Genomic DNA, 55,370 nt, shown 5'->3' with positions numbered 1-55,370 from the left:
TCAACTTGCCGACACATTTGGTCCGCGCGTGTTGGTTTGGACCGAAACCGACACAAGCAACAGCCCAACGCGCCGACCCATCTGTAGATTTGATTTGCATCCACCCGGACGCGAGACGAACGCGCCGCGTGTCCTCCCGGAGTCCGACTCGGGCCGGTGTGTCGGCCCCAACCATCCACATTGGGCCCACACGTCAACCACTAGAAGCGTCCATGTCACGTCCCTTTTAAATAGGGGGGGGGGGGGGGGGGTCGTTCACTTCTCGCGAAACCAATCCACATCTAGAGATTGCTCCCACGCCGCACGACACGAATCCTAGCCCATCACCGTCGCCATGGGCTTCTTTAGCCGCGGCAACAAGCGTCGCAAGCACGACCACGAGGCCGGCTCATTGCGCCGCCTTGCCAACTTCACTTTGGCACCACCGCGGGGGGGGGGGGGGGGGGGGGCACGCCAACACGCCTGGCTACACATTCTCGGTGAACCATGTGCACTACCGCTGGGAGCACTGCGTCCCAATGCCCTGGCCGGACGTGAACCTCCCGCACAACTAGCACCTCGACCTCAACCGCGTTTTGATGCCGACAGTACCGCAGTCCGAGCACGCGAGCACTGGAGATCCGCAACCACTGTGCCCTCCTCTCGCCGGAGCAACGGCGGGACTCCGCATACGCGTCGGAGGAGGAGGAGTTGCACCACATCCACGAGTGGGAGGTACGCGCGCTAGCAGCGGAGCGACGAAGGCGGAGCGTCGGATGCAGTGGGAGCGCAAGGAGGAGGCCGAGAGATGCGAGCAGGAATAGGGAGCGGCGGCGGTGCCAGGCAGCGCAACAGCAGACACCGGAGGCTGTGGCGCAGGAGGCCTACTAGCAGGTGATCCCAAGGACGACGTTGTCGGAGTTCGTCAACCTGACCATGGTGGGCGACGACACCTAGTGCTACGGGCTGGGGGAGGCGAGTGGCTACGAGTTAATTTTCTAGTTTGAACTAATGTTTTAATTATTGTATAAGTGAACTTTGACTGGCGTTTTAGTATGCGTCTCTTTATTTTAAATGTTTTATGCCTAATTAGTTTTGTTTCTAGTTGTCGTGCTGACCAAATACGTCGGCTGCGTTGGGCGCACCGATGCCCCAGAGCCAAACCGGACACTCCGGATGACCCAGACGAACTAAAAGTAGACAAAAACTATAATCGTTTGTGTCGATAGGCTGGAGTTGGCATCACCTCCATAAATGTAAGTATGCACATTTAACATATATGAGCACTTTTAATAGTCTGAGTCGACAAGTTTTAAGATTGATAAGGTCACCGTAGATAATTTGTAGTCGAGCATCATCTCTGGTTGATGGAAAGACCATAATAAATTCAAAAAAATACGAGCACATGTGCGGAGTTTAATACTCTCTCCATTCCATATTCTAATGCGTATAGTTTTTTAGGCTGGATTTCGAAATGTAGTGCGCCTAAGCTGCTTTGGACCACAATAACCCTCGCAACCAAAGTGACCTACGTGGAAGCCAAACAGTCGCAATCCCCTGGACCGTTGCGTCCCGCCTGCACGCCACGCTGCCTGCTTGCCGTTGCATTTAATCTGGACGCTACCGCTGCTGCCTGCTGCTTGTGTTGTTCCTTCTCTTCTCGTCATGCTTGCTGCTGCCTCTTCTCTTCTTAGTTGATACAGTGGTGAACTGCTGCTGAAGGAGGAGGCTGAAGGAGCAAGCAAGGTAAATTTCCATTGCCATGTTATTAACTTCCGCAAAAAAAAAAAAAAAAACTGATTCCGGTTGGCATGTACTCCCTCCATTCCAACATAATTGAAGCGGTTGGCATGTACTCCCTCCATTCCAACATAATTGAAGTTTAAGTTTATTCTAAGTCAAATCTGCTTGAACTTGACCAACATTGTATATATATGAAAAAAAGCTAAGACCTACAACACCAAAAAATATATTTCATAAAATATCTGATGAGACTAATTTGGTTTTATAAATGTTAATATGTTTTTCAACTGACTTGGTCAAACTTCAACAAGTCTGGCTCGTTAGAGCAACTCCAACGAGGCGACCCATTTCGTTCGCGGACGTTTGTTTGGAACGACGCGGACACAAAACTCGACCCAACGTATCGATCTAAACGAACGTGCGTCCGCTTGTCGTCCGCGGGCAACCCATTCCCGGCCCATTTTTTAGCCGGATTGCGTCAGCGCGGACACGAGACGAACGTGCGCGCGCTCGCCTTCTCGTCCCCTCTGGCCCGCTGGTCGGTGCCACATTGACCTCTCCCAATCCAACACCAAACCCTCGCCCGCCTGCATCGTCGCCGACGCCGATGCCGCCGCCCATTTTTTCCGGTGACTCTGCCAGCTGCCGGTGCCGCAACATCCCTCCGCAACGTCGCCACCTCCCACGCCGCCCGCCACCGCCATCTTGCTGCCGGGGAACCGAAAGCTTCCCACCCCCGCTTCTCCGACACAGCCGCGACCGCGATCAAGAAGCCGCCTCGCCGCCCCGGCCAGATCCTCACTGGCACACTCGCCGGACGCTGGCACGCTCATCGGACGTCGGCAGGGCAGCTAGCTGGTCCGTGCGCGCCGCGACTCCCTTCATCGGCCGTCTCCTTCATCAACGCCCGCAAGTTGTTCAACAGTTTGCCAAGGTACAAAATGGACTCCGCCGATGAGTTCTTCTTTCATAATTTCCTTTGCGACTCTGACGATTCGTCGTCCGATGACGAGGAGGAGATATTGGCTGTCGGGTAGGTCCTATCACCACCTCCATAGCCAGCGTCCGGCGTTCTGTGGCTCCATTTTGGACCACCTTCCGACGTTGAATCACAACCGAGAGAGTGGACATTTCCTTCTTTGGAAGGACTACTTTGAGACAACAATTCCGTTGTCCAAACATCAGAAATTCCGCGCCGTTTCCGTATGAGCAGGCATCTTCACAACCGTATTAGAGAGGGGGTGGTCGGCTATGATGACTATTTCGAGTGCAAAGAGGATGCCCTTGGAAATATTGGTTTCTCCTCTTATAAGAAATGCACTGCCGCCATCCGAATGCTTGCATACGGAGTGTTCGGTGATCTTATTGACGAATACGTCCGTATGAGCGATTCTACATGCTTAGACTCTCTGTATAAGTTCTACAAGGCTGTTATTGCTGTGTTTGGTCCTGAGTACTTGAGAGAGCCAACTACAGAAGATACAACCCATTTGTTGGCGATGAATGCCAGCAGGAGCTTCCCATGGATGCTTGATAGAATAGACTGCATGCACTGTGAGTAAAAGAACTGCCCTTCTACTTGGCAAGGGCAGTATAAGGGCCACGTCAGGGCTTGCACTGTCATATAAGAGGTCGCAGCGTCTCAAGATCTCTGGATCTGGCACTCTTTCTTTGGCATGGCCGGATCACACAATGATATCAACGTGCTTCAGCGCTCGCTGGTGTTTGCTAGGGTTGCCGAAGGCAACAGCCCACCGGTGAGCTTTACTATCAACGGCCACAAGTATGACAAAGGATACTACCTGGGTGACGGTATCTATCCTCAGTGGATCACTATTGTGAAGACAATCCCCAACCCTGTCGGAGAGAAGAGGAAAAGATTTGCCCAAAAGCAAGAGAGTGCTAGGAAGGACGTCGAGCGTGCCATTGGTATTTTGCAATCTCGATGGGGCGTCGTTGGTATCCTGCTAATACTTGGAGCTCACAGAAACTATGGGAGGTGATGACTGCTTGTGTGATCATCCACAATATGATCGTAGAAGATGAGCGCTCGGAATGTTTGTACGATCAACGGTTTCGGTTTGAATGTGAGAATGTTGTGCCTGAGCATGGAGGAGCGGCAACATTTGAACAGTTCACCCAATTTTATCATGACATGCGTGTTTGGGAAACTCACATGCAACTGCAAAATGATTTGGTTGAGCATATGTGGGCTCATGTTGGCAACCAATAGATGTATCTTTTTATTCGGCTTGCAAAACTATGTGAGAGGGAACCAATAGATGTATCTTTTTTATTCAGATTGCAAAACTTTATTCGGCTTGTAAAACTATACTATTTTATTTAGTTGAAACTATGTTATTTATTTGGTTTTGGACTATATGTTTGAATGCAACCGTTGTGTGCGAAACAATGCAAAAAATGAACTATTTGTTAAAATAGGGCGACCAGTCGGCCACGCCGGCACATATGGTTTGGCGCGTTGGGCGCACTGTCGACCCAAATCTAAAACGGGACGGACGCCGGGCAGGTGGCCGACCCAAACGGACAAAAACACCGTTCGTTTGGGTCGGCGCGTTGAAGTTGCTCTTACAAACCCCAACCCGACATATGGGTCGGCACGCTGGACGCACATTCAACTCAAATCTAAAACAAGGCGGACACCGGACGGGCGGCTGACCCAAACGGATAGAAACGCCGTCCGTTTGGGTCTGCGCGTTGAAGTTGCTCTTACAAACCCCAACAAATTCAGTTATTTTGAACGGAGATAGTATCAATCAAAGAAACTAGATTCAGACGTGTCACCCATGAGACCAAGTAACTCTGAAGTGACACATCACCTCTTTGTCATCCTGGCATCAGTGTTTTTACGGAGGAAAAGGCACCGGTGTCGCCAGGGAAGAAATAGTCACCGGACAAGAACCTTCCCCCCTGAACATATCGGGAATATGACTAAATACATAGGAGTACAACCAAAGTGGCACATCATCCTGTCATCATTGTTGCCAAAAGAAGGAAGAAATATGCTGCCACTTGGCCACAGGATGAATTGAGGAAGGAGGCCCAGAGAGCGACGTGGTGTGCCCCGCCCGCGGCAGCTGCTTCCAGATTTTGTCCGTTTGAGATAAAAACACGGACAAGCGCGTCCGCATGCGGTCGTCTTGTTGTTGATGCGCCCAGCGCGGCCGACCCATCCCAACTATGCATTTGCTTTGTTCGGTTTAGACATTTCATCAAACACTTCACGGACGGCCGCCGCCGACGAGGAGCACATGCGTTGGCCGGATTCGTCGTGCCCTGCTTGTGTCCCGCCAGGTCGTCACCTGCCTCGCCGCAGCCCACGCCCTCGCCGCCCGCGCCCTGCCGGTGCCGAGCACCATAGCACGCCACGCGCTCGCAGCCGCGCCCTCGCCCACGCGCTCGCCGCCGCGCCCTCGCCCGTGCGTCTCGCCGCGCTTCAGCTCCCGCTCACGCGTGCCCGCATCCCTCGTCCGTGCCCTGCCGCACAACGCGCGCGCCCGCCCGCCATCGCGCTCCACCCGCGCCGCGCCCGCCGCGGCCTTCCGGCCGGCGCACGCCGCGCCGCACTCGCGCGCCTCCGGAGCCCGCCTGCGCCCTGCCTCCTTCACGCGCTCGCTCCGCCGGCCGCGCCCGCCGGCGCCGCGCCGCACTCGCGCGCCGCCCGCGCCCGCCAGAGCCCTGCCCCCTCCCCCCGCGCGCGCGCCCGCGCCCTGCCTCCTCCACGCCCGCCCGCCCGCGCGGCGCCGCACTCGCGCGCCGCCCGCGCCCGCCAGTGCCCGCGCGCAAGCGCGCCCTCGCCCTGCCTCCTCCACGCGCGCTCGCTCCGCCGGCCGCGCCCGCGCGCTCGCGCCGCCCGGCAGCCCTGCGCCCTAGCCGCCCCCGCTGCCGTCCTCCCGCTCGCGTGGCCGCGCTCGCCTCACCCTGCTGCTGTCCCCCCGCATGCGTGCTCGTGCCCTGCTCCGGCGGTGTCGACGAGGTGTGCAAGCAACAATGAAAATGGAGGAGAGAGAGGGGACGGGTGGGTGGTTGGGTGGGTTCCTCTGGTTTCAATGACAGATGGGCCAGACCCATGTGCAGACGGACAAAGCGGACAGCAGGGACGCAGAAAACGTCCGGTGTCCGCTTTGGACCCAAAGCGAGATCAACTTTGATCCAAAGATGGGATGAAACGGACACAAAGCGGACGAAAAAGCAAGATAGAGTCACGCGGTGGAGATGGCCTCACACGCACCTGCCTCCACTTGACTGAGTGAGCTCGGATAAGATAGGGTCACGCGGTCGAGATGGCCTCACACTCACCTGCCTCCACTTGACTGAGTGAGCTCAGGTCGCGTGGCGTGGGAACGAGGATTTTGACATGAGTCCAGGAAAAGATCTGGTTGAGCCGCCATCCGTCGACGGTCGACCACATATTTTATATAGACTAGTTAGCATACTCTGGTCCACCTCCCTCCGCCACACATAAACGGATGAGACAGACTAGAAAAAACATAAACGGATGAGACCTATTTCTAGAATCAATTCTGGCCGAGTCCAACGTCAGCAACAGTTGTTTTCCTTCAAGTGGTGGCCGATGTGTCCTTTTCGCCGCGGTTTTTGCGGCTTAAAACTGCTCTTCGCTCATCTGTGTTTCTAGAAAGTGCTGGCCTCCAGGAATAGAAATGGGGCAAAACTGTTCTGTTCCACAAATATTTAAGCAGCGCGGGCCAAAATATCTGAGGTGGCACGCTAACGCCACACGAGGGAAGGTGGTATGTGAACCAACCTGTGGTTGGATGGTTATAGGGGATGTGATATCCTCAGTTCATCAGGGTTCCAGCTTTGCCGCTCGTTTTTATTTCTGGATTTCTGACGATGCGCATTCAGTGGGAGGAGACGTTTTCATCGACGACGAGGTGCCTTCGTAGGATTCCTCGTGGCCACGCGAGCTGACGCGGTCCCATGTATCAGACAGAGGCGGCACGGAGCAACGCGTCAGCTCATGTGGCCACGTGGAATCTTGAGACCGTGGCTTTAATCGGCTGACCTGGATGTTTTCTAGGCCACATTTTGTGCATTAGCGCGTTTGGACCGCCTCTATTTGATAACCCAGCTGTAAATCTTCCTACCGCGTTTGATTTCGTGCAAAGTCATCAGATTCTTTTTATGTGTTTAAGAGTTCCCTGAATGAACTTTAATAAGTAGTGATCTAAATGGTCTTATATTTGTTTACGAAGGGAGTATGCTGGAGGCCGATTCAGTTCGTTCGTCCCATGGAGAAAGTCAAATCAGGACAATTTCTTTCACTACTGACTCCAGAGCGCGGCGTCACCTCCGTCGTTGCCGTAGTAGTCCCCATTCTGCCAGCACGCCTCAGTGGCATCAGCCGGTGGCGGAGGCTCGAGGAGCAGCGCCTCCGCAAAATCCGTGTAGTGGGAGCTCAGGTCCATTTCCCCGGACATGTCCAGCTCCAAGTCGAACTCGAACCAGCGTGCCCGCCGTCACATCGAACACTTTGTCCGCACAACCAGGTTGCAACGTCGCCCGTGAGCCTAGGTCCATCACCCAGGAGACATCCAATTCGAAGTCAAACATGTCGCTGGCCAGTGCTGCCGCCGGCATGTCCAACACTTCGTCCGCAGCCGCACACGGCTGCGGCATAGCCCACGAGCCGGTGTTATCCACGTTGGGGCTAACTCTGAAATGGCATCACTGCTTTTATATTTATATATAGAGGAAAAGGCGCGAGTATTGCCAGGGAAGAAATAATCACCGGGTAATGGGACTAAATAAGATGAGCACGTAGTGTGGCCACTTGGCCGCGGCAGCTGCTACCCCCTCACACTCACCTGCCTCCACTTGAGAGAGCTCGCGTAGCGTGGCGACAAGGATTTTGACATGAGCACAGGAAAAGATCTGGTTGGGCCGTCACCCGTCGACCACATATTTTGTATAGACTACTAATTAGGGTAGTCTTGACCACCTCGCTCCGTCACATGAACGCCACACATGAACGGATAAGACCTATTTTGGGAATCAGTTCCGGCGAGTCCAGCGTCAGCGCCCATTGTTTTCCTTCAAGCGGTGGTCGACGTGTCTTTTTCGTGACGGTTTTTCCGTCTCAAAACTGTTCTCCGCTCATCTGCTTTCTAAAAAAGTGATGGCCTCCAGGAATAGAAATGGGGCAAAACTGTTCTGTTCCACAAATATTTAAGTAGCGCGGACCAAAATATCCAAGGTGAGACGCCAACGCCACGAGGGAAGGGTGGCATATCACGCTCACGCTAGCATCTTTGCCCTGTTGGCCATGGGATTTAGGAAGGAGGCCGCACGGAGCGCCACGTCAGCTCGCGTGGCCACGAGAAACCCCGGGACTGTGGCTTTAACCGGCTGACCTGGATAGGTAGGCCGCATCTTCTGCATTAGCGCGTCCGAACTGCCTCTGTGTGATTAGAGCATTTCCAGCTGGACATAGCATACATGACCCATTAAACGTCCGCAATCGGATATCTACCCTATGTACTACTCGTTATGCTGAAACCCCCTTTGCTCAAAATAAAAAAAAAAACGCTCACGGACGTACCCGGTCAGTGACCAGGCGTGTTCGTTTTGAGCCCTATCTGTTCATCTACGTATCCACACTCCTCATTTTCGTCCTCATATGTCCGGACACTTGCACGTGATTGATGAAGATGAAGAGAGAGAAATAAAAGAATGAGTAAAGAAAGAGAAAAGGTGGTTCGCATGGCCGTGTCCTACGTGGCAGACTGCCCGGGCACGCTAGGGCGCGTCCGCGAGTCTTCATATCCTCCCTACGTTTGATACGGATATGAGGATTCGCGGATATCCTGCGCGTATAGGGATGATATGAGGAGGTCCGGTTGAGGCATGTTTTTCCTTCTCTCTCTTGTCCGGTCATTGACTGGGCCCGCGGACGTCCACGGGCGTATGAGAGATGGTTTGAGGCGTCCGGTTGTAGATGCTCTTGCCCAGTGTTAATCTTTCTCCTGCAAAGTCTATCGTTGCCATTTTCTTGCTCCAATTTTCCCTTCCAAGTGAAAGGGGAGCTTTATGCCAATGTTCTCGGTTACAACAAAATCAAAGGAGCCTTGATACATGGGGTGCTTGGTTGAGCCACACACCTGTGACACAATCTATACGACTATAACTTGCTAACCGATAGCTATATTTTGTTCATGTTGTAGCTTCGCAGGAACAAACTCATATCCGAAGTTATAACTTTGATCTTGACAACAATGTGGCCATGTGCCGAACCAGAAATGCCATCACTTGAGAGTATTGCAGTGGCTTCTGAGGAATCGTACTGCACGATAACCCGAAGGTTTGTGTGCTCGAGCGCAAGAGCCATTTCTTGCATGATCGCATGTAGCTTTGCTTCCAGTACATTATTATTTGAAGATATGACGGTAACCTGCAAAAATTACCGACCCATTGTCCCTTCTTAACACCACCCTGACCGTTATTGCACCAACCGCCGATGCGAAGGAACCATCGAGGATAGGGCTGCAAAGTTTGCCGGCGGTAAAGGCCACCTCAGGGCCGGCGAGGGGGCTATCATCTCGAGAATGCTGGTATTTCTTGGCATAGCCGATGGATTTGAAGTAGCTATCCAGAAATTCGACTCTAACTTCAACCAGATGAACTTCTAGAGGGGGCTATCATCTCCATAAGTACGTCTGTTTGGTCTGGATTCTGTCCATTTGGGCGGCAAAATGGACGCCCATGTACGGTTTGGGTTGTCCGTGGGTCGATGCACCCAACGCGTGGTCGCATCCCAAACATTGTCCGTGTTGGACATAGAAAAAAAACACCCAAAATGGCATTGTAATTAAAAAAAGGCATTGCAAAATAGCCTAAAACATAAATATATATCAAACTTAATTAAATAGTCCACCATAGTCACGATCCACGCATAATACTTAAGTTGAAATTAAAAAGAACATAAAAGGTAGTTCGGTCACTCCGGCGCTGCCAATGCCGTCGCCGTCTTCAGGCGCCACCATTCTCGTCGCCGCTGGTTAGGTCGATGTAGGGTGGGGGCATCCAGAGGCGGGGTGGCGGCCCCCATAATTGGACGGGAGAGTGCTGTGCAGGCTGCGGTGGCGGCGGCGGTGACCACGACGCCCATGCACGCACCTTAGTGGCCTCCTCTTTCACCTTCACCTTCACCTTCTGCTTCACGTCCAGCTCCGGCACGTAGACGTCTCCGGCTGCCGACAGCTCCAACATCTCCTGCAGCCCCAGTCGCTCCTCCTCCTCGGACGTCATGGTGGGAGGTTGCGGGGGCGGGGGGGGGGGGGGGGGGGGGGGGCGACGACGACGGGAAGGGAGAGAGCTTCGGCGTCAGGCCGCGCACGCACGTGCGGTCGTGCGCTCTGGGCGGGCTCGGTGCGCACACACGAGGGCACTCTAGGACACACGAGGCGGGCTACGAGCATGCCGTGCTCGTCCTGAAACCATGTGTCCTAGTGGAGTGAGTCGACGTCGTACTTGCGGTCAGCGTTGTACTGGCACGAAATCCGGGCGCGGCGACGAGCGATCTCCTGGAGGCGGGCACGGCCGCTTGCTGGGACGGGGGAAATGGGCACCTGATGTGGGCTCAGATGCCATCCATTGGGAAGGTGGGAATCTAGCCATGGCAGCGGGATGCTGGTCTCCCAGTACCGGTGGCAGATGGCGACCTTGACGTAGGGCCGAAAGCCTGGCGCAGCCGTCGGAGGGGAGATGGAGAAGGATGCCGGCGAGGTGGAGTGGGTGGCCACGCTTCCAGATGAGGCGAACGGCGATCCCGCCTTGTGGTCGTGCTTGGTCTTCTTGCCGGGATGCCAGTTCCAGAACCCCATGGCCGGCGGGGAGCGAGGTGGGCGGCGGCGCTAGGCTAGGATTTGCTGTCTTGAAAGGAGGGAGCAATGGAGATGGTGGGGAGGTGAAAGTGAATGGAGAAGTGGAAGTCCACGGCTTCTTCATAAAAAAGGATGTGGTCGGGGCCGTCTGGCTGGCTGACCGGCGGGCCGGTCCATCCGTGTGCATTGACTTGAGTAGGTTGGATGGCCGACACGCAGGCTTGAGCGGACGACAAGAGTCCGTGCGCGCGTTCATTCTGTGTCCGTTTGACCGCAAAGCCAAACCAATTTTGCGTCTAGGATGGATGAGCCGGATCAGAAACATGCGCTTTTTGCAGATGAGATCGTGCGTTGCATCGGCTCATCTCTTTGTTTAGGCCCGGGTGATTTGGGTTCGTGTGTTGGAGTTGCACCGGCTCATCTCTTTGTTTAGGCCTGAACGATTTGGGGTTGGTGCGTTGAAGTTGGAGTTGGCCTAAATACATACTCCTTTTGTTTCGAATTATTTGTTTTAAATTTGTCTAGATATGAATGTATCTAGACTCATTTTAGTGCTAGATAACTTCGTATTAGACAAATGTAAAACAAGTACTCCCTCCGTCTCAGAATATAAGAGTGTTTTTCACATTAGTGTAGTATCAAAAACACTCTTATATTATGGACGGAAGGAGTAATTCGGAACGGAGGCTAGATACCTTCGTATTAGACAAATGTAAGACAAGTACTTCCAACGTCCCAGAATATAATAATGTTTTTCACATTAGTGTAGTACCAAAAACACTTTTATATTATAGACGGAGGGAGTAATTCGAAACCGAGGGAGTAGAAGTATAACCAAAGTGGCACATCATCCTGTCATAATTGTTACCCAAAGAAGGAAGAAATATCCTAGCATCCTGCCACTTGCACACGGGATGAATTGAGGAAGGAGGCACAGACAGGCGACAGCGACGTGGTGTGCCCCGCCCGCGGCAGCTGCTTCCTGCTCGCCGCACTCATCCGCCTCCACTTGAGTGAGCTCACGTCGCGTGGCGACAAGGATTTTCTGGTCCACCTCTCTCCGCCGCATGAACGCCACACATGAACGGATGAGACCTATTTTTGGAATCAACTCACTCCGGCGAGTCCAGCGTCAGCACCATTTTTTCCCCTTCAAGTGGTGGCCGATGTGTCCTTTTCGCCGCGGTTTTTGCGGCTCAGAGCTGCCCTCCGCTCCGCTGCTCTAGAAAAAGTGCCTCCGGGGAACAGAAATGTGAAGCTTTCATATCGCTTAGCCGAACCTCCGAGAGTAGAAACGGGACAAAAACTGTTCTGTTCCACAAATATTTAAGTGGCACGGACCCAAATATCTAGGGTGACACGTCAATGCCAAAAGGCCAACATGGCATGTCACACACACCGTGCATCTTTGCCCTGTTGGCCATAGGATTTACTACTTATTTAGGAAGGAGGCGGCACGGAGCGCCGCGTCAGCTCGTGTGGCCACTAGACAGAGAAACTCAAACCAGGGCAATTTCTTTCACTACTGACTCCAGAGCGCGGCGTCACCTCCGCCGTCGCCGCCGCAGTAGTCCCCGTTCCGCCAGCGCGCCTCCGTGGCATCGGCCGGTTGCGGAGGCTCGAGGAGCAGCCCCTCCGCGAAATCCGCGTAGTAGGAGCCCACCAGGTCCATTTCCCCGGACATGTCCAGCTCCAAGTCGAACTCGAACATGTCGCCGCCGCCCAGTGCGGCCGCCTGCACCTCCAACACTTTGTCCGCACAGCCAGGCTGCGACGCCGCCGGCGAGCCCAGGTCCATCACCCAGGACACGTCGAACTCGAAGTCGAACATGTCGCTGGCCAGTGCTGCCGCCGGCACCTCGAACACCCCGTCCGCAGCCGCACAACTGGGCTGCGGCGTCGCCCACGACCAGGAGCCGGCGTCATCCGCGCTGGAGGTGTCGAACACCTCGTCCACGGGAACGGTCGCGGCGCCGCTGGCGGCCTCCCGGCGCTGGAAGCCCGCGACGGCGGCGAGCGCCGCGCGCCGGACGTCGGCCAGGTCGGCGAGCGCCGACGGAACTGCGACTGCGAGCAGCCACGCGGAGTCCGCGAAGTTGAGGCACGCGGCGGAGCGGCCGCCCAGCGCGAGCATGGCGGCGTCGTGCGCGCGCGCGGCGGACTCGGCGATGACGTAGGTCCCGAGCCAGAGCCTGCACCCGCGCCTGCCGGGGACGCGCACCTCGCAGACCCAGCGGCCGGCTCCGCCCCGGCGCCGCACGCCTCGGTACACCGGGTGGCGCGTCTCCTTGAACTTGGTGCGCCCCGCGGGGCGCTTCGGCGGCGCCGCCGCGTGCTGGTCGCGCGAGGACGCCGACGTCGACGGGGAGCTCCATTGCTCGGTGCCCATGTCCATCTGCGCTGCTGCCGGTCGATCGGTGAACGGTGAGTGACTAGCTAGCTCGGTGCCGGCTTTAGCTTGGGATTATACTGGACCGTGGATGGATAACTCAGTGTCTTGTGTGGAGTGCGCTTTTATATAGTTTTGCTTGACGCGCTCGGAGCATGCGCGGGGCCGGCAATAAGTTGACGCGTGGCGTTTTGCAGCGTTAAGCCAGTGCAGCAACTTCCTTCTCAACATTCATTCGACGAGTGGGCAGCTTCGTTCTCACGAAATCACTAGTCAAGGAGCACTGCACCGCGTCATTTGTCGCAATCAAAGAATTTTCTTTTTTCGTAGATTTATTTATTTTAAATGTTTTATTTCTTAAACCGTGCGTCCAAATCTTAAACCGCTTTCATTGTTGGATTTCTCGCGTCGAGATTTCTAAAACTAAATTTCACGTTGATAGGTTTTAATGAAATTCTTATTCACAAAAAAACCAAACCAGAGCACATGTTTTTTTCCTTTTTGAAAGAGGCACGGCTGTAACTCTCGCGAAAGCAAAACTGTGATTCTCGCACAGAAAACATTTTTTTTTTTTCGTTTCCGAGAGGCACGGCCGTGACTCTGGCGAAAGCAAAACCGTGCCTCTCATGAAAGTAAAACCGTGACTCTCGCGAAAGAAAAAAAAAATAAAAAAATGCGTCTTTTCACAAAAAAAAATTCAAAAACTTTTTTTGATCCAAAAGCTAAGACCAATGGAAAACCGAAACGTCGAAAAACCCCGGGAAAAAATTATTTTTAAAAGCCGAAAACGCGTGCGGGAAAAAAATCCGAAGAAAGCAGCCGGAGCGCGACACGTGGCGAACGGTTGAGAGCACGACAAGTGGTGTTGATCGTTGTGAGGCTCCCGAAGAAGCGCTTGTTAACTTTTTTTTCTCAAAAAAAGAGCGCTTGTTAACTCGTTCTCAACATTCACTCGACGAGTGGACTGGGCTCCACTACCTGAGCCTATTGCGGCCCAAATAGAGGGAAGGCCATTTTCTTCCTTTCGGCCGCGTTCTTTTGGTTCAGTCCGACCGCACAGCCTTCCGGATTTTCAGCCTTCCTAGTTCCTAATTATCCACAGCACAAAGGCAATGCCAACAGTGACCAGAAGTACTATGTAATTTTACCCTTAGAAAAAAGAAGTTGCTATATAATTTTCCGAGAAGTTCTTCAGTCAAAACATTAAAGAGACTATGCAAATTTACATAATTTCTTTAGGTCAAACATTAAAGAGACTATGCAAATTTACATGAATTCTAGTCGTACAAATCAAGCGAAGTCCACTAAAAAAAAGGGCTCTACATGCTGTAATTCTACAAAAATAGCATCAACACCAGTATCTGGCCTGGTAATCACAAGCACACACCACAAGAGGCTGCAACACTCGAGTTCAACTAAAACAAAAGCCTGCTCTCTTTCCTCCACAATAATAAGATCGTGTCTTCACTATACAGAAGATGGACTACATAACTAATTTACATCTAAGGGGCCAAGAGAAACACTAAAACATTCACCGAGAGCATGTACAGCAGTGGCAGCAAGAGTACCGTCAGGAGAACCCAACTGCGGGCTGTTAGTCGAACAGCAGGCGTCGGCGCAGGGACTTGGGCATCCTTTTTGTCAGGTCCACCGGCGGTGATTTTCTTGAGCCAGCTCTCGACGACGACGACTCGCCCTCGACGACCGGCTTCTTTCCGGCTTCGTCTCCCGCCGCTTTCTTCGACCGGTAAAACTCCTTGATGCTGAGCTGAACCCCGCTGGGTCTTGGGCCCTTCGGTGTCTCCAACATGCTATCTGCTAGGCTCAGCTTGGATTTCCGTGATCTTGATTTTGCATCTTTCAGCCTCTGCAACCAATTCAGTGGATATTTTAGCCAGTGCTCAAGAGATAAATGCGATATAATGCAAATGTAGCTCAGTATAATGTCCACGTAGCATCATCATATGAGTTTACTTCTCATCCACAGGGAAGAAGGGAAGTAACCGATACGTACCTGGGCTTCCTGAAACCGCCGTGCATCATTAGGAAATGCAGCACTCATGAGCTGTATATCTTCATCGGTCAATAGATATACTTGATCATCATCCTTGAGTACTTGCGGCAGATCTGGCTCATCCAACGAGTCAGCAGATTCAATATTCACCGTTGCCTCCTCCTCTTCCTCCTCCTCCTCGTCATCATCCAAAACCACCACCTCAGCATGACTCTCCCCATCTAATTCTGGCTTGTTGTGAGACTCACCACCAGAAACAATACCACCAGTGGCCCTCTTCCATTTGACCAAGTAATAAGGGTGGCCATGTTTTATCTTAATGCGCTGAATCGAATGGAACTCATATTGGTCACAGAGAAGCAATGATTTACATGGAGATGAAGCCATTCTGCGCAAATATATAGTTGATAGCATAGGGAGCATGTGCTGTCGGACATACGACGGTTCCCAGTTCTGCATATAAGTTAGCAAGTCAACCAAATCATCAACTTTAGGCTCATTCCACTCAAGCTTTCGGTCACCACTTTCTGCAGACAGCATGATGATGACTCACTTAGTACATATCGATGAGGACAATCAACAGATTCTGATGTAGGTAAATAGTGAAGAACAAAGTAAGGATAATATAACTGGCACTTGCAGCAAGTTCAGAAGCTTCACTCTCAAGTACAGGTGACATTGAGAAATATTAACAGCAATGTTATTAACTTTTACCTTTATTATCCAAATTGTCATCACATAGATACAATCTAATTATCTCCTCATTTGGGAAATTTGTCTCAGCAGCTAATCTTTTGCACACCTTGATTTGCCAATTCTCATGTCTTCTCTGTGCTTTTAGATCACGCGCCTAAAATTGATTCCAACAAAGATACTATTAATAAAGAGAATTACGACCCATAAACCATTTAAGGGGAAGGAATTAGCACTGTATACTACTCCCTGGGTCATCTATTTTGGAACGGAGGGGGTACTACATTTTATTTGATTGAACAGAAATCATCAGAAGCATTATGACAGTGAACAAGCCAAGAAACCTGTTTTTGTGCATAATTCAATAAAGATAATGGATACAGGTATGCGGACACAAATTAGCAGCTGAGGCCTGAGGGTAGTGCTATCAAACAACCTTTGACAGGCTTAAGGAACAGTTTTTATCCAAAAAATTATACAATACACATGTTCTGAACTGTGGAATACACTGCTGAGAAGGTTATGCTTTACAGTAGATCAAGTGAGATTACCTTTTCACAGCTAGGACATTCACATATGAAACCAGCTGGTTTTTCCATGCAAAACTCTAATGAATCCACCAAGCAATAATTGCATCCAGTCTTGCTGTGATTTTTCTTGCTACCGGGGTGACCACAGTGTGAGCAGTGAGGCGATCTCGCAACTGGTGGGCTCTTTGTGGATGGTGATGGTAGATCATCAACATGGGCCTTGTCAAATCCTTCTAGGAATGGATAGATACCTTTACCAATTTCATGTAATCTGGAGAAGTAGAAATAAGATCAGGTTCAGAACTGCAATGTTGGGCATCTCATTATGCTACAAATTACAAGAATCTCTCATAAAAGTAAAGAACATACTTATCTAAAATCTGATCTTCATCAAATAACCGCACAAATCGAAGTGCGGTCTCAACACCAAAACCAGGCACCCCATGCAAATCATGGTCACTGCCGATAAGAAGTGCCATGGCTACCATTTGTTTCCTCTTCAATCCAATCCCAGACTCAATATCCGCTATGTTGTAGCACTCAAAAGGTTCCTGAAAGAAATTCCTGATCATCGCACCATGGTACAGGGAAAGTGGAAGCAAATAATTCATCTCATGTTATAAGAAGTATAACAGAGTGCCTACCTTACAATTTGACCGCATCACTTTTATGACAGTCTTAGCTCCAAAGAGAAAAGCATCACTGTCTGAAGTAATGCAGGCATCCACTTCACCCTCGTTGTTCAACTGAGCGCAAAGGGCTTCGGCTTCACCCTTTGCCCACAATACTGGCATTCCAAGATTTTTAAGCAATTCCTATGCGTTACAGAAAATCAATACTGTCAAAGATAGAAACTTTACCGGTTTTCATAGTAACCCTAGAGCAGCGAAATGCATCAGCAAACCTAGAATGGAAACTTACATACACTACTAACAAAATACTCCCTCCGTTCGGAATTACTTGTCGCAGAAATGGATGTATCTAGACGTATTTTAGTTCTAGATACATCCATATCCGAGACAAGTAATTCCGAACGGAGGGAGTATCTCAGAGGCTTATGAGCGCACACACACAAAGGATGATCAAATAGTGTTGATGCATTGCATTTCAGCCCAGCTTTCTGAACCAAATTAAATTCTAAATGCGTGAAGATGAAAACAGAATTTGTAAAGACATAGGCACTGACCACACAGTCCTTCACGCATCGCGTGAAAATAGCATTTCTCGCCTTCACCGGCGCCGGGGCACTGGCCTCCCCTTCCGCCTCCGCGCAGGACGACGCAGGTGGGTCCACCCCAGAGCCTCGGAAGAAGCGCGCGGCCCTGGCCTGCGACTTGAGCGGCGATGGCTCGCCGTCCACCACGAACACCGGGAAAGCACCCATCTGCAGCAGTTCCAAAGACGAAGCCAGCCAGTGAGTCAATAAACAGAGGAATCAAACACAAAGGAGTATTCCCAACACAGATTGGGCCGCGGCCGCATCTCCAAGATTGGCGCTTGAATAGCGCGGGAGGACCGCTGCGGGACGCAGGATGGCCCAATACCTCAATGCAGGAGACCAATCGCCGGGGAGCATCAGCAGACGGGAGAAATCGACGAGGAACATAACTGGAATCCAGAGACAGGAAGGGGGACAGAGGCCGTAGGGAGAGGCGAGGGGGGGGGGGGGGGGGGAACCGAACCGACCTTGGCGAAGAGGGAGAGCGTCCGGAAGAAGGTGTTGCGGACGTGGGGGCGGCGCGCGTGCGGGGAGCGCGCCCGGATGGCGGTGCTGTGGGAGACGATCCAGAAGGAGAGGTCGACGGCGACGCGGCGGCCGCGGAGGAACCCCGGCCCCTCCTGCCGCGCGTACGGCTTCAGGAGGTCCCAGAAGCTGCCCCCGACTCCCATCTCGCCTCCTCTTCTCCGGCGGCGTCGTCGTCGTTGTCGTCGCCGGACACGGCGGGGGTTCTAGGGCGCTCGGGCTCGGCGACTCGCGGTCGCGGGTCTGGCCGCTGCGGCTAATGGGCCGTTGGGTGGGTCGGCTCTCGGTGCCAGTGCCAAGTGGGCCTGGCCGCTGTGCGCTAGACGCGTTGTGGACGTTCGATTAGAAAAACTGAAGATTCCCTAAAAAAAAATAGAAAAACTGAAGCGGTTGCCTTTTGCGCCAGAAACTGAAATGATTTTTCGTTGTTCAAAAAAAGAGTATTCCCTTTTAAAGAAAACACAATTATTTTTTTTAAACACAGTACAAACGTAGATGCTTGATATGTCTCAAAGGTATATGTAAATTTTTATTGTTTCATCCTATTATATTATCACTTTTATGTATTTTTATACTAGCATTTTATATTATTTTTTGGATTAACCTTTTTTAACTTAGTGTGTTACAGTTTCTTTTTTCTACTCCCTGTGTACTCACTGTGTCCCAAAAAAGTGTCTTAAACTTGGTATAGACACTTTTTTTTGGACGGAGGAGTACTTGTTTTTTATTTCACATAAAATCTACTAGTGTCAAAACAATATGTCAATTTTTTTAAAAAAATCTGAACCAGAAGAGACCATAGAAGTTTCAAGGAAGGAGTGGACGACCACCAGAGGGGCCACACGGCTAGGAGACACGCCCTAGCCCTAGGGCGCGCCATCCAAGCATGTAGGGTCCACAACAACTGTCTTTGCTCGATTCCACCTCTATATATCCCTATAAAGACCGAAACCATCCGTCTTATTTAAAAAAAATCATCGCCACATGTTTCTGTTTCGCGAAGATCCAATTTGGAGGCTTGTTTCGGAGCTCTGTCGGAGGGGGAAGCCATTGCCAGAGTCTTTTTCATCAACCTTGACGCCTCCATGATGATGTGTGAGTAGTTCCATCAGAACCTTAGGGTCCATAGTACTCCCTCTGTCCGAATTTTTTTGTCCCAATCTTGTTCCTCAAATGGATGTATGTAGCAGTAACTTGGTGCTAGATACATCCATTTGAGGGACAAGGTTTTTCGGACGGAGGGGGTAGTAGCTAGATGACTTTCTCTCTTGTTGGATCTTCAATACAAAGTCCCCGTGAGCTTCTCACATGATCGAGATCAATTCGATGTAATCGGTGGTGTGTTTGTTGAGACATGATGAATTATAGTAAACTCTTTTAGGTTACTAGAAACTTGAAGTTCGTTTTCTTCTCAGACGGTTTGTTTGGTGCCTGAGGTTGCGATGCTGGCAGGTCCGCTTATGGCCTGGCCAAGAACTCTGTTGTTTTCTTTTCTGCTTCATCAATAAAATGGGGTAGGGGGGAGCCCTTTTCATTAAAAAAAAACTTCCGTGGAAAGGTAAGAGCTTGTGCCTGACTGTAGCTCTGTTTATTGTTTTGACAGGTGCACCTGACTGTACCACTTTTTTCAGTGTAAGATGACATTTTCTCTCCACCCTTGCAAAAAAGAAGTGGCTGACTTTTGTTTGTTTGCGTACCCCGAAGCACTGCATTATGAATTGTCAATCCCCAATGGTCGATGAAAGAAACATTTATGAGTCTCTCATAAAAAAGTAAAAGAGAAAAAAATGGTTCTGTTGTCAACTCCACCAAATTACAGATGCATGCGGATAGGCTCCATGTAGATGTAGTAGTCCTCGACATTATGTATGTAGCAAAAGAAAACTAAATGGAATATGTATTTGAACTATATTCTTTGCAGGTGTGTAGTCTGTTGCTGGTCGGTTAGTAGATGGCTATTTCTCAATAGGATGAGCACAAATAGTATGATACAATATCACAAAAGTCAGACACGGCGATCATTAGCTGGACCCGACACTAGTACTTCCTCCGTTTCACAATGTAGCGCATATATATTTTTCTAAAAGTCAAACTTTGTAAAATTTGACCAAGTTTGTAGAGAAAATCATATACATCTAGAATACCAAATACATGTGCTTAGATACATCACAAGACATACTTTCATATTATATACATTTGGTATTGTAGATATAAATAATTTTCTCTATAAACTTGGTCAAAGTTTATAAAGTTTGACTTTGTAGAAAATCTATATGCGCTACATTATGGAACGGAGGGAATATGATTTAATTCATGGAGAAGTTAAATGGATATGATAGTGAAAAATACATATGCAATTGTCTGCTGTCCAGCTGTGCGTATCAAACTTGATCTCCATCTTGTTTTAGCATGGATTTATTCAGCACTGGTTAATAATCAGTTCTTCCAACGTGCTGGAATCATTCCCCGATGGAAAGCTATATATACTGAGCACATACTAGTAGCACACCACCCATCCATCTTACTACCAAGAATCTGCCTGGGAGGAGCCCAAGAACTAATCATCAGCTTCTTGTTGCATCCTGGTATGGTTCACCTCATTGCTAAAATTCTTTTGTTCTTATCTGAATCTTCTTTTTTCTGACGGAAAACCGTATCGTCGCACCACCCGGTGTGCTCGTCTTATAGGTCATCTTACACTGTAGAAGAATGGTGAATTTCTCCAAGAAACTAACGACAGACCAGATTCCGGGATGGGAGGAGTATGTGTGGAATTTCCTCATTTTCTGATCAACTAGGATTGCCTCCTCTGTTGTTCTACTCTGTTTTTTCAGTCCTGATGAAACATCATATGTCTGCTTGTTTCTTTCAGGTACTACTTCAACTACAAATTGCTCAAGGCAAGAGTGAAGGTGTACACGGAGCAGACGAAGGAAGGCAATCACGACCGAAGACGTGTTCTGAAAGATTTCTCAAAGTTGCTCGACGATGAGGTTCCAACTTCTCGATAGCCCAATCGGCTTCACGCGTCATGAATCTCTCATTATAGATGATCTCATGTCGTTCCCCTTTCTTTTCAGATTGAGAAGATAGTGTTGTTCATGATAGAACAGCAAGGGCTGATGGCGTCGCGGCTCGAGGAGCTAGGGAAGCGAAGGGCGGTGCTCGAGGACATTCCACTGCTCCAGGAGATAACTGAACTGAGGGAGGACTACAGGGCAGTCGGCCATGATCTTGTCAGGCTTCTGAAGTTCGTCGATCTCAACGCGAACGCGGTTCGGAAGATCCTGAAGAAGTTCGATGAGCGTCTCGGGTATAAGTTCACGGATTACTATGTCAGGAGCAGATCCAACCACCCCTACTCTCAGCTCCAGCAGGTTTTCAAGCATGTGGTGAGTTGGCCAACATATATCTGGTTTCAAAATTGAAAATTCTGAACTTGAAGTTCAAAATTATTTTCATTCGAGCATTTGAATTTTAGATCCTTGAACTGTGAGTAGGGTATTGGAGCTGTGGTGGGGGCATTGTCTCGCAACCTCGGCGATCTCGAGGAGCGCGAAGGAAGTTACCTGAATATCTATGACCAGAACCCACTGGCCATTCCAAAGGTTCTTCAGTCTTGCGCTTTCTCTTTTCAGTAGAAATCCAGAAACAAACTGTGATCGTGTTGTTCTTATATGTGGCTAAAAATGATAAAATCTTGTATGTGGTGGCACCTGAAGGACCCCATAATCGACATGATCAAGGCGACGGCGGACAAGCTGACCAACTCGACCAACTTCCTGCGGTTCCTGGGGCAGCACGCGCTGATCAGGCAGGGGAGCATCCCCGACTCGCCGGAGGAGCAGCAGGTGTCGGAGGACAAGTACCACTTCATCTCCCTGGTGCTCAACCTGGCCAACACCTTCCTCTACATGGTGAACACGTACATCGTCGTCCCCACGGCCGACGACTACGCCACCAGCCTCGGCGCCGCCGCCACGGTCTGCGGCGTCATCATCGGCTCCATGGCCGTGGCGCAGCTCTTCTCCTCGGTCTACTTCAGCGCCTGGTCCAACCGCTCCTACTTCCGCCCGCTGCTCTTCAGCAGCGTCGTGCTCCTCCTCGGCAACGTCATGTACGCCCTCGCCTACGACTTCGACTCCCTCGCCATCCTCCTCGCCGGCCGCGTCCTGTGCGGGATGGGGTCGGCGAGGGCCGTCAACCGGAGGTACATCAGCGACTGCGTTCCGCAGAGGATCCGGATGCAGGCGTCCGCGGCGTTCGTCAGCGCCAGCGCCCTCGGCATGGCCTGCGGCCCGGCGATCGCCGGCCTGCTCCAGGTCAACTACAAGGTGTATTCGGTCACCATCAACCAGGACACCTTGCCTGGCTGGGTCATGGCTCTTGGCTGGCTCGCGTACCTGGTCTGGCTGTGGATCTCGTTCAGAGAGCCGGTTCTCGGTGACGCCGACGAGGAAGGTCACCGCCAGGGCTCCTCTCGTGGCTCCTCCAGCTTAGGATACCGGAAGCATGGGCTTGCGGGTGAGTATCTGCTGAAGCAGGACGCCCAGGGCGAGAGCGACCAGGAGGAGACGCCGGCTCCGGCGGCAGCGCCGTCGATCGCCGAGGCGTACAGGCTGCTGACGCCGTCGGTGAAGGTGCAGCTGCTGATCTACTTCATGCTCAAGTTCTCCATGGAGGTCCTGCTGTCGGAGTCCAGCGTGGTGACGAGCTACTACTTCGGGTGGAACACGAGCTCGGTGGCGGTGTTCCTGGCGGCGCTGGGTCTCACCGTGCTCCCCATCAACGCTGTGGTGGGCACCTACATCAGCAACATGTTCGAGGACCGGCAGATCCTGGTGGCGTCGGAGGCGGTGCTGCTGGCGGGCGTGGCGCTGAGCTTCCACGTGCCGGGCACGGCGTACACGGCGGCGCAGTACGTGTGCTCGGCGCTGCTGACGTTCGTGGCGGCGGAGGTGCTGGAGGGGGTGAACCTGTCGCTGCTGTCGCAGGTGATGCCGGCGCGGCTGTCCCGCGGGACGTGGAACGGCGGGCTGCTGTCGACCGAGGCCGGCACGCTGGCGCGGGTGGCCGCCGACGGGACCATCACGCTGGCCGGGTACCTGGGGCAGGGGGCGCTGCTGAACGCCACGCTGCTGCCGTCGCTGCTCATCTGCGCCGCGTCCATCGCCGCCACGCTCTCCACCTACAACTCGCTCTTCTACTAGCCAGCCAGCCAGCCAACCAGCGAGCGAGCGCCTTCGTCACGGTGTGTGTTTTTGTGTTGTTTGTGACTCGCGAGTGTAGGCGTGTGCTGCTCGGAACGTGGGATGGATGGCTCGGGGCACACGGGAAACCAACTGGACGGTGCGTCACAGCGTCAGCTTGGATTCATTTTGCAGCGATGTCTTTTTTTCTTCGAGAGTACGTCAATGACGTACCATATTTTTATAAAAGGCAAAAATATGTACAAAAAGTTGAGTATGATGCGAACATCACGCAAAAAAAAAACCACCCCACTCCAATTACAAAGCTTACTCTCTCACAAATCTATTTAACGCCTCAGCACCTAACACGGCATTTTTCCATTCTTTGATCTCAGACATAAGGCACCCTCTCTAATCCTTCGCATAGCCTGTTATACACAGAGCGAGCCGTGTATTTCCCCGACGCATCCGCCGGCCATGTGAACTTATCCGGTGAGTTAGCATCCCGCGGGAAAATTGGCGAGGGCATGGCAAAGGTGAAGAACCTGTATATGGCCAGTAAACGTGAGTTCACCCTCCACATCCTGAACCCAACTGTAAGCATGCTGAACCGTTCGACGATTCCGTTTCCCCAAGTCCACCATGTCAAGAATGAGCGGTGCGATATCAACAATGGCCGCACCATTCAGCCATCTATCTCTCCAAAAAAGGGTTTTGGCACCGTCTCCCACCTCAATGTTGACCAAACTGTCAAAAACTTGCCTTACCTCCTTATCCACTATCATATGCAAATTCTGCCACGGCCTGTCGGGGTCGGTTCTCCGAAGCCACTCCCATCTAACACAGAGTGCCAAAGCTTGTAACTGAAGGTTTTTGACATCAAGCCCTTTGAAGCAAACCGGTCTGCAAATAGTATCCCAAGCCACTAGACACTTCCGTCCATTTACTTTCTCTTCCGCTGTCCAGAAAAAAGCTCTCATCCATTTATCCAATTCCTCAAACACCCACTTCGGGGCATCCACGACCATGAAGTGATGCACCGGCCTCGCCGACATGACCGACTTGACAAGGATCAGCCGACCCGGTCGCTGTATGAGGCCTCTCTGCCAGGCCAGCACGAGCTTTTTGGCCTGGTCCATGATAGGTTGCCATTCCCCTTTCATTAACTGCCAGATCGCAAGCTGGAGACACAGGTACTTGCAAGGGAACTCACCAATATTACAATGCAGCATCGCCTCAACTCGGGCTTGATCAAGTTCACTACCACGGATGAGGATGGCCGACGACTTCTGATAGTTGACAGAGAGTCCCGATGCACCTCCAAAAACCTGCAGCGCGCTTCTGACAAAGCTGAGATCGCCTTCCGAGGGTCTAACGAAGATAGCCACATCATCCGCATAGATAGATACTCTTTGCATGGCCGTGATTCCACGAAAAGAGCTCAACACTCCCTCCTCAGCACCCTTGTTGAATATCTTCATGAGGACATCCATTGCAATCACAAACAGCAAAGGGGACACCGGGTCACCTTGTCTAAACCCACACGCATGCGCAATACTTCTCCCTGGTATACCATTGATCACCACCTTTGTCGAGGCCGTTCTGAGAAGGATTGAGATCCAACCAATCCACTTCGTCCCAAACCCCTTTCTCCTCAAGACCTCAAAGAGGAAAGGCCAAGATAAAGAGTCAAATGCTCATGAAATGTCCAGCTTGAGGAACACACCTGGTTCTTTCCTGTCATGTATCTTCCTAGCCACTTGCCTCACAAGCAGAAAATTGTCATGCAAGTTCCTTCCCTGTATAAATGCCGATTGGTTCGCAGCAACCACTTCCTTCATCATTTTTCTTGCCTTGAGCGCCAGCATCTTGGCGAACAGCTTGGCTGCGCTATGAGTTAAGCTGATAGGTCAGAAATCGCCCACAACTTCTGCGTCCGGCCTCTTGGGAATGAGCACAATGTGCGCCCGGTTTAGCTTGTCGAATCCTCGACCATCACCCACATACAACTTCATCATAATAGCCATCATGTTGTGCTTGATGATGGGCCAGGCTCGCTGGTAGAAAGCGCCAATGAAAGCATCCGGACCCGGATCCCGGTCCGAGGGCAGCTCTTTTATTGTGTTCCAGACTTCCTCCTCCGAGAAAATGCTCTCCAGCTCGTGCAAGTCGCAACCTTCCATGTCCAGAAAGTCTAGGTCGATACTTTCATCCCTAGCGCTCGCCATTCCCAGCAGTTCCTCATAGGCTTCCGTGAAAATTTCTCCCTTGCGCTCCTGATCCGTGGTGATCTCCTCCCCTTTCTTCACCTTGAGAATGAATTTTTTTGCTCTTCTCCCATTGGCCACAATCTGAAAGAGTTTTGTGTTGGCATCGCCCTCTTTCAGCCATCTAATCCTGGATTGTTGCCGCGCGATAGTTCTCTCCAAGGAAGCAAGCCCCAAAACTGCAAGCTTAAGTGTACGCCGAAGCCACAATTCCTTAGGGGTGAGCGATTTGATCTCCTGGACTCTGTCCAGCCGGAATATCACGTAGTTAGCCACGTCAATTTGTAGTTTGATATTTCCAACTTTGCGCTGCCCCCATGCTTGCAAGAACACCGCAATGTTTCTAATGAGCACGTCAAGCCTTTTGAAGGGATTAGTGATAGTGTCATCGCAAACCCAAGCCTCCTGTACCGCCTCTAGAAATCCATCAAGGTTCGTCCAAAAAATTTCAAACCGAAATCTCCTTTTAGGGCAAAACTGCGCACTTGTAGACAAGTGCAAGGGCGCATGATCGGATACATTTGTGGACAGTGCTTGCAACGGGCTATCCGAGAATAGCAACTCCCAATCAACAGACACTAAGACTCTGTCGATTTTAGTCATTACTGGAGCATCCCTTTCATTACTCCAAGTGAAGTTACGACCATGCATGTAGAGCTCTTTTAGTTCATGCTCATCAACAAAGTCCCTAAACTTCCTCATCATGGACCTATTGAGGTTGGCGTTATTCTTTTCCGAGGCACGTAGGATCATGTTAAAGTCCCCAAGAATCATCCATGGACCTTGACAAGCAGCCCTCCTATTCTTAAGCTCCTCCAAAAATTGTGTTTTGAGCTCATCTCCTTGAGGTCCATACACAACCGTGATCCACCAGGGCACACCCTCCTTATTGTGCACTAGTCCAGTGAGCGAGTTTTCATCTAGTGTAATGTTATCCACCTCCATCACCGTTTTGTCCCAAGCCAAAAGTACACCACCACGAGTATCATGCGCCGGAAGGTAAGCGAAGCCGTCAAGCGACGGGCCAATGCATTGCATAGCTATGAAGGGATCAATTACATCAAGTTTAGTCTCTTGTAGGCATACAAGGTTTGCTTTCACCGAGGTCACAAACTCCCTAACAGCCTTCTTTCTAGCCGGGCTGTTTAGGCCCCTAACATTCCAACATAAAATGTGCGGGTTTAGATCCATGGAATGTAAGGTGCAGTCGACACCAAATGCACACCTAGACCTAGTGCGCCACGACCGAGAGACCCACATCCGAACACAGCTCGTTCCCCGATGGCACCTCCTTGCCAAATAGCGCCGCTATCACCCTGACATGTTGCGAGAGCAGGGGGAGTCGAATAGCTATTGTAGTTCGTCTACTATTGCTTCATCCACCTCCAGGTCTTGTGGCGCCAATTAAGGCGCGTGCATGAGTACGTTCTCCGCCGGTGATGCCCAACCCTGCTTGCTCTGAGGTGCATGCTTCGTCGCGCGTGTAGTACATCGTGGCGTGAAGGGCTCCGCCTCGGGCCTGAGACCAGCTGCTTGGACTTCCTTTAGGAGAGGCGGGGCCAGCTTCTTGACGAGGCACCAGCAGAACCACTTAAGCTTATCAAAGGCAACCACCTCCTGAGGTCTCATTCCTCCCACGTTGGTGTGACCCCAAATGATGTCGTTAAAAATATTGTCAGTAAGGTGAACCAGAGAAATACTAAAAAATATATAGTTCTTGCCAGACACTATGAGAAAAAAAACAAGCTATTGATGCACATTGCAGCAAGACGGTAATACATATTTTCATTGGACATGTTCCTGTCCAACTTGTTGCACCGGAGGACGTCGAGCTACGATTCAGAACTCCATGCAGGCAAACACATCTACGTGAGCATACAAGGAAGTAGTACTAGTTTGTTTGTCTTTTTATGATCAGTGTGCCGTATTTTTAAATTAGTTAATTAGTGATTAAATATGACAGAGGAACGAGAAAGTTGGATTAGTACTAGTAGCAGTACGTGGCTATGTTCACGTTTGAGTCCAACTAGTATTCGGTCCATAATAGGAGTCCAGGACGGTGTACCTTGTGCCTGCGTGCACTATTAATAGGGCCAGCCCGCCGTGTATCTAGGTCAGTTTGGATTACGTTTGTTAAACCAATAACTCGCCATGTTTCGGCGGCCAAGTTCTGCGTATTTTTGTTGAGAATCCAGCTAGGGTTTGTGTTCTTGGCAAGGAGATTAGATGGGCCAACCTCTAATTTGCTGCCGATTCTTGTTGAATCGCCCATGCACTTCTTCTGCTCGAGGATGTACGTGTAGTTCTGGCTGGTTTGCATCTATAGGATTGTAAGCTTGCTGTTTTCTTTTCCTATTATTTGGTGTACACTGGAGATTGGACTTGGAGTTGCCGAGTTTGTATTGTGAAAGATTTGGGAAAAAGCGTTCGCGCCATCGATTTTCTGTCGAGGGTTGCATCAAGTGGTATTTAGAGCAAGGTTGATCACGTTACAATTTTTTTCCTCGGCTATTTGATTCAATTGTTTGAAAGATGGTGAACTCGCGACATGAGAAATCTGATCATGAGGAGGGCGATGAACTTTCGGAGGATCTGAATAAAAGTGATGATTTATGTATCCATCTGATGTCGATCAAATGGAGCGAACAAGAAGCTTGGGACAAGGGTTGAGGAGTTGTCTGCAAATATTGTTGGCGTCGAGGACAGGTTGAACGAGCGTTTGACTGCCAGCGACCGACATCGCACTGATAGTCTACAGGTGGTGACTGCGAGTCTTAATCGGCTCACCGCAGCAGTTCAGCGCCTTCACGCGAGAGATGTGGCACCCCGACAGTCCTGCTCACCACGACGACGTCGTGACCATGACAATGACGATGATGGTGATTTTTCTGAGGATTCCGATGCCCATGGAGGCTTACCTCACTGACCACGGCATGATGCTGAGGCTCACCGCCATGCTGGGCAGCGTCGTGACTATGGCGGCAATGGTGCCCACGAGGATGATGGTTTGGGTCGAATCAAGATAACCATACCTGAATTCTCTAGACGTTGTGTTGACCCGGAGAAATATTTGGAGTGGGAGATGCGCGTAAATCAGATTTTTGATGGTCACAACTACGCCGAAGAGAAGAAGGTTCGTGTTGCATCAATGGAATTTAGAGAGTATGCTCTTGTATGGTGGGATAATAAGAACCGTACTCACGAGCGACCAGCGACATGGGCTGACATGAAGCGAATCATGAGGGAACGTTTTGTGCCTGCTTATTACACTCGCCAGCTTCACAGTAGACTGTGTCGTCTAGTGCAAGGCACAAAATCAGTTGATGAGTACTATAAAGAGATGCAAGTTTTGATGATCCATACAGCTGTGCATGAGTCTGCGGAGGCGACCATGGTACGTTTCTTTGAGGGGTTAGAAGAAAAGATTCGCGACCGTGTTGATTTAATGCAATATAATGATATTCATGAGTTGCTTCATCAAGCGGAGCGTGCTGAATATTGGGTATTGGAGAAGCAAGCTTCAGAGACTCGTCCCACTTACAACAGTGGGCGACATGGTTCTTCTCCTATTGATGATGGGTTTAGTGCTAAACCGACTCCTTCTTATAAGCTGGGAGGCATTGAATAGAGCAAAGTGGCGGCTGCGCCAAAGGAGGTTTCTCAGGTTTCATCTAGTGCGACGTCATCGCATCACCGTAATATTATTTGTCACAAGTGTGGAGGACGTGGACACATGAAGCATGAATGTTCCAATCAACGCAGGGTTCTACTTGTTGATGTGGAATATATTTCAGAATCTGAAGATGAGACGCCTAAGTTAGATGATGGAATCGAAAGAGGTCATGGTGATACCATACTATGTTATCCTCAAGATGATCCTGATATGGAGAGTTTGCTAGCACATAAGGTCCAGCGAGATGACATGGTCATTTTTGAACCAGGTCAGCGACGGAGTATTTTTCAAACTGCATGTACCATCAAGAGAGAAGTGTGCAAACTGATAATTGATGGCGGCAGTGCTAGCAACATGGTTAGCAAGGATGTGGTGGAGTCGCTTTCGTTGCCAACATGGGCGCATCCAAAACCATACTATATGAAGTGGATAAATGATGTGGGCAAAGTAAAGGTAGCACATAGAGTGAAGGTGCTTTTTTCTGTTGATGGCTATGTTGACAAAGTGGAATGCGACATTATGCCATTACATGTCTGTCATCTTATATTGGGACGTCCGTGGCAGTATGATGTTAACGCTCTTCATCATGCACGAACAAACAAGTACACTTTTATGCATAAGGGTGAGTTTTATTCTATTTTTCCCAAGGATGCAAAGAATATAAAGTGTACCATTGAGGTGTTCAATAAAAAATCTGCAAGGAATAGGTTGAAACCGAGGACGGTTTTGTAACGCCCTCGATGCGGCTATAGCTCTCACGTGTCGAGGCACGACTTAGAGACATAACCGCATTGAAAGCAATGTCGCAAGCTAGGCAATCTTCACAACATCCCATGTAATGTAAATAATAAAGGGGAGAAACATAGTTGGCTTACACTCGCCACGTCAATCAAGTACATAAATAGCATTACAACATTCAAAACACTCACGGTCCGACTACGACACCAAAATAAAAGATAACCCAACATGCGACACGGTCCCGATCACCCCAACTGGGCACCACTACCGATCATCAGGGAAAGACACGTAGTATCGTTGTGAGTCCTCGTCGAACTCCCACTTGAGCTCAAGCACGTCATCTGGAACGGAATCATCAGGCCCTGCATCTGGTTTAATAGTAATCTGTGAGCCACAGGGACTCAGCAATCTCGCACCCTCGCGATCAAGACTATTTAAGCTTAATAGGTAATCACGGTAACTCACACTGTTGATTCATTTTAATTAAGTTAAGGTTCAAGTTATCTACAACCGGACATTAACAAATTCCCATCTGCCCATAACCGCGGGCACGGCTTTTGAAAGTTCAAATCCCTGCAGGGGGGTCCCAACTTAGCCCATGACAAGCTCTCACGGTCAACCAAGGAATAGACCTCCTCCCGAGACGTTCCGACCAGACTCGGTATCCCGGTTCTTCAAGACACTTCGACAGGTTAAAACAAATCCAGCAACACCGCCCGAATGTGCCGACAAATCCCGATAGGAGCTGCACATATCTCGTTCTCAGCGCACACTCAGATAGGTCAAGCTACGAGTAAAACCAACCCTCGAGTTTCCCCGAGGTGGCCCCGCAGGCTGCCTGGTTCGGACCAACACTCAGAGGAGCACTGGCCCGGGGGGGGGGGGTTAAAATAAGATGACCCTTGGGCTCCAGAAACCCAAGGGAAAAAGAGGCTAGGTGGCAAATGGTAAAACCAAGGTTGGGCATTGCTGGAGAAGCTTTAATCAAGGCGAACTATCAAGGGGTTTCCATTATAACCCAACCGCGTAAGGAACGCAAAATCTGGGAACATAACACCGGTATGACGGAAACTAGGGCGGCAAGAGTGGAACAAAACACTAGGCGAGAGGCCGAGACTTCCACCCTTTACCAAGTATATAGATGCATTAAGATAACATGGCAATATAATGATATCCCAACAAGTAAATAATGTTCCAACAAGGAACAATCTCCAATCTTCACCTGCAACTAGCAACGCTATAAGAGGGGCTGAGCAAAGCGGTAACATAGCCAATCAACGGTTTGCTAGGACATGGTGGGTTAGAGGTTTGACATGGCAATTTGGGAGGCATGATAAGCAAGTGGTAGGCATCGAAGCATAGGCATAGCAAAAGAGCGAGCATCTAGCAAAGCAAAGATAGTAGTGATTTCGAGGGTATGATCATCTTGCCTACAAAGTTGTCAGAGTTGACTGGATCCTCGAAAGCAAACTCAACGGGCTCCTCATTAGCGAACTCGTCTCCCGGCTCTACCCAAATAAGACAAACAAGCAAATGGAGCACAATCAACCACGTGCAAACTCAAACAACATGATGCAAAGATGGTATGCTATGCGGGATGCATATGCAAGAATGGACAAGTAATGCATGAACCTGGCCTCAACTTGGAAATCCAAGTGTGTCAATGGAAAGATGAGATGAAATCGCTTGAAAACGATATAAAGAACACCGGAATCGGAGTTACGGTTTGGAAATGGCAAGCGATTCAAATATGACCACGTTCTGCGATATACAGCAAGTAGCCATCTAAATGCAACAAGATGAACATGCTACAGCACTCAAACATGGCATCAAAATACATGGCAGGAATTCATTCATGAAGCTTAACAAAAGTCTAGCACTGAGATACGACCAATTCATCCATTAACAGGTTCAAACAAGCATGGGAAAAATGTATTTGGTAAACAGATCTCAGACTTAGTGAAATTAACACTTGTCTGGAATTTCAGATCAGATAGCACTCTTTGGAGCATGAAAACTATATGATACAGGACCTGAACATGGCAAAGTAAATCATGGCATGGAGCTACTCAAAGATCTTAACAAAAGTCCCTTAGTGACCTTGAGCCAAAAGGGATCAGAAAATACATTTGCAAGCATGTGAACATGGCAAAAACATAATCAGTTCTCAGACTTGGTGAAAACTGGAGCATGCTGAAACAGATATCAAGTAGGCATGTTTACGAGCTCGATGCACTCACTACAGAGCAAGTAATGACAATCTAAGCATACACCCATCAAGAATGCACAAAATACAAGCTAGACATGGCAAAAACAATAGCATAGCATGCACGGATCAACTACAACATCCTCGGCCAAATTGCTAACAAGTAGACAATCTGCCTAGATTCACGAAATGACAAAAGTAGAGCTCGATTGACTCAAGCTAGGGTGCTCCATAATTGCAAACAAAGACATGGATGGATAGAGCACTACAAGATTAACAAAACATCCTTACTGATCATCCTCAAAAGAGGCACGGATCACTAGGAAACAACATGAACATATGGCCATATGAGATAAACAGTCCAAGGACTTGGTGGAAATGCTAAGTCCCTGAAATCAGCATTAACAAATGCCTCACTTTGCAAGCTTGTGCTAGTCACCACACACATCACAAAAATACATGGGTTGCACCTCTGGATAGATGGCAAAACATATAACAAAACACATGTAGAGCACCTGGGCATATCATGCACACAATAATCATGGCAAATATGAAAAATATCCAATTGGAGCAGCAGATCTGACAATTATCTCAAATAGCATTCTTCTAACAGCATTTCGGGCATCAAGATGAACTCAAATGAAAATGATGCAATGAGATGAAATGATGTACTATCTGAGATGAACATTTTGATATGCTATATGCCCAAAACGGAGTTACGGATGAGGAGTTACGATGCGATGAACAGGAGCAAATAATTAGGGTTTCGGGGCAAAAGTCAACCCAAACGGGATCTCAGATCTAGATCCGGACAACACGCGGATCGAGGTTGGCCGGAGCTTCGCCGGAGTTCCTGTACGCCGGTGGATGAGGTGGCCGGAGTTTGTGGTTGCGGTGGCCGGCCAAAGGAGGACGAGGACGGAGAGGAGGCGGACGGCGTGGTGGCCGCGGGTTGCGGTGACCGGGGCGGCGGTCGCCGGGCGCGGGGACGAAGGGCGCGGGGCGCGCGGGGAGCCGCGGGCCGGGGAGGGCCTCCCGCGGGCTCGCCGGGCCGGCGGTGGAGGAAGGCGGCAGCGACACGTGGCGTGGCGTGGTTGGTCGGTGGCGGCGGCGGACAACGTCCGGCTCCGTCCGGACGTGTCCGGCGGCGGCGGAGGAGATTTTTTTAGGGTGAGAAGGAGGGGATCCGAGATTTGGAATGGGGGAGGTATATATAGGCATAGAGGGAGCTAGGAGTGTTCAAATGAGGTGCGGTTTTCGGCCACGCGATCGTGATCGAACGCTCTAGATGATGGAGAGGGTTTTGGTGGGTTTTGGGCCAAATTGGAGGGGTGTTGGGCTGCAACACACACGAGGCCTTTTCGGTCCCTCGGTTAACCGTTGGAGTATCAAACGAAGTCCAAATGGTACGAAACTTGACAGGCGGTCTACCGGTAGTAAACCAAGGCCGCTTGACAAGTCTCGGTCCAATTCGGAAATGTTTAATCCCCACACATGAAAAAAGGTAGAATTGACCACCGGAGGAGAACGGAGCGCCGGAGTGCAAAATGGACAACGGGGAAAATGCTCGAATGCATGAGATGAACACGTATGCAAATGCAATGCACATGATGACATGATATGAGATGCATGACAAAGACAACAACACACGGAGACAAAGACCCGAACCCGAGAAAATAAAATAACTTAACGCCGGAAACGGCAAGAGTTGGAGTACATATTGGGTAAATCACATCCGGGGTGTTACAACACTCCACCACTACGAAAGGATCTCGTCCCGAGATCTAGGACTGAAAGAATGCCGGGTACTCAGAACGGAGGTGATCCTCGCGTTCCCAGGTAGCTTCACGGTCGGAATGGTGTGGCCACTTGGCTTTGAGGAATTTGATTGACTTGTTGCGAGTCTTGCGTTCAGTCTCTTCAAGAATAGCAACGGGGTGCTCACGATAAGAGAGATCTTCTTGGAGCTCAATGTCCTCAAAGTTGACGGTGCGGTCAGGAGTCTTGAAGCACTTTCGGAGCTGAGAGACATGGAACACATCATGCACATTTGCAAAGTTTGAAGGAAGCTCGAGTGGATAGGCGAGATCGCCTCTCTTGCTGACAATCTTGAAAGGTCCCACGTATCTAGGGGCAAGCTTCCCTTTGATACCGAAGCGACAAGTACCTTTCATAGGAGAGACGCGGAGGTAAACATGATCTCCGATTTCGAAAGCCAAATCACGGTGCTTACTGTCATAGTAGCTCTTCTGGCGGGATTGGGCTGCTTTGAGGTTATCTCGAATGACTTTACACATTTCCTCTGCCTCTGTGATTAAGTCATTACCCAAAAGCTGACGTTCACCGGTTTCAGACCAATTGAGAGGGGTACGGCACTTCCTGCCATATAGAATTTCAAATGGGGCCTTGCCCGAACTTGCTTGAAAACTATTGTTGTAGGAGAATTCAGCATAAGGAAGACAATCCTCCCACTTCATGCCGAAGGAGATCACACAAGCCCTGAGCATATCTTCAAGAATCTGCTTGACACGCTCGACTTGACCGCTAGTTTGAGGATGGAAAGCTGTGCTGAAGCGGATGTTGGTGCCCATGGCCTTCTGAAAAGAATCCAAAAACTTGGAGGTAAAGATGCTGCCACGGTCTGAAGAGATCACTTGTGGAATACCATGCAGAGAGACAATCCGAGAGGTATAGAGTTCCGCCAATTGAGCTGAAGTGATTGACTCCTTGATAGGCAGAAAGTGAGCCACTTTAGTGAGTTTGTCGATAACAACGAATATAGCATCATTGCCACATTTGGACTTTGGAAACCCAGTCACGAAGTCCATTTCAATGTGGTCAAACTTCCATTCTGGAATGGCAAGAGGTTGGAGGAGACCAGCTGGCCTTTGGTGTTCTGCCTTCACTCTTCTGCAGACATCACATTCATTCACGAATTGAGCAATCTCGCGCTTCATTTGAGTCCACCAATAAGCCTGCTTGAGGTCCTGATACATCTTCGTGCTCCCAGGGTGGATGGAGAGGAGAGAATTGTGAGCCTCGTTCATGATCACTTTACGAAGGTCACCTTTGGGCACAACAATACGATCCTCGAAGAAGAGAGTATCCTTGTCATCAAGGCGGTAGCACTTGTACTTGGGTGACTCTTGGCAATCCCAATCTTCACCTTTTTCACCATAGCATCAAGAAGCTGAGCTTGGCGAATCTGGTCTTCCAAGGTACGAGAGACTTGAAGGTTGGCGAGGAAACCTTGAGTAACAACTTGCAGATTAAGTTTGCGGAAAGCTTCACAAAGCTCGGGTTGATAAGGCTTGAGAATCAGACTGTTGCAATAAGCCTTCCTGCTCAATGCGTCAGCAATCACATTGGTCTTGCCCGGAGTATACTCGATACTCGGATTATACTCTTGAATCATTTCGACCCATTGAGTCTTCCTGAGGTTGAGATTAGGCTGAGTGAAGATGTACTTGAGACTCTTGTGATTAGTGAAAATGTCCACTTTTCTTCCCAATAAGAGATGTCTCCAAGTCAAAAGAGCATGCACAACTGCCGCCAACTCGAGATCATGAGTGGGGTAGTTCTTCTCGTTGGGCTTCAACTGGCGAGAGGTATAAGCCACAACTTTCTTCTCTTGCATCAACACTGCGCCAAGACCTTGGAGAGAGGCATCACAAAAGACCTCGTACGGTTTGGATTCATCAGGCGGAGTCAGAACTGGAGCAGTGACCAATTTCTCTTTCAGAGTGTTGAAAGCAATGCCACACTCCGGAGACCAAACGTACTTGACGTGCTTCTGGAGAAGATTTGAGAGAGGCTTCGCGATCTTAGAAAAGTTTTCAACGAATCTTCAACAGTAGCTTGCAAGACTGAGGAAGCTACGGAGTTGCTTCACGTTCTGAGGAGGTTCCCATTTCACAATTGCAGACACCTTCTCAGGATTCACCGCAATGCCCTTGGCAGAGATGATATGACCAAGATAAAGAACCTCATCGAGCCAAAATTCGCACTTGGAGAACTTGGCGTAGAACTGGTGTTCCCTGAGCTTATCAAGTACCAAACGCAAGTGCTTGGCATGATCTTCCTTGTTCTTCGAGAAAACCAGAATGTCGTCGAGATAGACCAAAACGAAGTCATTGGTGTAGGCGTTGAAGATGAAGTTCATCATGTGAGAGAAAGTCGGAGGAGCGTTGACGAGGCCAAAAGACATGACAGTGTATTCATATGAACCATAGCTTGTCCTGAAAGCCGTCTTGGGAATATCTTGCTCACGAATTCGAATCTGATGATAACCCATACGGAGATCAAGCTTGGAGAATACTTGGGCACCTTTGAGTTGTTCGAACAGCTCGTTGATGTTGGGAAGTGGGTATTTGTTCTTGATGGTCTTCTTGTTCAATGGACGGTAATCAACACAAAGTCGGTCCGTTCCATCCTTCTTCTTCACAAAAAGAACACCACAACCCCACGGAGAAGAACTAGGCCGGATGAGACCCATTCTCTCTTGAATATCGAGTTGCTTCTTCAGTTCCTTCAACTCTTCAGGTCTGAGCTTGTAAGGACGCTTGCACACAGGTTCCGTACCGGGCTCAAGATCAATGACGAATTCAACTGGCCGGTGCGGAGGCATTCCTGGAAGCTCTTCTGGAAAGACGTCTTGATATTCGCAAACGACTGGAATCTGCGAGATAGCATCCAGTTCACCCTTCTCATTGAGAGAAAATAGACGGATGGTATCATCACGAGCGGCAAAGACAATTACATCCTCAGACGAATGAGTCAATTGAATCTGCCTGGCTGCACAATCAAGATGCGCCTTGTGCTTAGAAAGCCAATCCATTCCGAGAATAAGATCAATATCCGAATTACCAAGAACCATTGGGGAAGAAAGGAACTTATAGTCGCCCAAGGTGATAGTAACATCTGGCACCTCCAGACTTGCACTCAAACGTTTGCCAGGAGAAACGATATCCATTTGTTTACCCAAATGAGAAGAAACGAACTCATGCTTGGTAAAAAATGGCTTTGACATGAAACAATGCGATGCACCAGTGTCAAAAAGAACTCTTGCGGGAATATCATTAACAGGAAGGTTACCCATGATGACATCTGACGAGTCCTCTGCCTGAGCTGCGTTCATCAAGTTGACCTTGGCGTGCTTGGGGTTATGCTTGACCACAGCTGTACTTGCCGATCTCACAGGAGGAGGAGGAGGAAGACGCCTCTGATTGAAGCATTTGTTGGCATAGTGACCCTTCTGTTGGCACTTGTTGCACGTGACCTCTGAAAACGGACGGTGATACGGAGCACTCGATCTTGGATCTTGAGACGAAGTCTTGTTCTGAAAGCCAGGGTTGGGTGGGTGGGAAGATCCACTGCCACCTTTGCTCTTCTGATACGGCTGACGGAACGGAGGAGGAGGAAGCCAATACTTCTGCTTCTTGGCCACTTGAGTAGAGGAAGAAGGGGTAGCATCTCTGACTCGCTTCTTGGAAGCATCACACCTCAGTTGAGCGGCCTCTTGCTTCAATGCCATGTTGTAGAACTCATCATACCTCAAGGGCTCAAAGAGAACAAGTGCTAGCTGAATTTCTTCTCTGAGACCACCCTTGAACTGGTATATCATGCTCTTCTCGTCAGGGACGTCCTGCTTAGCAAAGTGGGTGAGCTTCTGAAACAACTTGTTGTAGTCATAGACAGACAAAGAGCCTTGCTTCAGGTTGCGGAATTCCTCACGCTTGCTTTCAACCACGCTCTGAGGAATATGACGAGCTTTGAAGTCTTGGCGGAATTCATCCCAGGTAATAACACGTCCACCTCTGGAATCCTTGTACTGCTGGAACCATTCTGCAGCTTGATCTTTGAGTTGGAAGGAAGCAAACTTGACAAAGTCCTCAGGCCTGACGTTACTGCACTCGAAATGCTTGCACAGATCCACGAGCCAATCGTCAGCATCAGTTGCCTCAACACAATTGCTGAAAGTCTTTGGCCCATTAGCAAGGAACTGGTTGAGTGTAGCATAGTGATTCTGATTGTTGCCTTGGTTGCCTTGGTTCGCTTTATTGCACTCTTGAAGAATTTGCATGATCAACTGTGTGTTTGCATTGGTTGCGGCCATCACAGCTTGCCATGCCTCCGGAGGAGGTGGAGGTGGTGGCGGATCTTGATTCTGATTCTGATTGGTGCTCTTAGCGGGAGCCATCCTGAAGAGGGTGACAACCGTTAGCACATTGACAGATAAAATGAAGCTGAATCCAACGGAATGAAAATTGCAACATAAAGTCTTCACATCCGAACAAAATGAACGAATGCATTCCTCTTGAAATGGTCACATATCCATAAATTGAGAAGCCACTTAGAATTTAGGTAGAGAAATAAATCAACAAGGTACGGATCAAGAACGAATACTCGGTAAGAAATCCCAATCTCAAACCAAATATCCGTGGAAGAAGGACTAGAGCTTCAAGAATTCCCACCTATGAAACTCCCGAACCTTTCCGGTTATGCAATCAGGTGTTGGGGATACAGGGGAAGCATAATATCTCACCCAAATCTAGCAATTCCTACTTCCAGCTGTATCCATCTTTCAACACATAACCGAGAAAAACTTCAGAAACCATCTACCTCAACCTTCGAAAAGCATCCGTTATACACGTTATGGCGATACTCCTGAACTCCCGCCCCAGTACTGGGTGGCGTCGAGGTTATCTCACCAACGAACTGCATAAAAGAGATTTTCGATGTCGGCGTACTAAACTCAGGTATTCCAGAATTGCAACGATAAAATTGTAACGACAACACCTCGGAGCTCAACTCCCCGGGACACTGCCACAAAACCCCTGACAGGAGGCACCAAGACAATGTTCTCGTCACAAAACCATCGGAACGATTCCAAGATACCCGCGTGATCCTAAAAAAAACTTAGTGAAATTTGAGAAGAGAAGAGTCAAAACTCTACGTCAGGATGCCTTACCAGAGCGATGAGGAGACTGGGGAGTAAAAAGAATTCCTAAACTCTCCGATATATAATTCCTAAATGACTCAAAACATTTTTCTAGACACAAACTCGACTGCTAAAAAACGATCAAACAATGGGGCTCCTAAGGTCGGGGAAGGCTCTAATACCAACTTGTAACGCCCTTGATGCGGCTATAGCTCCCACGTGTCGAGGCACGACTTAGAGACATAACCGCATTGAAAGCAATGTCGCAAGCTAGGCAATCTTCACAACATCCCATGTAATGTAAATAATAAAGGGGAGAAACATAGTTGGCTTACACTCGCCACGTCAATCAAGTACATAAATAGCATTACAACATTCAAAACACTCATGGCCCGACTACGGCGCCAAAATAAAAGATAACCCAACATGCGACACGGCCCCGATCACCCCAACTGGGCACCACTACTGATCATCAGGGAAAGACACGTAGTATCATTGTGAGTCCTCGTCGAACTCCCACTTGAGCTCAAGCGCGTCATCTGGAACAGAATCATCAGGCCCTGCATCTGGTTTAATAGTAATCTGTGAGCCACAGGGACTCAGCAATCTCGCACCCTCGTGATCAAGACTATTTAAGCTTAATAGGTAAGGCAAGGTAATATATGTGGAGCTGCAGCAAGCGGCTAGCATATATGGTGGCTATCCTGTTCGCAAAAGAGAGCGAGAAGAGGATGCAAAGCGCGAGCGAGAAACTAGAGAGCATCCTGCGGCAAGCATTACTCCAACACCGTGTTCGCTTCCCGGACTCAGCCGAGAAGAGACCATCACGGTAACTCACACTGTTGATTCATTTTAATTAAGTTAAGGTTCAAGTTATCTACAACCGGACATTAACAAATTACCATTTGCCCATAACCACGGGCACGGCTTTCGAAAGTTCAAATCCCTGCAGGAGGGTCCCAACTTAGCCCATGACAAGCTCTCACGGTCAACCAAGGAATAGATCTCCTCCCGAGACGTTCCGATCAGACTCGGTATCCCGGTTCTTCAAGACACTTCGACAGGTTAAAACAAATCCAGCAACACCGCCCGAATGTGCCGACAAATCCCGATAGGAGCTGCACATATCTCGTTCTCAGCGCACACTCAGATAGGTCAAGCTACGAGTAAAACCAACCCTCAAGTTTCCCCGAGGTGGCCCCGCAGGCTGCCTGGTTCGGACCAACACTCAGAGGAGCACTGGCCCGGGGGGGGGGGGGGTTAAAATAAGATGACCCTTGGGCTCCAGAAACCCAAGGGAAAAAGAGGCTAGGTGGCAAATGGTAAAACCAAGGTTGGGCATTTCTAGAGAAGCTTTAATCAAGGCGAACTATCAAGGGGTTTCCATTATAACCCAACCGCGTAAGGAACGCAAAATCTGGGAACATAACACCGATATGACGGAAACTAGGGCGGCAAGAGTGGAACAAAACACTAGGCGAGAGGCCGAGCCTTCCACCCTTTACCAAGTATATAGATGCATTAAGATAACATGGCAATATAATGATATCCCAACAAGTAAATAATGTTCCAACAAGGAACGGTCTCCAATCTTCACCTGCAACTAGCAACGCTATAAGAGGGGCTGAGCAAAGCGGTAACATAGCCAATCAACGGTTTGCTAGGACATGGTGGGTTAGAGGTTTGACATGGCAATTTGGGAGGCATGATAAGCAAGTGGTAGGCATCGAAGCATAGGCATAGCAAAAGAGCGAGCATCTAGCAAAGCAAAGATAGTAGTGATTTCGAGGGTATGATCATCTTGCCTACAAAGTTGTCAGAGTTGACTGGATCCTCGAAAGCAAACTCAACGGGCTCCTCATTAGCGAACTCGTCTCCCGGCTCTACCCAAATAAGACAAACAAGCAAATGGAGCACAATCAACCACGTGCAAACTCAAACAACATGATGCAAAGATGGTATGCTATGCGGGATGCATATGCAAGAATGGACAAGTAATGCATGAACCTGGCCTCAACTTGGAAATCCAAGTGTGTCAATGGAAAGATGAGATGAAATCGCTTGAAAACGATATAAAGAACACCGGAATCGGAGTTACGGTTTGGAAATGGCAAGCGATTCAAATATGACCACGTTCTGCGATATACAGCAAGTAGCCATCTAAATGCAACAAGATGAACATGCTACAGCACTCAAACATGGCATCAAAATACATGGAAGGAATTCATTCATGAAGCTTAACAAAAGTCTAGCACTGAGATACGACCAATTCATCCATTAACAGGTTCAAACAAGCATGGGAAAAATGTATTTGGTAAACAGATCTCAGACTTAGTGAAATTAACACTTGTCTGGAATTTCAAATCAGATAGCACTCTTTGGAGCATGAAAACTATATGATACAGGACCTGAACATGGCAAAGTAAATCATGGCATGGAGCTACTCAAAGAGCTTAACAAAAGTCCCTTAGTGACCTTGAGCCAAAAGGGATCAGAAAATACATTTGCAAGCATGTGAACATGGCAAAAACATAATCAGTTCTCAGACTTGGTGAAAACTGGAGCATGCTGAAACAGATATCAAGTAGGCATGTTTACGAGCTTGATGCACTCACTACAGAGCAAGTAATGACAATCTAAGCATACACCCATCAAGAATGCACAAAATACAAGCTAGACATGGCAAAAACAATAGCATAGCATGCACGGATCAACTACAACATCCTCGGCCAAATTGCTAACAAGTAGACAATCTGCCTAGATTCACGAAATGACAAAAGTAGAGCTCGATTGACTCAAGCTAGGGTGCTCCATAATTGCAAACAAAGACATGGATGGATAGAGCACTACAAGATTAACAAAACATCCTTACTGATCATCCTCAAAAGAGGCACGGATCACTAGGAAACAACATGAACATATGGCCATATGAGATAAACAGTCCAAGGACTTGGTGGAAATGCTAAGTCCCTGAAATCAGCATTAACAAATGCCTCACTTTGCAAGCTTGTGCTAGTCACCACACACATCACAAAAATACATGGGTTGCACCTCTGGATAGATGGCAAAACATATAACAAAACACATGTAGAGCACCTGGGCATATCATGCACACAATAATCATGGCAAATATGACAAATATTCAATTGGAGCAGCAGATTTGACAATTATCTCAAATAGCATTCTTCTAACAGCATTTCGGGCATCAAGATGAACTCAAATGAAAATGATGCAATGAGATGAAATGATGTACTATCTGAGATGAACATTTTGATATGCTATATGCCCAAAACGGAGTTACGGATGAGGAGTTATGATGCGATGAACAGGAGCAAATAATTAGGGTTTCGGGGCAAAAGTCAACCCAAACGGGATCTCAGATCTAGATCCGGACAACACGCGGATCGAGGTTGGCCGGAGCTTCGCCGGAGTTCCGGTACGCCGGTGGATGAGGTGGCCGGAGTTTGTGGTTGCGGTGGCCGGCCGGAGGAGGACGAGGACGGAGAGGAGGCGGACGGCGTGGTGGCCGCGGGTTGCGGCGACCGGGGCGGCGCTCGCCGGCAGCCGGGGCGGCGGTCGCCGGGCGCGGGGACGAAGGGCGCGGGGCGCGCGGGGAGCCGCGGGCCGGGGAGGGCCTCCCGCGGGCTCGCCGGGCCGGCGGTGGAGGAAGGCGGCGGCGACACGTGGCGCGGCGTGGTTGGTCGGTGGCGGCGACGGAGGAGATTCTTTTAGGGGTTAGAAGGAGGGGATCCGAGATTTGGAATGGGGGAGGTATATATAGGCATAGAGGGAGCTAGGAGTGTCCAAATGAGGTGCGGTTTTCGGCCATGCGATCGTGATCGAATGCTCTAGATGATGGAGAGGGTTTTGGGCCAAATTGGAGGGGTGTTGGGATGCAACACACACGAGGCCTTTTCGGTCCCTCGGTTAACCGTTGGAGTATCAAACAAAGTCCAAATGGTACGAAACTTGACAGGCGGTCTACCGGTAGTAAACCAAGGCCGCTTGACAAGTCTCGGTCCAATCCAGAAATGTTTAATCCCCACACACGAAAGAAAGGTAGAATTGACCACTGGAGGAGAACGGAGTGCCGGAATGCAAAACGGACAACGGGGAAAATGCTCGAATGCATGAGATGAACACGTTTGCAAATGCAATGCACATGATGACATGATATGAGATGCATGACAACGACAACAACACACGGAGACAAAGACCCGAACCCGAGAAAATAAAATAACTTAACGCCGGAAACGGCAAGAGTTCGAGTACATATTGGGTAAATCACATCCGGGGTGTTACAGGTTTCCTTTCAAGGAAGGGAGGATGGTGTGACCCCAAATGATGTCGTTAAAAATATTGTCAGTAAGGTGAACCAGAGAAATACTGAAAAATATATAGCTCCTGCCAGACGCTATGAGAAAAAGAAACAAGCTATTGATGCACATTGCAGCAAGACGGTAACACATATTTCCATTGGACATGTTCCTATCCAACTTGTTGCACGGGAGGACGTTGAGCCACGATTCAGAACTCCATGCAGGCAAATACGTCTACGTGAGCATACAAGGAAGTAGTACTAGTTTGTTTGTCTTTTTGTGATCAAGTGTGCCATGTTTTTAAATTAGTTATTTAGTGATTAAATAAGATAGAGGAACGAGAAAGTTGGATTAGTACTAGTAGCAATACGTGGCTATGTTCAGGTTTGAGTCCAATTAGTATTCGGTCCACAATAGGAGTCCAGGACGGTTGTACCTTGTGCCTGCGTGCACTATTAATAGGGCCAGCCGGCCGTGTATCTAGGTGAGTTTGGATTGCGTTTGTTAAACCGGAAACTTGCCATGTTTCCGCGGCCAAGTTCTGCATATTTTTGTTGAGAATCCAACTAGGGTTTGTGTTCTTGGAGAGGAGATCAGACGGGCCAATCTCTAATTTGCTGCCGATTCTTGTTGAATCGCACACGCACTTCTTCTGCTCGAGGATGTACGTGCAGTTCTGGCTGGTTTGCGTCTACAGGATTGTAAGCTTGCTATTTTCTTTTTCTATTATTTGGTGTACACTGGAGATTGGACTTGGAGTTGCTGAGTTTGTACTGTGAAAGATTTGGGAAAAAGCGTTCGCGCCATCGATTTTCTGTCGAGGGTCGCATCACACGTCTGCAGCTTGCACCAATTGCATGTCGATTCCTTCGATCGCATTTGCCGTAGGCTCTAACATTGCTAGGCCAGGGGTAGGATGCGTCTCCATGCATGCCAAAGTCTCCATCCCCTGTCCCAGCAGCGTAGGCAGCATCACGGGAGTGGTGGTCGCCTCCTGATCATGGGAGACTGCCTCGGTCCTGGGCTGGTTTGCTTCCAAATTTGATGCAAGGATCGTCTCCGCAGCACCAGAAAACCCAATATCACCTCCCTTCTCATGATTCCCGTCAAGGGCCCCACCCTGGTCCAATGAAGAAGAGCCGACCGGCCTGCCCATGTTGGACTCCGCGCCTGCCTCCACCTGGGTGCCGTGTCGCTTTCCTCCGCAGGCCCCACCGAGCCAGCATGTTCACTAGGCCTGGTCTTGGATCCACAGCGACCGTGACCCCCGCCATAGCCGAATCCGCTGCCTGGGGTCCATCAGGCTCAGTTCGTGCGGTTGGTTCGCCTGATCCGCTGGTGCCCAATCCAATTCACGCAGTATCCGATGGATCCACGACATTATCCGTGATTGGCGAGACGTCCGTTCCATCCTTCCCATCCAGGGTCCTCACCGGTCCCACCATGTGCTGCCGCTCACCCACCACACTCGTTCTAGCCTGCTCTTCCAGGGCCCTCTCTGGTCTCACCCCTGTGATGCGGCGCCTCCATCGCGGGCGTAGGGGCGCGATGGGCCCCCACATCAGCTCCTAGCGGCCTCACCTGCTCCGCAACACAGCAATTGTTCTGAACATTAAGCCAGTCAATAGCCGATTTCCTGGTAGTCAGCTTGTCCCACACCTGCCTATCTGGCGCCCGCTGGCTGACGACATGCGTAGGGTCCATCGGTGGGAGGCGCCAGTCCGAACGAGACCGCGGCGAACCACCGCACCCGCCGCCGCCGTTGCTGCCATGGCCACCGCTCCTCGAGTCGCGGACTCCAAATTGCCACACTAGTTGGCGCGACCTAGAACTGCCGCCGCCTCCGCCGCCAAAACCATCATCCGAGTCAGGGATTCCGCTCTGACCACTGTCCAAAGACTCGCCGAGGAACAACGGATCCCCCTACATCTCTGAAATCCGCCACCGCATCGACATGAATGAGAACCTTGTACTACAGCAATGGCGGCGGGATCTCAAGACTTGGCTCAGGCACTGCAAGCCAGTGAGGCAACGGGATCTCCTCTGGATTGGTCGTCCACGCCGTGAGCTTGAAGGACGACAGGTCTGTCCTCGAGCCGGTTTCCGGCGCCACCGAATCAACTTTGCACGACGATCCCAGCAACTCCTCCACTATTTCCCGCTCCCAGGCATGAGACGGTATTCCTTCCATCTCAATCCACACCTTGTATCCCATGACCGAGTGAACTGCCTGTGATTGCCGATTGCATGGCCGAAAGAACAGCCGATCACCATGGAGGTCCACCGATTTCTGAGGATAAGAGTTCTTTCCCCCCTCCCTCCCTAGGTGGGCGACACCACAGGCCCGCCTCATCTGGCCGCCGCTTCAGTGGGGGGGTGGCGTCTCGTGCGGATATATCACCGCCGTTCTCTCCCTGCCTCACCTCCAGCTTGTTGCTCGGGGCAGTCGGCTCGATCGTAATAGTCGATTTTTGGATGGGCGGTCATAGGACCGGCTCGTGCAGAAGACTTTGTTGTCTTGAAGCGAACTTCACCGTTGAAGGTTGGCGGCCGTGCTCTTCTTCCTTGATGAAGATGGAGGTGCCGGTAACTGGGGGGCACTCGGATGATCCCCAACCGACATGCCACATAGACTCGATGTAGTACACTACGACGAGTTGTTTCATCGGCTCGAAAAGTAGCACAGTTTGTGATATGGTGCTCCTCCAGTTCTAGGTTTGATGGTTTGTCCCTCTCTTTCCGATGGTGCTACACTTGCGGTGGTGACCGACGGGAGATAATCCTGCGAGGCAGGTAATATGGAGTCAATTGTAATTTGTCCTTTTTTGGTAGTCCTTTGTGCAAAGTTTCATGACATTGGTGTTCTTGATTGATGTCTCATGTGGGTTTCACATCTTTGTGTGTTGTAATCTCTATGATTAATGAAACGTGTGGATGCTATTTTTAAAAAGTTGAGTACCATATGTTATGGCCCGCAAAAAAAGAGTGTCATATGTTATGTATGGACAAACTCCACTAGCAAGCATTAGTACCTAGTTTTTGCCCTCCCCCCGATAGGTTGAAAATTAAAATTATTGTACCCCTTAGATTCGCTTATTTAGTCTTATCCGAACATGAGAGCCTATTCTTTTCCGGAGCTGCTAAAAATCAGTCGAAGTCTCAGTCGACTGTGCAGCCGTTCGATCTCGTGTTGCTTGTAGATTCACGCTGGCTCTCTTTTGTCTTTGTTTCAGCCTGTGTGCGTCACAGACCGGCCCATTTTGCTTGTTTTTTGGAGTGATTTTTCTAGCATGAGCGCCTCGTGTTTCTTTTTGTGGGCTGGGGCAGGTGAAGAGGACGTGGCAGCCCCGTGGTAATTAAGAGGAGGGGAGAGGGATAGGCACCCTAGGTAATTAAGAGGAGGGGATTGTCAGTCTTCAGTCCATTTCATCCTCTGTCTCTCTCTATCCTTTCTTTGTGAAAATCTGAAAGATCTCTGAAGCGAATCGAAGAGAAATCGCTATGCTCCTCCACAGCCAACTAGAGGATGGGCGACCCTGCTGATGGAGTAAGTGCAATTCCATCTTTTCTTTTTCTTTTTTGTTTGTTAGTTGGTGAGATGCATTAGATCCGAGTGGATTTTTTGTGTCCCATTGTTTGGATCAAGTCCAGATTTGAAGCATAGAATTGTCCTTTTTTTATTCAGCAAGGGGTTGTAATGTAGTGCGTATATATGAGGGGATTTGAGTCCAGATTAGTAGCCTTGAAGCATACAGTGGTCAGTCCATTTTTTGTTTGTACGCTTCTTGTTTCAGACGTCAAGGTCTCAAGAAGGGTTCTCTCATATCCCCTAATTTGGACTTCAGACGTCTAGATCTATTACTGATCCATCACCTAGCGAGAGGTTCAGTCCCTTTTTGTTTATTTTAGTCCAGGTTAGTAGTGAAGGAAATATGCCCTAGAGGCAATAATAAAGTTATTATTTATTTCCTTATATCATGATAAATGTTTATTATTCATGCTAGAATTGTATTAACCGGAAACATAATACATGTGTGAATACATAGACAAACAGAGTGTCACTAGTATGCCTCTACTTGACTAGCTCGTTGATCAAAGATGGTTATGTTTCCTAGCCATAGACATGAGTTGTCATTTGATTAACGGGATCACATCATTAGGAGAATGATGTGATTGACTTGACCCATTCTGTTAGCTTAGCACTTGATCGTTTAGTATCTTGCTATTGCTTTCTTCATGACTTATACATGTTCCTATGACTATGAGATTATGCAACTCCCGTTTACCGGAGGAACACTTTGTGTGCTAACAAATGTCAGAATGTGACTGGGTGATTATAAAGGTGCTCTACAGGTGTCTCCGAAGGTACTTGTTGAGTTGGCGTATTTCGAGATTAGGATTTGTCACTCCGATTGTCGGAGAGGTATCTCTGGGCCCTCTCGGTAATGCACATCACTATAAGCCTTGCAAGCATTGTAACTAATGAGTTAGTTGCGGGAAGATGCATTACAGAACGAGTAAAGAGACTTGTCGGTAACGATATTGAACTAGGTATTGAGATACCGACGATCGAATCTCGGGCAAGTAACATACCGATGACAAAGGGAACAACGTATGCTGTTATGTGATACGTCTCCAACGTATCTATAATTTTTGATTGCTCCATGCTATATTATCTACTGTTTTGGACATTATTGGGCTTTATTATCCACTTTTATATTATTTTTGGGACTAACCTATTAACCGGAGGCCCAACCCAGAATTGTTGTTTTTTGCCTGTTTTAGGGTTTCGAAGAAAAGGAATATCAAACGGAGTCCAAACGGAATGAAACCTTCGGGAACGTGATTTTCTCTACGAACAAGACCCAGGAGACTTGGACCCTACGTCAAGACACAAAATAGGAGGCCACGAGGTAGGGGGGCACGCCTACCCCCCCCAGGCGCGCCCTCCACCCTCGTGGGTGCCCTGTTGCTCCACTGACATACTCCTTCCTCCTATATATACCTACGTACCCCCAAACGACCAGAGACGGAGCCAAAACCCTAATTCCATCACCACAACTTTCTGTATCCACGAGATCCCATCTTTGGTCCTGTTCTGGAGCTCCGCCGGAGGGGGCATCGATCACGGAGGGCTTCTACATCAACACCATAGCCCCTCCGATGAAGTGTGAGTAGTTTACCTCAGACCTACGGGTCCATAGTTATTAGCTAAATGGCTTCTTCTCTCTTTTTGGATCTCAATACAATGTTCTCCCCCTCTCTTGTGGAGAACTATTCGATGTAATCTTCTTTTTGCGTTGTGTTTGTTGAGACCGATGAATTGTGGGTTTATGATCAAGTCTATCTATGAACAATATTTGAATCTTCTCTGAATTCTTTTATGTATGATTAGTTATCTTTGCAAGTCTCTTCGAATTATCAGTTTGGTTTGGCCTACTAGATTGATCTTTCTTGCAATGGGAGAAGTGCTTAGCTTTGGGTTCAATCTTGCGGTGTCCTTTCCCAGTGACAGTAGGGGAAGCAAGGCACGTATTGTATTGTTGCCATCGAGGATAACAAGATGGGGTTTTCATCATATTGCATGAGTTTATCCCTCTACATCATGTCATCTTGCTTAAAGCATTACTCTATTCTTATGAACTTAATACTCTAGATGCATGCTGGATAGCGGTCGATGAGTGGAGTAATAGTAGTAGATGCAGGCAGGAGTCGGTCTACTTGTCTCAGACGTGATGCCTATATACATGATCATACCTAGATATTCTCATAACTATGCTCAATTCTGTCAATTGCTCAACAGTAATTTGTTCACCCACCGTAGAATACTTATGCTCTCAAGAGAAGCCACTAGTGAAACCTATGGCCCCCGGGTCTATCTTCATCATATTAATCTCCTACTACTTAGTTATTTCCTTCGCTTTTTACTTTGCCTTTATTTTACTTTGCATCTTTATCACAAAAATACCAAAAATATTATCTTATCATATCTATCAGATCTCACTCTCATAAGTGGCCGTGTAGGGATTGACAACCCCTATTCGCGTTGGTTGCGAGGATTTATTTGTTTTGTGCAGGTACGAGGGACTCGCGCGTAGCCTCCTACTGGATTGATACGTTGGTTCTCAAAAACTGAGGGAAATACTTACGCTACTTTGCTACATCATCCTTCCTCTTTGGGGAAAACCAACGCAGTGCTCAAGAGGTAGCAAGAAGGATTTCTGGCGCCGTTGCCGGGGAGGTCTACGCAAAAGTCAACATACCAAGTACCCATCACATACCCTTATCTCCCACACTACATTATTTGCCATTTGCCTCTCATTTTCCTCTCCCCCACTTCACCCTTGCCATTTTATTCGCACTCTCTCTCTATCCTCCTTTTCTTTCCCGTTTGCCTCTTTTTACCCGCTTGCTTTTTGTTTGCTTGTGTGTTAATTTTCTTGCTTGTCACAATGGCTCTACCTAAATTTGGTGATCTTCACCTTAAAAGATCAGAAGAGATCGAAAGGGATGTTAAGAGCTTTATGGTTTTGCAATTTGAACATAATAGTTTCTTTAGAAACGAGCTTAAGGAACAAAAAAGTTTTATGAGTTTTATGAATAAAGAGCTTGATGATATGTCTAAAGAATTCGATGGTTTGATATCCCAAATTGCTCGTCTTCAGAAGTTGACCGCTGAAATTTCGGATAAGCAACCCACCTTAGTTAATAGGATGGCCGCTAAACCGGATTGCTATGAAAATAAAGATGAAGATCTAAAAGGTATTGATGTGTCTCCTATTAAATCTTTGTTTTGCAATATGAATCTTGATAATGATGGGACTTAATATTATCCACCTTTACCTAGAAGGCGTTCCAAGAATTCGGAATTTTTTGATCTTAATGCTAAAATTGATAGAAGTGGGATTGAAGAAATTAAAACCCTAGATGTTGCTAAACCCACTATTATGGATTTAAAGGAATTTAACTATGAAAATTGCTCTTTGATTGATTGTATTTCCTTGTTACAGTCCATGCTAAATTCTTCTCATGCTTATAGTCCAAAATAAAGCGTTTACTAGACATATCGTTGATGCCTTGATGCAATCTTATGAAGAAAAACTTGAATTGGAAGTTTCTATCCCTAGAAAGCTTTATGATGAGTGGGAACCAACTATTAAAATTAAAATTAAAGATCATGAATGCTATGCTTTATGTGATTTGGGTGCTAGTGTTTCCATGATTCCAAAGACTTTGTGTGATTTGTTAGGTTTCCGTGATTTTGATGATTGCTCTTTAAACTTGCACCTTGTGGATTCCACTATTAAGAAACCTATGGGAAGAATTAATGATGTTCTTATTGTTGCAAATAGGAATTATGTGCCCGTAGATTTTATTGTTCTTGACATAGATTGCAATCCTTCATGTCCTATTATTCTTGGTAGACCTTTCCTTAGAACGATTGGTGCAATTATTGATATGAAGGAAGGAAATATTAGATTACAATTTCCATTAAGGAAAGGCATGGAACACTTTCCTAGAAAGAAAATTAAATTACCTTATTAATCTATTATGAGAGCCACTTTTGGATTGCCTACCAAATATGGCAATACCTAGATCCATCTTTGCTTGTTATGCCTAGCTAGGGGCGTTAAACGATAGCGCTTATTGGGAGGCAACCCAATTTTGTTTTTATTCCTTGCTTTTTGTTCCTGTTTAGTAATAAATAATTTATCTAGCCTCTGTTTTGGTTGTGTTTTTGTGTTTAATTAGTGTTTGTGCCAAGTAGAACCATTGGGAAGACTTGGGGAAAGTCTTGTTAAACTTGCTGTAAAAGACACAAACTTTAGCGCTCACGAGAACTGCTGCCATTTTTATTTGTAAAGTGCTATTTATTTAATTATTTTTGCAGATTATTAATAGATAAATTCCTCACGTCCATAAATTTATTTTAGAATTTTTGGGTTCCAGATCTTGCGCTAGCTACAGATTACTACAGACTATTCTGTTTTTGACAGATTCTGTTTTTCGTGTGTTGTTTGCTTATTTTGATGAATCTATGGCTAGTAAAATAGTTTGTAAACCATAGAGAAGTTTTAATACAGTAGGTATAGCACCAATATAAATAAATAATGAGTTCAGTACAGTACCTTGAAGTGGTCTTTTGTTTTCTTTCGCTAACGGAGCTCATGAGATTTTCTACTTAAGTTTTGTGTTGTGAAGTTTTCAAGTTTTGGGTAAAGATTTGATGGATTATGGAACAAGGAGTGGCAAGAGCCTAAGCTTGGGGATGCCCATGGCACGCCCAAGATAATCTAAGGACACCTAAAAGCCAAAGCTTGGGGATGCCCCGGAAGGCATCTCCTCTTTCGTCTACTTCTATCGGTAACTTTACTTGGAGCTATATTTTTATTCGCCACATGATATGTGTTTTGCTTGGGGCGTCTTGTATGATTTGAGTCTTTACTTTTTAGTTTACCACAATCATACTTGCTATACACACCTTTTGAGAGAGCCATACATGATTTGGAATTTGTTAGAATACTCTATGTGCTTCGCTTAAATCTTTTGAGTTATATAGTTTTGCTCTAGTACTTCACTTATATCTTTTAGAGCATGGTGGTGGATTTGTTTTATAGAAACTATTGATCTCTCATGCTTCACTTAGATTATTTTGAGAGTCTTAAATAGCGAGGTAATTTGCTTAAAATCCTAATATGCTAGGTATTCAAGATTAGTAAAATTTTCTTATGAGTGTTTTGAATACTAGGAGAAGTTTGATGCTTGATGATTGTTTTGAGGTATGGAGGTAATAATATCAAAGTCGTGCTAGTTGAGTAGTTTTGAAATTGAGAAATTCTTGTGTTGAAGTTTGCAAGTCCCGTAGCATGCACGTATGGTAAACGTTATGTAACAAATTTGAAACATAAGGTGTTATTTGATTGTCCTCCTTATGAGTGGTGGTCGGGGACGAGCGATGGTCTTTTCCTACCAGTCTATCCCCCTAGGAGCATGCGCGTAGTGCCGAGGTTTTTGATGACTTGTAGATTTTTGCAATAAGTATGTGAGTTCTTTATGACTAATGTTGAGTCCATGGATTATACACACTCCCACCCTTCCATCCTTGCTAGCCTCTTCGCTACCGTGCATTGCCCTTTCTCACATTGAGAGTTGGCGCAAACTTCGCCGGTGCATCCAAAACCCATGATATGATACGCTCTTTTACACATAAACCTCCTTATATCTTCCTCAAAACAGCCACCATACCTACCTATTATGGCATTTTCATAGCCATTCTGAGATATATTGCCATGCAACTTTCCACCATTCCGTTTATCATGACACATTCATCATTGTCATATTGCTTGGCATGATCATGTAGTTGACATAGTATTTGTGGCAAAGCCACCGTTCATAATTCTTTCATACATGTCACTCTTGGTCCATTGCATATCCCGATACACCGCCGGAGGCATTCATATAGAGTCATCTTTTGTTCTAGTATCGAGTTGTAATCATTGAGTGGTAAATAAATAGAAGTGTGATGATCATCATTTTTTAGAACATTGTCCCAAGTGAGGAATATAAAAAAAGGCCATAAAAAGAGAAGGCCCAAAAAATGAGAGAAAAAGAGAGAAGGGACAATGTTACTATCCTTCGCCACACTTGTGCTTCAAAGTAGCACCGTAATCTTCATGATAGAGAGTCTCTTGTTTTGTCACTTTCATATACTAGTGGGAATTTTCATTATAGAACTTGGCTTGTATATTCCAACAATGGGACTCCTCCAGTGCCCTAGGTCTTTGTGAGCAAGCAAGTTGGATGCACACCCACTTAGTTTCTTTTGTTGAGCTTTCATACATTTATAGCTCTAGTGCATCCGTTGCATGGCAATCCCTACTCCTTGCATTAACATCAATCGGTGGGCATCTCCATAGCCCGTTGATTAGCCTCGTTGCGGATGTGAGACTTTCTCCTTTTTTGTCTTCTCCACATAACTCCCCTCATTATATTCTATTCCACCCATAGTGATATGTCCATGGCTCGCGCTCATATATTGCGTGAAAGTTTATAGGTTTGAGATTACTAAAGTACGAAACAATTGCTTCATCGGGGTTGTGCATGATGAGAGCATTCTTGTGTGACAAAAATGAAACATGGCTAAACTATATGATTTTGTAGGGATGAACTTTCTTTGGCCATGTTATTTTGAGAAGACATAATTGCTTAGTTAGTATCCCTGTTCAAGAATTCGTCCGATTAACCAGTTAACTTGCCGATTAATCCCTACTCATCGGGTCACCGAGTAGCCGATAAACCGATAAATCATCCGATTAATTGATTAAATGGCCGATTAACTTGCCGATTAGCCTATTAATCCCCTACTCGCCAGCCAACCGAGCAGCTACCAGTTAACGATTTCCTCAACAGTGGTTAGTATGCTTGAAGTATTATTATCTTTATGTCAATATGAACTTTTGTCTTGAATCTTTCGGATCAGAATATTCATACCACAATTAAGAAGAATTACATTAAAATTATGCCAAGTAGCACTCCGCATCAAAAATTCCGTTTTCATCATTTACCTACTCGAGGACGAGCATGAATTAAGCTTGGGGATGCTTGATACGTCTCCAGCGTATCTATAGTTTTTGATTGCTCCATGCTATATTATCTACTGTTTTGGACATTATTGGGCTTTATTATCCACTTTATATTATTTTTGGGACTAACCTATTAACCGGAGGCCGAGCCCAGAATTGCTGTTTTTTGCCTGTTTTAGGGTTTCGAAGAAAAGGAATATCAAACGGAGTCCAAACGGAATGAAACCTTCGGGAACGTGATTTTCTCAACGAACAAGACCCAGGAGACTTGGACCCTACGTCAAGACACAATAGAGGAGGCCACGAGGTAGGGGGCGCGCCTACCCCCCCCCCCCCCAGGCGCGGCCTCCACCCTCGTGGGCCCCCTGTTGCTCCACCGACATACTCCTTCCTCCTATATATACCTACGTACCCCCAAATGACCAGAGACGGAGCCAAAACCCTAATTCCATCGCCGCAACTTTCTGTATCCACGAGATCCCATCTTGGGGCCTGTTCTGGAGCTCCGCCGGAGGGGGCATGGATCACGGAGGGCTTCTACATCAACACCATAGCCCCTCTGATGAAGTGTGAGTAGTTTACCTCAGACCTACGGGTCCATAGTTATTATCTAGATGGCTTCTTCTCTCTTTTTGGATCTCAATACAATGTTCTCCCCCTCTCTTGTGGAGAACTATTCGATGTAATCTTCTTTTTGCGGTGTGTTTGTTGAGATCGATGAATTGTGGGTTTATGATCAAGTCTATCTATGAACAATATTTGAATCTTCTCTGAATTCTTTTATGTATGATTAGTTATCTTTGCAAGTCTCTTCGAATTATCAGTTTGGTTTGGCCTACTTGATTGATCTTTTTTGCAATGGGAGAAGTGCTTAGCTTTGGGTTCAATCTTGCGGTGTCCTTTCCCAGTGACAGTAGGGGCAGCAAGGCACGTATTGTATTGTTGCCATCAAGGATAACAAGATGGGGTTTTCATCATATTGCATGAGTTTATCCCTCTACATCATGTCATCTTGCTTAAAGCATTACTCTATTCTTATGAACTTAATACTCTAGATGCATGCTGGATAGCGGTCGATGAGTGGAGTAATAGTAGTAGATGCAGGCAGGAGTTGGTCTACTTGTCTCGGACGTGATGCCTATATACATGATCATACCTAGATATTCTCATAACTATGCTCAATTCTGTCAATTGCTCAACAGTAATTTGTTCACCCATCGTAGAATACTTATGATCTTGAGAGAAGCCACTAGTGAAACCTATGGCCCCCGGGTCTATCTTCATCATATTAATCTTCTACTACTTAGTTATTTCCTTCGCTTTTTTTACTTTGCCTTTATTTTACTTTGCATCTTTATCACAAAAATACCAAAAATATTATCTTATCATATCTATCAGATCTCACTCTTGTAAGTGGCCGTGTAGGGATTGACAACCCCTATTCGCGTTGGTTGCGAGGATTTATTTGTTTTGTGAAGGTACGAGGGACTCGTGCGTAG

General features: G+C 48.2%; 3 protein-coding genes and 2 pseudogenes across 4 annotated transcripts; 2 read left to right on the top strand and 3 right to left on the bottom strand.

The window, feature by feature from the left end:
- Positions 1–11,327: 11,327 nt before the first annotated feature.
- On the bottom strand, positions 11,328–12,981 carry LOC147972310 (dehydration-responsive element-binding protein 1H-like). Its single transcript, XM_087521386.1, has one exon. The coding sequence runs from the start codon at positions 12,979–12,981 to the stop codon at positions 12,109–12,111; it is 873 nt and encodes a 290-aa protein (XP_087377512.1). The 3' UTR covers positions 11,328–12,108.
- On the top strand, positions 12,874–23,294 carry LOC125530809 (SPX domain-containing membrane protein OsI_32082-like). Of its 2 annotated transcripts, XM_087521384.1 has the most exons (8): positions 12,874–13,010; positions 19,560–19,588; positions 20,365–20,541; positions 20,645–20,718; positions 20,829–20,949; positions 21,037–21,348; positions 21,457–21,564; positions 21,679–23,294. In XM_087521384.1, exons 4-8 carry the CDS (start codon positions 20,666–20,668, stop codon positions 23,164–23,166), a joined length of 2,082 nt encoding a protein of 693 aa, XP_087377510.1. In that variant the 5' UTR covers positions 12,874–13,010; positions 19,560–19,588; positions 20,365–20,541; positions 20,645–20,665; the 3' UTR covers positions 23,167–23,294. The 2 variants fall into 2 exon arrangements, with proteins under 2 accessions (XP_087377510.1, XP_087377509.1); XM_087521383.1 differs by having other exon boundaries at positions 12,891–13,010; positions 19,560–20,541.
- LOC147972309 (5'-3' exonuclease family protein) lies at positions 14,392–18,613 on the bottom strand. Its single transcript, XM_087521385.1, has 8 exons — positions 17,899–18,613; positions 17,399–17,596; positions 16,857–17,027; positions 16,582–16,763; positions 16,234–16,483; positions 15,704–15,839; positions 14,990–15,516; positions 14,392–14,842 (listed from the first exon to the last, which is right to left on the bottom strand). The coding sequence occupies exons 1-8, from the start codon at positions 18,100–18,102 to the stop codon at positions 14,570–14,572; spliced, it is 1,941 nt and encodes a 646-aa protein (XP_087377511.1). The 5' UTR covers positions 18,103–18,613; the 3' UTR covers positions 14,392–14,569.
- A 5,458-nt stretch (positions 23,295–28,752) lies between the features above and the next one.
- LOC147972308 (uncharacterized) lies at positions 28,753–29,817 on the top strand (annotated as a pseudogene).
- A 14,944-nt stretch (positions 29,818–44,761) lies between these two features.
- LOC147972307 (uncharacterized) lies at positions 44,762–45,641 on the bottom strand (annotated as a pseudogene).
- Between the last annotated feature and the right edge of the window lie 9,729 nt (positions 45,642–55,370).

This window comes from Triticum urartu, chromosome 5A, assembly GCF_056163025.1.
Source record: "Triticum urartu cultivar PI428250 chromosome 5A, HENAU_Tu73, whole genome shotgun sequence".
Lineage (NCBI taxonomy): Eukaryota > Viridiplantae > Streptophyta > Magnoliopsida > Poales > Poaceae > Triticum > Triticum urartu.
This window is presented reverse-complemented; position numbering and strand designations above follow the sequence as displayed.

Excerpts from the sequence above, each read along its gene's own strand:
- LOC125530809 (XM_087521384.1), top strand. The coding sequence starts at position 20,666 with ATGGTGAATTTCTCCAAGAAACTAACGACAGACCAGATTCCGGGATGG. Across the intron at positions 20,950-21,036 it reads CAAAGTTGCTCGACGATGAG|ATTGAGAAGATAGTGTTGTT; the intron begins GTTCCAACTTCT and ends CTTTCTTTTCAG. Across the intron at positions 21,349-21,456 it reads AGCAGGTTTTCAAGCATGTG|GGTATTGGAGCTGTGGTGGG; the intron begins GTGAGTTGGCCA and ends AACTGTGAGTAG.
- LOC147972309 (XM_087521385.1), bottom strand. The coding sequence starts at position 18,102 with ATGGGAGTCGGGGGCAGCTTCTGGGACCTCCTGAAGCCGTACGCGCGG. Across the intron at positions 17,028-17,398 it reads GATGCGTGAAGGACTGTGTG|GAATTGCTTAAAAATCTTGG; the intron begins GTCAGTGCCTAT and ends TGTAACGCATAG. Across the intron at positions 15,840-16,233 it reads AATGTCCTAGCTGTGAAAAG|GCGCGTGATCTAAAAGCACA; the intron begins GTAATCTCACTT and ends AATCAATTTTAG.
- LOC147972310 (XM_087521386.1), bottom strand. The coding sequence starts at position 12,981 with ATGGACATGGGCACCGAGCAATGGAGCTCCCCGTCGACGTCGGCGTCC.